The following is a 72,089-nucleotide window of genomic DNA, read 5'->3' on the forward strand; positions in this document are numbered from 1 at the left end:
TCGTTGTAAGCATGAATTGTGGTGTTTCCGTTGATACTTGAGTTACCTTTAATTGTATTGGTGAATTATGATGAAGACGTTTTGAATGGTTTATTCCGCTGCTAAATTTGAAGTGATTTGCTTAATATGTTAAAGATGTTATCCATGCTTAAAATGTTTGGCAACCCGTGTTACGGAGCAGGCCTATGTGTTAAATGATGTTTAGCAAAGATGTGACATCTTTGTTATTAATTTGCATTTATTTTTTTTAATAAAATATTCGTGAAAATCGTGGGGTTTTAGAAGGTGTTACAATGAAGACAAGGTTTTGAAGACCCTCTCATATAGTTTTTTATCCTTCTAAGCATGCTTTATCAACACGAATTCTGAAGCCTATCTAGATTAGAAGATAATATCAAAAAGGTTTTACGTGAGAAAAATAGTACACATTACTAGATCAACATTCTCTCCACTACCCTAATTTCATGGGATTCGAATTGTATTATACATTTCTGCGAACCGTTATGCAAGAATACAGCTGGAATTTTGCAATTTCCTTTTCTTCCCTCCAACTGATCTTCCATTGCCTTTATAACAGAGTGTTGAAGATATAGAAAGAAGAAATTTTGATCAATCATCTTTATCGCGACATATTTCTTATAAATAGAGAGAGAAAAACTCAAGAATATTTTCAATACACTCAAGAACATTTTTGTTCATACTCTTTCATTGAAAACATCTTTATGTGTAATTCTTTGTATTTCATTTTGTGTAATTTTCTTTCATAGAACACTTTTGACTTTTTTCCCTTGAGAGACTAGGGTGTAGTCAGAATTCTTAAGAAGACGATCTTTGTGTTTGTAATCAAGTTTGATCATAGTGGATTAAGTCCTTGTGAGAAGGCAAAATCACTTTGGCGGGTGGACTGGAGGTAGCTACGTTAACAACGAACCATGACAACAATATTGGTGTTCATTATTTTTATTCTAAGTTATTTTTCTGTTGCCTTGGATAGCGAAAAATTTCAATCTTGAAACCCAATTCAAACTCCCTTTTCTTATGTTTCGTTAACCTTCATGAAGGTTAATTGTTTGGTGTTTTATAGGATGGAAAAGTGGAATGAGTTTTTTATTTGGAAAATGGGAATGCATGCTGATGAATATAGATGCATGAGCTTTTTTTATATGCTAAAACATTTTTATGGAAATGTAAATTCATGCCATGCACGGATGCAATGCAATGTCATATGAGGGCTTAAGACGATATGGATATGGAGTAACATGGGTAATTGGACAAAAGAACAACCTATTTAGGATGGTTCCTTACTATATAATTGTTCTAAGCTTTCATATTCAAACCACTCACAAATGATATCTCTAGGGTTTTTGATAAAAAGATTCTAGAGTCACCGATCTTAGTCGGAATTTTGTCATGCATCAGGCTAGGAATTTTATGACAAACTTCGTGAAAAAGATATACTCTAAGTGAAGTTTTTATGTTAACCAAGATGTACACCTTGGGGACTAACACTATGTAACCTCCATACTCCAAATGATTCTAAAAGCTTCATAGAATCACAAACCTTAGTCGAAATTCTGCCATGCAATGGGCTATCCGCTTTATGACGAACTTTACAAAAAAGATCTACTCTAGGTGGAATTTTCATGTTAACCACACAAGGTGTATACCTTGGGAGCTAAAACTACACAACCACTGTTTAAACTTAGGGTTTTGCACAAAGCCCAGGTAAAGAGCTTCACTCAAATTACCTATCGTCATCCCACAGATTAATATATACAAAGATGAATAAAGTATAATAAAGCAAGATAATAACAAAATACAAAAATACGAGAAGAAACAAAATCAAGTAGCATTTGTCGCAAAGCTAGCTAAACAAGGTTTGACTCTCTAGGGGTCCCAAGTGAAGTCACCAATTGTCATGGTGCAAAAAATACCTGAGCGGGTGAACACTTGAAATTCATTGAAGTCGCCACAAAAATTTATTTTTAAAGGAAAAAAATTGATAAAACACAAAAATAACAAAATATGCTCACCGCAACCAAATTAAAGTTCGAGAGTCAATTATGTCTGAGGAAGATATTAGCACTCACATATTTGTTGTACTGAATGAGAACTGTTTAATTAGTTTTGTAAATAAGAGTATTAGCATAATGTATTTGTTTTCTTCTAATTATTATAACATATTTGCAAAAATAAAGAAAGGAAAAAATAGGTTTTTTTTATCAAGGTGTTTGATAAGATTGTGAATCTTGCTCCTACGTATCCCCAAGTACAATGAGGAAGTCAATGCTACGTAGTTCTGGGTGGTAGATGCTTGTTTGTTGGTCGGTTTTAACGAAAGATGTTTAGGTCGCATTCGAGCGGAAAACATTGCTTGCTATCCAAACATGAGAGTAATGAATGTTATTTGTGCTTCCCGTCAGAATGGTTTACATGATCCATATTTTCTCAAACTATGTTCTTATTGCATTCAAGCGGAAAATGTTGCTTGCTACTTGCACATGTGAGGAATGAAGCGTTAGTTTGTGCTTCACATAGAATTGAATTCGTTTATAAAAAAGTTTTCGTCACACTAAATCATAGAAAATAGATTTGATGAGTTGTGCGGATGACAAATACCCGAACATTCGTGGATAAAATGTACATCATGTCATGGTATAAATTGATTTATTTTCTAAATTTAGAACCAAGAGTATATTATTTTGAAAATTTTAATTGAGAAGGATGGAGTAAAAGCCAATCAATAATCAATAATCAATAAAATAGAATTAAAAGCAAATCAATAATCAATAAAATGACCTTTTTTCCCTTCTATTTCTACTTTCCATTGAATTCATTCTACACAAGTCTAGATTCTTCCAAAATAAAAAGTAATAATAAAACGAAATTAAAAGACATATAGCAGAAATGATGCTATTGGATTAATCTAGTGGTTAAAAATTGTGATAAAAAATATAGCATCGCTATAAATTGCACCCACGTTCTCTGTTGAGTTATCGCCTTCGCCGCTTGAAAACCTAAACCTACACTAAAAACCTATCAACAAAACCGATTCAGTTCTCTGAATGTGAGTCACATTAACCACCAACAACACCAGATCTCTCCCTCTACCAGTAGAACACTGCTTCAGATTCAATTTGTCAGGTTAATTGGATGCCTAAGTAGGTAATTGAAGAAGGTAAGTGGTTGAAACGAGTGATTGAATCTGGATCAATGGGTTATACAAAATGAGACACACACGAGGAGTCCTCTTTTTTGTCTCATTTTGCATAATCCATTGATCAAGGTATTCTCATAATTCATTCGTTATGTATTATTGTCTCAGTTATTTGAGGTTCTTTTGATGTTTATGATATAACCCCTACTGTTTTTGTAGTCTCTATTCTGTTTGCTGTGTTGGATTATTCTACTTGTTGTTTGTTAATATGTTTAGATTGAAAACAGTAACAATAGTTTGGAATTCAGATTTTGTTGTTTCTACTTTTCTTTTTTAGGTAAATTAATGTCATCGTTCAGCTAGAAAGAGTCTTTGGAAAATTTTTGGAATCTTTTCTGTATCAGTTGTTGGATTTGGTACCTCAACTAGCCTTCTTCTATTTTGATTTCTATCCATAGGGCCCTATCATCAATTTTTAGTACTTCTGTTTTGTCAAATAAAGTTTAGTTTGATTTTTCATTTCTTTCATTAAAAGTAGATTTTTAAGATTTGTAATTGTTTTAAGAATTGTAATTATTTTATTATTTTTAATAAAATAGATAATTCCTTTTGTTTTGGTTTAATGGTATATACCATTATTATTATTATTATTATTATTATTATTATTATTATTATTATTATTATTATTATTATTAGTGGTCAATTAGTTTAATAGTAATTCAATTAAATATTAATTTATTTATTTTATTTGATAAATTATATTTAGGCTTTATATTTTGGCTCTATTTGATAAGACATATTTTTGAGTTTATGTTTACGGTATTTTCATCACGAGATATAGTTTATTTTATCAACTTATAGCTTATTTTCAGACACTATTTTAAATAGCGTTTTAGCTTAGGTCTTATAGCTTATTATTTTTTCTTCCTTTTTTATCTTTATTATTTTAATTAAAATCTACTTTTAACCGTTATAATTTATTTTAATTTAAAATAAAATAATTATATATTAAATATATTCTATGTCATTTTACATTTATAAGTTACACTACAAGAAATCCTTGAAATAGCCAGGAGAATTAGCCAGGGGTAAATCTTCACGCAAATAAATGACTTTGCTTGGGGTAAAGCCCCTCGCAAACCACAATTTCAAAAAAAAAACAACATTTGTATACCTAGGGGATACCCGTCGCAAATAGAAGAAGAGGGAAATTTTGGTTTTCAAAATCTGCATTGCGAGGGGATACCCCAAGCAAAATAAAGTGGCGCCAAAAAGAAAATTTGGTGGACATCTAATGCAGCATTTAGCGAGGGGCATCCCCAAGGAAATAGTAGTGCTGATTTTAGCGAGGGGTATCCCCTCGGAAAAAAGACAGTATTGTCTTATCAACTGTGCTAGCAGTCTGCGCGTGCAGTCCCCAAATTTCAAGGTTACAATTTGCGAGGGGTCCCCCCACGCCCCATTGGACCGTTTCATTACCGACGGGTCTCCCCTCGCTGATATCTGAATTAGATCCGTTGCGCATTAATTGGACCGTTTTAACATTATTATTTATCTTTCTTCTTCCTTTTAACAACACAATTTCATTCCTCAACTTCTCAATCTCATCCCTCTCAATTTCTCTCAAAACTCCATTCCTCTCAACTTCTCAACAACACTTAAGGTAAAATTCTCCTCAACTTACTTTCAACAATAGTATACATTCTTTTTGATTTCATATATAATCTAATTTTCGTTTTTTTTTACAACAATTGAATCTTAGAAGACAGAATCTTGGAATAAAGCTCTGAAATTTTGAAGGAAATTTTAAAAGTCTACACCAAAGTTGTCTTCAAATAAGGTACATATAAAATTTATGAACTTTTTTATATGTGTTTATGATAGAAGTGTATATATATATATATAGTGTGTATGTTGCTATATATAAATTTTCTGTGTGTTTGTTATATATAGATTACACTTTAGATTTTTTTTTTGTATGTGTTTAGAATTTTTTTTTTAATTTTTTCGAAATTAAATTCTATAGTTGCTGATTTTTGAAATTAATAGTTTAAATATAGTATCAATATAAATAATATAATTTATGTTTAGTATTAAAAATAAGATTTTATTTGGTATATTTTTATGTGTGTTAGTAAATATTATAATATTTATTTAGAAGATTATTTAAATATTAATTAAAAAATACGATTTTTAAATATTATACCAATATTATTTAAAAAATATTAGCTTTTTTATTTTGTATTAATAAAAACAGTCTAATTTTTATTTAAGTTTAAAAACAGTATGTATACTTAATAATATTATAACAGTACTATGTATAGTTTAAAAATAATAAGTATATAATAGTTTAAAATCAGTATATAATAGTTTATAATCATTATATAATAGTTTATAATCAGTATATTTAAAATAAGTATATAATATTAAAATCAGTATATTAAAATCAGTATGTATAGTTTAAAAGGAAGAAGTATTTAAAAAAAGAGTATATAAATTTTGTATAGTTAATATTATTATATAAAAATACAGTATATAAATTTTGTACTTTTGAAATTAATAGTATATATAAACAAATAAAATCAAGTAAATATATTTTAAAAACAAATATTTTTTAGGACTAAAAACAAGTATATAGTTTATGTTTAGAAAAAGATAAATATTGAAGATAATTTTATTGCATATAATAAAAAATAGTATATAAAAACAATATATTTATTAGAACGGTATATAAATAAATAGTATATATGTGTTCATATCTAACAAATTTGTGTGCTTTTGTGTGTGTATATATATATATATATATATATATATATATATATATATATATATATATATATATATATATATATATATATATATATATATATATATATATATATATATATATATATATATATATATATATATATATATATATATATATATATATATATATATATATATATATATTTTAAAAGCAAGTATGTATGTTTAGGATTAAAAACAAGTAAATATATTTTAAAAACAAATATTTTTTTAGGACTAAAAACAAGTATATAGTTTATATATGATCACATGTATATATATTTTTAGGACTAAAAACAAGTAAATATATTTTAAAAACAAATATTTTTTAGGACTAAAAAATATTTAAAGACAATATATTTATTAAAACGGTATAAAAATAAATAGTATATATAAATATATATATATATATATATATATATATATATATATATATATATATATATATATATATATATATATATATATATATATATATATATATGTTCATATCTCACAAATTTGTGTGCTTTTGTTTATATATATATTTTAAAAGCAAGTATGTATGTTTAGGACTAAAAACAAGTAAATATATTTTAAAAACAAATATTTTTTTAGGACTAAAACCACGTAAATATATTTTATATAATATGTTTAGAAAAAGACAAATATTGAATATAATTAAACATGATTCACATGTGCAGTATGGAACATTACCAATTCTATCGTAGTTGGATGTATGATAGAATGTTTCCTGGACGACGTGGGCTTAAACCACTTTTTATGGAAGGAGTTGCCGCGTTTCTCTCGTGTGCGTTTGCTCAAGAATGTTGTCGCAGGGAAGGAGGGGTAAGGTGTCCGTGTTTAAAGTGTGGTTGCAGAAATATTATTAGTGACCCTAGTGAAGTGAAGCGTCACTTGGAGAGAGTGGGTTTTAGGCCAAATTACTGGGTTTGGACATCTAATGGGGAAACAATGCAGGAGATGAATAGAGAGGCTTCTAGCAGTCAAACACATATAGAACTAGATATAAATAGAGTTGATCCAGGGAGTAGTTCATCACATATGCAGTGCCAGGACCAATTTAATCTCGTCGAGGAGATGTTCACTGACGCATTAGGGGTGAATGTGGCGTATGATGAACCACAAGACTTAGATGGAGAAGAGCTCCCGAATGAGAAAGCTCAAAGGTTTTATCAGCTGTTGAAAGAAATAAATATACCATTGTTTGAGGGGTCTTCTGACTCTAAGCTATCAATGTGTGTGAGACTTTTGGCTGCGAAATCAAATTGGAATGTTCCTGATCAGTGTTTAGAATTCTTTGCGAGATTGATGTTGGACGCGACTCCTGTGAAAGAAAACATGCCTACAAGTTATTATGATGCAAAGAGGGTGGTGTCGAAGTTGGGATTAGAAGTTAAAAAGATTGATTGTTGCATTAGAGGTTGCATGTTGTTTTATGACAACGAGTTTGGTACAAATGATGGGGAATTGGAGGAATGTAAGTTTTGCGAGAGTCCGAGGTATTTAGTTAGCAGTAAAGGAGTTGACCAAAGGCAAAATCGCATTGCAGCGAAATCTATGTTCTATCTACCAATAATACCTAGGTTGCAAAGAATGTTTGCATCAATGCACAGTGCAAGCCAAATGGCATGGCACCATACAAACAGAATTAGTTCAGGCATGATGCGACATCCATCTGATGGCGAGGCATGGAAACACTTTGATAGAGTTCATCCTGAATTTGCACTTGAACCTAGGAATGTCCGACTTGGATTATGCTCAGATGGGTTCACTCCTTATAATTTTTCAGGAAATGCATATTCTTGTTGGCCAGTTATTGTTACCCCGTACAATCTCCCTCCTGATATGTGCATGACGAAACCTTACATGTTTTTGACATGCATCATTCCGGGACCGTCGAGTCCAAAGGCGGGAATCGATGTTTATTTGCAACCTTTAATTGATGATCTCAAGAGGCTGTGGGTGGGAGCGTGGACTTATGATGTGTCTCGTAAACAAAATTTTAATATGCGAGCGGCTTTGATGTGGACAATTAATGACTTTCCTGCATATGGCATGTTGTCTGGATGGGGTACACATGGTAAAATGGGATGTCCGCATTGCATGAATCACACAAAAGCGTTTACTTTGGACTTTGGTGGGAAAAGTTCGTGGTTTGACTGTCATCGTAGGTTCTTACCTACCAACCATGAATTTAGAAGGAATAAAGATGCTTTTAGAAAAGGAATAAAAGTAAAAGATCTACCTCCCCCTCGATTGTCATCGACTCAAGTATGGAATAATGTTTGTGACCTACCAAAATTCACAGACTATGGTGAAGCACGTAGAATTAAAGGATATGGGGTTGACCATAATTGGACAAAAAGAAGTATCTTTTGGGACCTCCCATACTGGAAGGATAATTTGTTGCGTCATAATCTTGATGTTATGCATATTGAGAAGAACTTTTTTGATAATGTGCTTAACACGGTGATGGATAATGAGAAGACAAAAGACAATGAGAAGGCTAGGAAAGACATGGAACTTTATTGTAATCGAAAAGAATTGGAGTTGAAACCTCGACCAAACGGAAAATTATTAAAACCCAAGGCTTGTTACACTCTTACTCCCCAAGAAGCAAAAGCTGTATGTCGGTGGTTAAATGAATTGAGGATGCCTGATGGTTATTCTTCTAACCTGGCAAGATGTGCTGACGCCAACACTGGGAAATTGCATGGAATGAAAAGTCACGATTGTCATATTTTCATGGAACGATTACTTCCAATTGCATTCAGTTCATTGCCCAAGAATGTGCTTAATCCACTTACTGAGATCAGTCAATTTTTTAAAGACATTTGTGCTTCAACTTTAAGAGTAGACGACATCATTAAATTGGACCGAAATATTCCTGTCATTCTTTGCAAGTTGGAGCAAATATTCCCGCCAGGTTTCTTTGATTCTATGGAGCATCTCCCTGTGCATCTTGCTTATGAAGCTTTTCTAGGTGGACCTGTTCAATATAGATGGATGTATCCATTTGAACGATTCATGGGTGATTCAAAGCGATCAGTTAAAAATAAGGCACGAGTTGAGGGATCAATTTGTGCACATTATATACATCGCGAAACATCACATTTTTGCTCTCATTATTTCAATCATATGATGTTGTCTCCAAGAATCATAAGGAATGAAGTTCACTTCAGTGAAAGAAGTCAATTTACCTTATCAGTTTTCGGTCGTCCAGGCCGTCCCGCAGGGAAGAAGAGTGAGCATTGGCTTTCACAAAAAGAAATGCAGTCTGCTCATGTTCATGTGCTGATTAACTGCGTTGAAGTTAAACCATATCTTGAGTAAGTATATTTTAAATTAAGTGTATATGTTTAATTGGTTAAGATTTACCTTCTCTAACCTTTTTTTCTTTTCGAAATAGGGCATTTGGTACCTACTATTATCAAAGCACAGGCGAACAACCATCGACTGGTTACACACATGCCTATTTTCCAACATGGTTTAAGCAGCAATTATCATGTACTGTTACACTAAGTCCCGACTTAATACATTTGCGAAATTTGTCTGAAGGCCCTAGTCAACGTGTAAGTGAATGGCACACATATTTTGTAAACGGTTACAAATTTCACACTGAGGAATGGAGTGTAGGGAAGAAAACCGTAAACAGTGGTGTAGTCGTAAAAGGAGTTACAGAGGGAGGTGAGGACGACTTATATGGGGTTATCACACATATTTACGAGTTGGTTTATAATTATATGGACTCGGAAAATAAAGTTGTCTTATTTTATTGTGATTGGTATGATCCATCTTCTAGAGGAACAAAAATTGATAAAAAGTATAACACTGTTGAGATTCGAAGAGATAGAAAGTACAAAGAGTATGACCCTTTCATTATGGCACATAATGTTAGGCAAGTTTATTATGTACCTTATCCTTCAATTACCCCACGGAAACGAGAATGGTGTGTTGTAATCAAGTCCAACCCAATGGGTCACATTGAGACTGATGAGTTAATGGAAGATGTTGCATACCAACATGATGAGATTTCACCTGTTAATGAGGTAATTGAAACAGAGGAGATTGTAAGTTTGTGTGATACTGCAGTTGAGGGTCAACAAGTTGACGCAAGTATCTTGTTGTCAACAAATCCTATGGAAGAAGAGCATGAAGAGCTAGGAGAGTCTGAAGACAATAATATCAGATGCGATGAAGACAATGAAGATTATGATGATGAATAAATTGAATATGTAATATTATCTTGTGTATTTCACATATTATCTTGTGTAATAGTAGTATCTTGTGTAATATTAACTTTTAAATATTATCTTGTGTAATATTAAATTTCAAATATTATCTTGTGTAATATAATAACTTTCAAATATCATCTTATGTAATATTAACTTGATAATATTATCTTGTGCAATTATCTTTCAAATATTATCTTGTGTAACAGGAAAAAATGCCACCCAAAAAAGATGAAAAAGGTAAGGGTCAACAAAAGCCTCGTCGCACTAGATTCATTGTAGAGGAGGTTCCTAACTCAGATATGTTCGTTCCTATGCCACGCTCTACTCCACCGCCTATGCATCCTACACCGCCTATGCATCCTACACCGCCTATGCATCTTACACCGCCCATGTCTGGATCTTTCACTGGATTACTATCCATGCCCCCTGGATCAGGTTTTTTTTGTCCTCCTGGATACTCTTACCCCACATATTTTCCTACGGAGACAGGTGGATCAAGCATGCCATTACCCATGCATATGGGGACAGGTGGATCTGGTAGCATGCCATTACCCATGCATATGGAGACAGGTGGATCTAGCATGCCATTACCCATTCCTTCAGAGGATGATACCAGTGCTCTTGGAGATACCAGTGCTCCTGGAGATACCAGCGCTCCTGGAGATACTAGTGCTGAGGAGCAAACGAAGAGGAAGCGGATTTTGAAAAAAATACGACTCAAAAAATTCAGTATCATGAGGGCAGACTAATCATTTATCCCGATGCAGGATCGTAAGTTTTTGTGTTTTTATATTATATTTTAAATATGAGTTTTATTTAATAAATACTAACTCAAGATTTTGTTGTTTAAAATTGTTCCCTCACATCAGGCAGTATCGATCATAACAAATATTATAAAAGAGAAGTACACACAATTTTGGCCGTCTTATGGAGCTGTACATGAAGATGAGAGGGAAAAATGGTTTCAGGCATTTCAGGTATAATTTACTTATTCATTTTGACATTTCCTTTTTAATTTTTGTGATATTCATGATTCTACTTTATTTAATATTTTTAAATTCATACAACAATGTAGGAGCATTGTGTTTGGGATGTTAGAGATGAGGCCGCGATTAAAGAAAACTTTCACACAAAATGTGGTGCTCGATTTTCTGATACCATGAGGAATGTTAGACTTAAATGGGAAGCAAAAGGGACGCGTCCACGTTGGATAGGAGAAGATATATTCCCACAGCTTATTGATCATTGGAATTCTGATAAGTTTAAGGAAATATCTGAGCAGGCAAAGAAAAATAGAGCATCTGAAGTTGGTGGCTGCAACTACGCAGCGGGAAGTATTAGTGTGGCTGAAGTTGCGCGAAGGATGGTACATAAATTTATTAATTTTTTATTAAACTTTTATTTAAATGTTTCATTATGTATAATTAATTTTTTTTATTTATTTAGCGTGAAGAATTAGGCAGAACTCCACTTCTTAATGAGCTCCACATGGAGACTCATCTCAAGAGAAATGGAGAGTTTATTGACGAGCGCGCAAAAATCACTCAAGTAAGTTATTTTTATGTCAAAGATATTTTATTTATTTCTTTTATATGTACATAGTTTTATTTCTTTTATATGTAATAGTTTATTTGAATCATGATAACATTTAATTTTTTATAGGAGAATTTTGATAAAGAACTTGCCATAAAGTTGTCAGAGCATCCTGAAATACCCGAACCACCACCGGTGTATCCTGTTGACCCCAGTATTGGTTTTCAGACTTGGTATAAGGTTTCAGGTGGAAAGAAGAAAAATGGGAGAGTGTATTGTACTGGAGGGTATTCCAAAAATATCAAGCGACGTAGTAGAGATTTCAAAATGAGATATGCTGATGGAGAAGGATCATCCACTCCACCTATATTAACCGCCGAAATGCTTGAAACTGTGAGAAACTTGGCAAATACTGAGGCAGCACAACAAGTAGCAGCAAGAAATTTGGAAATTGAAGAGATGAAGAGAAAACAATTAGAGATGCAGGAGGAAATGCAAAGAAGAGAAAGAGAATTACAGGAAGAAATGAGGAGAGAATTTCAGGAAGAAATGAGGAGGCAGGCACAGGAATATCAAGAAGCAATGCGAATTGCAAATGAGCGGTCACAAAGGTTTGATCAATTTTTTGCTTCACAAAATATGAGTTGTGGTGGATTTGGAGGAACTAGTGGACATGGAGGAGCTGATGAAGAAGAGGAGGAACAAGATGGGGGAATAATTAAATTTACATATTTAAGTTTATTTTAATTTGTATGGAACAATTTGTGTTAATTATTTTGAACTTATTTTTAAGTATTATTGTGATTTTGTATGGAGTTTAATTTTTAATATATTTGCTTAAATATGAATTATTATAATAATTTTGTTTTAATTTAATTTATTATTTATATTATATTATATATATATATATAAATTATTATGTACGATATTGAAAATTATATTTTTTTTCAAAATATGAACTATTTGCGAGGGGCTTTTCCCCAAGCAAAAAAATTTAGGCTACATTTTGCGAGGGGCTTATCCCCAAGCAAAATATCTGACGCAGTCTGCCCATGCGCAGACTGGTAGCTGGTGCCTATTGATGTAGCCTGCAAAGTAGAATTTTGACTTTTCATTTAGCGAGGGGGTTAGCCCTTGGCAAATTAGCGAAGTGTGTATCCCCTCGGTAATTGATTTGCGACCCCCTGTTTTGCTAGAGAAGCTGTCCCCTCGCAAATTGTGCATTTGTGAGGGGTTTTTGCCTTTAGTGTGGGGTTTAGCCCCTGGCAAATTGCAGTATTTCTTGTAGTGTTAATTGAACCGTTAATTTTATCAAACACTTCAATTAGCTTATAAGCTATCAGTCTCAACTATCTACTATAAGCTATAAGTCATCATCCATTATTCATAAGCTATAAGCTATCAGCTAGATTATCAAACTGCTATTTTTATCAAACATTCCCTTTTTTAATTTTATTTTTAATTTTTTGTATTTTTTAAAATTAATAAATATTTATTTGTTTGCTATTTGAAATAAGTAAATATTTGTTCCGAATTATTAACTTAAATATTCATTATTAAGAATATTAACAATAGAAATATATCTGTCTAACTGCAAAGTGTCTATCATTTAAAAATATATCTGTCTAACTGTAAAGTGTCTATCATTTAACTTGAATGGATCTGGACTTGAGAATTCGGACAAATTGTAATTTTTTTCTTTTAAATTCAAAATTACTTAATATTACTAAAAATCATAGGAATAATTTGTCATGAATCTACATTGAACTAGAGGTAAAGACTTAAAATATTAGTTAAAAGTCCTGGGTTCAATTCCATATAAAAAACAATTTTAGATTTTTTTGTTCTTATTAATTCATAATTGTTTAAAAATTAAAATATAATTAAAAATTAATTTATTATTTAAAAAATGAAAAAAAATAAAAAATAAAAGCAAACATGACAGTCCAATTACAGTTTAAAAAGTATGAAAAAAATCGGTTTAAAAAATATTAACTGAAGGACTAATGTTATCCGATTAAATTTTTAAGAGATTAAATTGGGTCATTTTTTTGTAAGGGACTAATTTGAGTTGTGTAATTTTTGTGAGGGACCAAATTGGGTCTTCCTTCTATATTTATTTTGTTTATATTTTCACTTGACTAATGAATGCACGGTAATTATTAGTTTAACAAAATTAAAGAAACGATAAAGTATTGGAATGTTTTTTTATTGCTTTGTTATATTCATGATGTGGTAGCATGTAATATTTCAACAGGACTCTTATGTGATGTGTAAGTAGGGTATTGTGCCCAGTGCCATGCGGGTATTAGTACAATGTTTGAAGTCATGTGCCAAATGCAACTTGAATCCATAATCCACTCCTTATTAGAGTCACTGCTCGAAACCACAAGAACATCAGATGGGTTAAAATCATCTAGAACAATGGCCGCGTTGCCATTATCCTTACCTCCATAATTTTTCAGGCGTCCAGGGCATACCTTTATTGTGTGACCCTCCTTCTTAAAATGATAGCATCGAATACCAGATGCTTCGCCACTATAGGACTTATGATGACTTTTATCTTTCTTCTTGTCGAATACCATCCTTTCGCAAGAATTTTCCTTTCACGGCCAAACCTTCACCAATAGTCGAAAGTTTATGCTCCTTTTGTTCGTTCAAGTCCGTAGAATACATGACTGATTGAATTTCCTCAAAGGTCGGGGACTCCCTTCCATACAAGAGAGTTTTTTTGAAGTGAGCATTTGATTAAGGCAAAGCTTGTTGAACATATCCTACTGCTCAGCCAATACTTTGTCTTCAATCATCTTGAATGAATACAAAGTTTGCTTCATGTAGAATCGATTTACCAGAGATTTGATCATGTACAAACTTTCAAGTTTCACCCATAACCCTGATGCTGTCGTCTCCTTTGATACCTCTCGAAGTACCTTATCACTAAGGCTCAACAAAATTGCGCTGTGGGCTTTCTCTATCATGACTGTCTTTTCTCTTTTCGTTAACGCATTGTCCATAGTCCTTGCTCCCTTCAACGCTTCGAAACAGCCTTGTTGGACAAGTATGGCTTTCATCTTCAAGTGCCACAGACCGAAATCGTTCACTCTGGTGAAATTTTCAATATCATACTTTATTGAAGGCATCTTCTCCACGCTCACCGCATCAATTTGTTGTGAAAACTATGCCAAAAACATAGTATAATAGGGAATACAATAGGAAAGCAAGAAGGACAATAAGGATTGGTTATAACTGATATTCTTTACTTTCTCTTTATTCAAGATTACAAGTGTTACAAGAATAACAAATAACTCTCTCACCCTAAATTAGGATTTGCAGTATACAATGATGAGATACTAGTATGTTATTTATAATAAACCTAATGGTACAAATACTAAACTAATGGGCTTTTTAACAAATACCCATTACAAGCCAACTTAGGATACAAGCTAACTTAAACAATTGAACATAACAAACAGACCCAATTAGAAATACTAACAACCCTAGCATTTCGACACCCACATACTAAAACACACTTCGACTATAGTATGTAGGTCTTCGACACATTCTCTGTCGAAGCAAAAAGCAACTCTTCGACCCACTAGAGTTCGATCCAATTCTCACATTCTATGTTAGATTAGGGTGCGTTTGATTTGCAAATTAAGAAGTACTGAACAAAATAGTACTAGACAAGACAGAACAGTACAAAATAATTTTTTTGTATTATACTGTGTTTTATGATTACTGCACAAGATAATTTTTTTCTTGATAAGTCTATGCACCATATGCACCAGATAAAGTAATATAATTTTTTCTATAATATTATTTATTGATATATAAAATATTAAATAATAAGGAGGACAAAGATGAAGAGAAGAATATTTTTACTCTATTTTGTTTAATATGTTTATGCAGCACATGAAATAATATTATTTTTACTAAAATATTTTTTATTTATATATAAAATTGATATTTATAAATCAAAATAGTAAATAATAAGAAAAGAAGAAAAATGATAAATAGAAATTTTGTTACTACTTTGTTTGATATGTTGTTGAACCGAATAAAAATAATATAATTTTTATTATAATATAATTTATTGATATATAAAATATTAATATTATATTTATGAATTAAAATATTAAATAATGAGAAACAGAGTAAAAAAATATATATTTTGATGTTTTTTGATAATTTGTGCATGGGTCAAAAAGTTATTTCATAGTTTAGTGACGGGCAAGAATTCATGATTTTTTGTTCAGTACCTTGCCATATATTTTGTCCAGTGCTATGATTAGTTTATGCATCAAATAAGGTATAAAAAAAGTTATCCTGCCCAATATCTATTTTTTTAGCAAACTAAATGCAACTGTAATATTAGTAGAAAATTAGTGAAAACTAAAAATGTATTTGATAAAAAATTTGAGTAACTAATATGTATGAAAATTTTAATTATCATTATACGCACTAGTTTTAAAGTATTATATATCAATATTTTACGTTTATACATTATGGAAAAATTTGCCAATAGCTAACAAATCTAAGTTGTAAAAAAAATATTGGTAACAAGTACTATTCTTTTTATCATTTAATTAATTTTTTTTTTTGGAAATATTATATTTTTAACATGTATAATGTTTTCTTTTTTAATAAATATAAAAATTTAATTACTGCTTTGATATTTTTGGAAGAAACTCCATAGCAGTGTGATGTCGATAGCAGAAATGTAAGCCGTTAGATTAGTCCAGCGGTTGAAAATTGAGATGAAAAAAAATACATGATCGCTATAAATTGCACCCTGTTTAGCTATCGGCGTTTGAAAACCTAAACTAAGTCTAAGCCTATCGCCAAAACCGATTCAGTCAGATCTCTAAATCTGAGTCACATCAATCACCAACAACACCAGATCGGAGACGGATTCTCTAACGTTCACGCGGGAACGTTAGAGTGACTTTAGTCACTTCTCCACCGTGAGATTTATCATGTGTACCATAGTATGACATGTGTCTCACTTTTAATTTTTTTTAAAAACTAAAGCTGAATAGTTCAAAGAGTATCATCACCACCAGCTCCATCGCCCCTCTGCATGCTGTGTTAACTTATCCATTGCCATCAACATACAAATTATGCTTGTTTTTCAATTGAAATCCTTTTTTTTTTTAAATAATGGAATTAGAAAATTATGGCATATTAAAAAATGGAAAGCTTGGAAAATTTACGTTCTTTAATACCATCTAAATGTAAGCAACACTCTTCAAAGCTCAAGCAAGCAAAGAATAATGGAGAAAAACCCAGAAGAAAAAACTGTAAACACTCAACCATGACAGAGTTGAGATCAAACTTGGATGATTCCGCGGCGGCGATGATGGAAAGTGTTACGGCATAATTTTTTTGGATTGAGATGGTTTATTTGTATCACTGGCAACAACGACAAGATGAAGACATTCAAATGAGTTAATCAGAGCGACAACAAGAAAAAAGTTACGGCCGGAATTAGAAAGAAAAGTATCACCGATGCACTAGGTGGCTGGGGCGGTAGATGGTGATAAGGATTTGGGGATTTCTGGATTTTCTTTGGCCGTGTATGCAATTTCTATTCGTCCCTCTTTTTGTTTGAATTTTATTTAACTTTATTTATTGAAAAAATACGTGGAAGCATCTTAACATGTTGATAGATCCTACGGTGGAAAAGTGACTAAAGTCACTCTAACGTTCCCGCGTGAACGTTAGAGAATCCGTCTCCCACCAGATCTCTCGATCTACCAGAAGAACACTGCTTCAGATTCAATTTTTCATGTTAATTTGATGCGTAAGTAGGTAATTGAAGAAGGTGAGTGGTTGAAACGAGTAATTGAATCTGGATCAATGGTTATGTAAAACGAGACACACGAGATGAGTTCTCTTTTTTGTCCCATCTTACATAATCCATTGATCAATGTATTCTCCTAATTCATTCGTTGATTACTCTTTGTTATATTTGATGTTCTTTTGATGTTTGATCTGTTGCTGTTATGTTATGTTCTGTACTTATTAATTTGGCTATATTTAAAAGAGTAACTAAATAGTTTGAACTTTCAGAGTATATGTTGTCTACTTTTCTTTTTCAGGTAAAGTGATGTCATATCATACGAAATTGTTTTTGAGTTTTTTATGAATCTGCAGCTGAATTTGGTGCCTGAGGTTTATTTGTTGTTATATATGCTTTGTAATGGATTTGTATCTTCATTCCGGAGAACTATTTTAAATAATTGTAATGGGACATTGTTTTTTTGGTTACAATATAACCTTCTTTTCCTTTAAAAATAATAATTTTAATTTAACATTTTTTCAAAGAATGACACTAAAAATATAACCTTTTAATTGTCTAATACTAAGAAAAAATTTGTTTTATGCTAATAATTTGTTAGACACGATGCAGAGTTGAACACACAGGAAGAGAAATTATTTTAAGAAAATAATGAGTGAGAAATTCCCACCAGTATCTAACCTTTCTTCCTAACCCCTCTTAACCTTATCCAATGTCCCCATCAAACCCCATCCAGCCAAAGATAGGACGATATATGAAAAATGCAAATAACAATTGTGTACAAAAGATGGATAGAAATGCAAACTACTTCGAAGCAAAAGAGATGTACTTGATCTTTAAAGACAGCGGGGAGATTGTGGAAGTAGTAATTCCACCACTGAGGAATAGAAGTGGAAAGAAATATGGATTCTAGAAGAAAGAATGATAATGATGACAATAAGGCTAGATTAACATCTTCATTCGGAGTAGGAAAATATATGCAAATCTTTGGTGTCTTTTTTTTATAGAGATGGACAGTAGTATTTCATAGTGAGGCATACTAAGATATCAATGTTCTTTGATGATTTGATGATGGCTTCGTCAATTTGTTTTGGCTCAGTTTCTGAAACAAAAGCCATATTGTTATAAAACTAACTAAAACAATAGAGAGATTAAAGAGAGATAGAGAAGAAAGAGAGCAATATTATCTTATCTTATTTCAAGTGTGCTTTACATTGTAATATGGGTCTCTATTTATAGGACTCAAGGGAGATAAAAAATCATACATATTAAACACATATTAAGTAGTGGATACTAACATAAATTTTCATAACACTCCCCCTTGGATGTCCATTGAAGATATGCCTCGTTAAAACCTTACTAGAAAAAACCCAGTGGGAAAAATTCTAGTGAAGGAAAAAGAGTACAATATCCTTTGAATGTGAATTGCCTCGTTAAAAACCTTACCAGGAAAACCCAGTGGGACAAAACCATGGTGAAGGGAAAAAGAGTGCAAAACATATGTATTTCTCCCCCTCATACAAACATTTATATATGTGACAATATTCTTTGTAGTCGTTGCTTAAAATGTCTTCTTTGAAGTGACTTCATGTAGTGCTAATAGTTATGCAGGATTTGATGAAGCTGTTGCCATGAATTGTTTCATAGATCTCCAAGAAATGGTTGTACCATCACATGTAAATAAATAACCTCTTTCTGATATACCATTGTGAGAATCTGACAAGTAACCTACATCTCTAAGATAATGAAGTATATGGTTGACCGCTTTCCAATTTCTTCGCGTAGATGAATAATTCTATCTTACTTATAGATTGACCGCAAATGATATATCATGATGTGTATAATTAGCAAGGTACATTAGTGCTCCAATTGCACTAAGATATGGTACTTCAGGACCAAACAATTTTGTAATCATTTTCTTGAGGCCTGAAAAGATCTTTCTCTACATCTAATGATATAACAATCATTGGAGTAGACAACGAATGAGATTTGTCCATATAGAAGTGTTTCAACACTTTTCTATATAATCTTCCTGGTGTACAAATATTCCATTGTCCAAATTCTCAATTTGTAAGGCTAGACATAATTTTTGTTTTTCCTAGGTCATTCATCTCAAACTCTTTCTTTAAGGAATTTATAGCTTTTGGAAGCTCTTCAGGAGTTCCAATAATATGTATCACATTCACATAGATAATTAGTATTGCAAATTCTTTTCCACATCATTTTATGAAAATACAAGTACAAATTGAATTATTTGTATATTCATCATCTAGTAAATATTCACTGAGGCGATTATACCACATGCATCCAGATTCTTTCAACTCATACAGAGACTTGTTCAATTTGATGTAGTAATTTTCTCGAGATCCATAATTACGTGCCTCTGGTATATTGAACCCTTCAGGGAGTTTCAGGTAAATGTCACTATTAAGTGAACCATATAAATAAGATGACATTACATCCATCATGTTCAAATTAAGTCCTTCATGTGTTACAAGACTAATTAATCAAAAATTGATTGAATCCACTACAGGTGAATATGTTTTTATCAAAATCTATCTTAGGTCTTTGTGAAAATCATTGAGCAATAAATCAGACTTCATATCATTCTTATTTTTCTTTTTCACAAAAACTCATTTATATCCAATTAGTTTCACACCTTGAGGTGTTCAGACTACAGGTCCAAAAGTGAGTCACTTGTAAAGTGAGTTTAATTCTTCTTCAATTGAATATATTTATTTTGGCCAATTCTCACTTAGTTTACAATCTTTAATAGACTTTGACTCATGATCCTCGTTATCATTGATCACTTTTAGCGCTATATTGTATACAAAGACATTGTCAATATTGACTTTATTTGGTTATCTCAATTTCGGTTCCATTCCATTTCATCCATGACATAATTTATCGAGATCTCTTTATTTCATATTTCAAGTACTTGATTTATTCTTCTGGAACTGAAAATTAAATTATGTCAAAGTGCTCTAAGCATTTTCATATCCTCACTTGGGTCATCTTTAGTTTCTTTTCTTAGTAGAGGATTTTTAACATTGGAACCAACTTTCATACCACGCTTCAGGCGCAACAACAACTCATTTGCATTATTATATTATCCAATAAGAGAATCCACTTTGAGTGGAGTATTATCAGCTGATAATTTATTTCATAAACTTTGCAAATGAATAATATTGTGAACATTTGGTTCATATTGATTTGTACGAGGATCAAGGCAACAATTTAGTTTAAATTGTTCATTTGAACTTCTTGTTCATGATTTCAGCTGCTTATTCTCTCCCCCTAATATTGGGAAAATTAATTTATCAAGTGATAATTAGCCTACTGGGCTGAAATCAAGTATTTGATTATTTGCTCAAATTATATCCTCAAAATTGAGATTCATATTAATTATATTTTTCCAATATTCTTTCATGACTCATCTTAATGTATTATATTGGAGCAATTGGAATATACACAACACATCCAAATGTTCATTAAGATGAGAAATATTAGAATACATTAGGGAGGACTAAGATATAGTATACTGTTGGCTTAATGCAAATAAATATCTTAATATCATACTTTGGGTGTTTCAAATATATAATTTAGAATTGATGATCTCATAAGTATCAACCATATAATTAACTTTAGACGTCTAAAGAATGGATCTTCGGGTCCATTTTCTTTTATGAACATATATTACATGATATTCAATATCAATTTTAATAATATATATGTGATACTTATACAAGAATTTCTATAAAAAAAGTCTAGAAAACAAGATCTTAGTCTAATTAGGTGAGAAAATAATTTCACAAACTTCTGGTTGTGAATAGAGACATATGCATGATATTTTTAGTCGATGCAACAGTTAATGTCATAAAAACGCAATTTCTCAAATTTTTATTTTCCTTTAGAAACACACAAAAATTTAATGGATTGAAGAAACTTCTGGTTCTTCAATACAAATTATTCGCATCATATTATATCCGAGATGACCCAACCGGTTTTACCAACGACACATTTAAGTGTAATTTGTAAACTAATGGTTTACAATGACATGTGCTTAAGTTGTACTAATATAAGTGTAGTACAAGCCCAAGAAAAAAAAAACGGTAGCTTTTCTATTATACATTTTATGTCCAAATTCATTTGTGTAATACAAATATATTCAATACCTCCAGTATAATTCAAAACCAATATAATAATAGTATCTCATTATTAAACACTTTAATCAAACACATTCATATGAACATATTATCATATAATTATCAAACAATTACCCCTTATAAAATTAAATATATTTAATCAAACAATATTATATCACTAAAATTATATCGTCATATAATTAATTTGATTGACTATCCTTCAGGGATGGATAAGTTCTTCAAAAACTATAAAAATAATTTATTTTTCTATCCTTCAGGGATGCTTGATAAGTTCTCCAGGAACTATAAAAATAATTTGTTATATACAATAATCTAAAAAATATATATAACCATCCTTCTGGAATGCGTTAAAATTATTTGTGTCATTTTTCTAGAATGACAATATTTTAATGAGCATATTACAATTTATGAATTTTTAGATCGATACAAAAAAAAAATTATGAAATCCTTCTGGGATTCAATAATATTATAGATGCGACCTTTTAAAGATTATCGAACTTTGAATTCTTCTGAAATTCATCAATTATTGATAAACACAATACTCGATTAAACTCAATCTTTGAATAATAATTTGGAGATAGTTTAATAATAATAATCTTTAGTTCTACAAATATCACATATCACAAATTATTTCCATAAACAACAGTCAAGAAAAATTATTCTTTGTGCAATCCTTCAGGGATGTTTGAATATTAAATTAACACTTTTATGTGTTAAAATTCAATTTCGGACAAACATATAGAAATGCTTTAATGTTAAATTCTTCTGGAATTTAACAAGAATTATCAAAGAAATCTAATATTATTGTACAAGGTAAATAAATTTCTCTATAAAATATATAAAAAATAAACATATTTATATGAAGAAAAAAAATAGTAACAAAATCATGAATTATATTATATTGGTTCAAATATATTAAGATTAGAAAATAACGTAGAACCTGGCTATATCATGACTCGCGTTGTAGAGTATCGTGCTGATAACGTGTTATAAAACTAACTAAAACAATAGAGAGATTAAAGAGAGATAGAGAAGAAAGAGAGCAATATTATCTTATCTTATTTCAAGTGTGCTTTACATTGTAATATGGGTCTCTATTTATAGGACTCAAGGGAGATAAAAAATCATACATATTAAACACATATTAAGTATGGAATAGGAAGATGAAGAACTAGGAGATGGATGGACATCCACTAACATAAATTTTCATAACACATATGATTATATAGTACTCCGTTATTAAAATAGACTTTTTTTAATTGACTTCTTTGACTTGACTTTTTTTATTTTATTTGGCCTTTGGACTTTCTCTTGTCTTTGTTATTTTTATTTTCCTTTATTTTCATCTCTCAATGATGTTCTTTAAAGGATACCTTTAAAATTAACAATCTCTTACTTCTATCTACTAGGGGTTAGTTTACCAAAGATAACATGTATGAGTTCTTCCATAGTCACGGTCCTTTTGACTAAAAGTTTATATTCTTTATAGACCATGCATATAAACTAATTAAACATACTTTCTTACCTACACAACTTACTTAATGCTAAATAACTTGTGCAATAATGATTTAATCAAATAGAACAATTAAACGGTAATATTATGGATCTTACCAAAAATCAAAAAATTCAATGATTTTTTCTTGTTGATATAAGGTGAAGTGATTTCTTCCCTTGTAGTAGGGAAACAATATAACATAATTGTTTCTTTAGTTGTGTCATTTGAAGGGCAGCTATTGGTAACATCATCTGCATCATAACTGGACTTTAAATTCTTCCTTTGGTACTTATCTTCTTGGGTCCTTTGATGTTAATAGCATATGTTTATTCTCTGTATTTTGATTGACATTATGTTTGGTAAAACTAACTTATGGAAACATGTTGAACAGTATGTTCCATTCACTTCAATTGAAGAAGACATGTCAAGAAATATATCTTATGTAGATTTTATTTGACATCGCGTTTGATATGTTACAGCTGGATCTGTTGAAGTCAGTTCATGTACAAGTGCGGAATATTTTGGATTATTATGCAATCCAATGTGGCGCTTGATTTAAAGGATAAGAGACTGTCTCTGTTTTCAAGATAATTGATTAGTTACTAAATATGGAGAATATTTAGGAATATAATATTTGGAGCCCTATCTTCATGGAGAAGATTTTGGAAGTTTTCTGGAGTGCCTTGAAGATTGTTATAAATAACAAACATCAAACCTATTATTTGGTGGAACTTACATTGTAGTTTGTGTTAGAGTTTGTGTAGTCTTGTCTATTGCGAGCCACTATAATATCATATTGATAGAAGATGTTGGTGTTTTCATCGAGTTGTAAGTTTTGTGTTTACTAATAAGCTTGTAAGCATTGAGTGATTGGGTTTTGGAAGTGTGTCTTATAATATTTGTAATTGATCATCACAATGGTGATTGAGGGAGATTGAGGAGGGCCTCATACCTATGTGAGTCTTAGGTAGAAATATAGCACGGGTAGTGATTAAGTGATAAGTCAGTAAACTGGAGGTTATTTACGTGTGAACTAGAGATTGTTTGCATAGTACTTTGAATTAATACTATCATAGTGAACTTATCTCTAGTTTGGTAGCCCCCAGAGTAGTTATTGTTTATACTAAACTGGGTGAACAATTACTTGTGTTCTTTAAGTTTTTGCACTACATTGTTTTATACGTTGTCATTGTGTGTGTTTGGAAAACGTTGTCTAGACATCCTTAATGACATCTGTAATCTGAATGCCAGAATTTTAATTGGTATCAGAGCAGAAATCCTGCTATGATTCTGGGTGAGATTCAAGGGAGATATTTTCAGGTATAATGGACAAGGAAAGAGGAGGGTTCTTGAATATACCACCTATTCTTGATAGAACAATTATGACTATTGGAAAGCTCGCACGGTGGATTTCATTAAGTCCATAGATGACAAGGCCTGGAGAGCTGTTGGTTGGAGTCCTCCTAAGGTTAAAGACAAGGACAAAAATGTTACTGTCAAGGAGGAGGCAGACTGGGATGATAAATATGATACAGAAGCCCTGGGAAATTCCAAAGCATTGAATGCCCTATTCAATGGAGTGGACAAGAACATCTTCAGACTGATTAGGGGTTGTATTGTTGCCAAAGATGCTTGGGAAATCCTGAAGACTTCACATGAAGGAACCTCCAAGGTAAAGATGTCAAGACTTCAACTTCTTACCACTAAGTTTGAGAACTTAAGAATGAAGAAGATGACTGTATTCATGACTTTCACATGAATATCATGGATATTTCCAATGCCTGTGGTGCCCTAGGCGAGAAGATGTCTGATGCCAAACTGGTCAAAAAAATTCTCAGATCTCTACCAAAGAGGTTTGACATGAAGGTTACTGCTATTGAGGAAGCCCAAGATATAAACACTGTGAAAGTTGATGATCTTATGGGATCACTTCAAACCTTTGAGATGGGACTTGGTGAAAAGTCCGAAAAGAAGAAGAGCTTAGCATTTGTGTCCAATGTTGAGAGTTCAGAAGACAAAGGTGAAGATCTTTCAGAAGATAGACTGGAAGTCGAGACCAAATGTCAAGAATAAGTCTCTCGACATCAGCAAAAATCAAGATGCTGATAAAAAGTCCAAGACTGAAGAGCAATTCTATCAAGGAAATGGAGTCTAGTACCATGAGTGTGAAGGATATGGACACATAAACGCTGAATGTCTTACATATCTCAAGAGGTAGAAAAAGGGGATGATTGTATCATGGTGAGAAGTTGAGTTTGAAAGTGACACTGAAACTGCCAAGCATGTCACTGCCTTATCTGGAGTGTGTGATGAAGAATTAGATTGTGAAGAGCTTACTTTTGAGGAGCTTTCCAAAGCTTAAAAGGAGTTATGCCTCAAAAGCATTAAAGTTGATCAATATGTTGAAGATCAGAAGAGGGTTATTGCACAACTCCAGAATGAGAAGGTGAAACAACTGTCTATCATCTATGAACTCAAAGGAGAGGTTATATTGCTCAAGTCGAAATTAGGAAATACAACTTAATTTGTTAGAATGCTTAATAGTAGCTCCAATGTGCTAGATAAGATTCTTCAAATTGGGAAGAATGTAGGTAATAACAAAGGCATTGGTTATACTCATCAAGGAAATGCCAAAAATAGAGTGGCAGAAGTGAAGTTTGTCTCTGCTGGAGGAAAACAGAAGATGTCAGATCAAAAGCCTCAACATCCTCAGAAACATCAGAAGAAGTTCTCTGAAAAGAAGAATCAAAGATGTTATTATTGTGGAAGGTTTAGCCATATAAAAGCCGTATGCTACAGGTTACATGGATATCCTAAGATAGTTTCACAGCCCAGACATGAACGAACTGGTGGTAAACCAAAGAAGAAGTGGACTCTGTTTACGGTGATTTCCAGTAAACAACCGCTAGTCCTCCAAACTATAAATATACTTTGGTTACTCGCAGGATCGACTAGATTGATCCTAGGACATAGTCAAATAGTTGTCTTTCGAGAGAATTTGGTTCATGTTCGTTGGTATTTTGTTTTGCTTCGAAAACTTGTTTATGGTATGAACATATAAATAACTTGCGAAATAAACTAACAAAGTACACAACTAAAAATAAACTGGTTATGAACGTAAATATAACTTTGACGAAAATGTAAAAGAAATGTAAAGTGCAAGAATGTAAAGACTTATCGAAGAAAATAAAGAAACTTGAATCAAAGGAAAGACTAGACGAAAAAGTAGAGGATATTTAAAGACACTTTGATTCTGTAAATAGAAATACAAACATATTTAAAGTGTGGTGTCATACGTACATTTCTCAGCGAACTCTTTCTCTTAACACTTGATACTTGAGTGATTTGTGAGTGATTTGTACAAAATGAACACACTGGATCCTGATAATAAGACCCTTATTTATACTAATTCAAACCTAACGGTCCTACTCTAACGAAATGCCACGTTTCTCACATGCATGCGTTTCGAATCCCTGGGGCGCCATCTGTCCTCGTTGGGTTATACAGAATATTTTGAAATTCAAATCCTCCCGCCTGAATCCTCTTTCGATACGTGGCAACGTGTTCTTTAGTGAGAATGCAACGAAATACTACAAGTTTCAATACTCTCGTATTTCAAAGAAATGCTTAAGTCTTGAAGACAACCTATCTCGACCCAGCTTCGATTTCAGGCATCTTCACCATAACTAACATTCTCGGAAATGGCCATTGAAAGCCATTTTTGTCTCTTCGAACTCCAATCCTTCGAGAAGCATATTCTCTAGTCGAAATCTCCAGCTAACAAATTACCCCCAATAAATGCCTGTTTTGAAAAACAAGAGAAATAGGCGTTTCTTGTCATAATGAGATTTCGCTTTACCCATACCTTTTAGAGTTCCAAGACATATGACTAACGTCACAATCATTTATGACTTACCTTTGAAAACGTCTTGTCATTTTCAAAAAACGTTTCCTCAAAACGTGCATTCCCACGTTTTGTCATTACTTATGATCATTACTCCTAGATACTAGGAGTAAGGCCAATAACTGTTCGACTGCCACGGGATTAAACCAACTTCTGACGCGTGTCATTTTGAACTTTATTCAAAAAAAGATTTGAAAAGTTCTCACTAAACCTTTAAATACCAAAGCTTTAGCCTCCAGGGTTTTTTCCTCATTACACAACCTTGTTGTCCATCCTTCTGAATTTAAACACACAAAAAACCCTTTTAGGTTTCAAACTTGTTTCTTGAAGCAACTTCATCCATGGCATCTTCCACCGTCCAAATCCCCACATCGGAGACTTCAAACGCTCTCCAACCTGTTCAATAATTTCAACGCCCTACACAAGTGGGTAATTAGCAATACATTCCAGACCTAAACTTAGAAGAAACTCGCGCGATTTATGCTCCTCAGGTAATCATCCCTTTTCTTCTTTATGGAAAACCTCATGCTTTTATGGGTCCTTTACCTGGGGATAAAAGTTCTTCTCGAGGTAAATTCTTTCCTGTTTATTATAAAACTAGGCCCTTAGTTAGTAAGAACAAAATACACAAAGGGGGTTACCCAATCTTAGCTGACACCACTAGTGTAGACGATGCCTCGACTGAAGCTGCAACAGTTCTGGAGAAAATTAGATTGAATTATATGACCAATTTCCTCAAAGTGTTTAGAGAAATCCCTTTAGCAAAGGATCCTGAACTTTATTATGCTTGGTTGGCTAAGGTGGAAACCAAAAAAGCTTCATTCTAGAAAGAATTCGGGATTTATAATTTGATCCAATCATCTAAGACATGCTTAGAATACAACCAAACCATGTTAGTAGCATCTGTATATTTCTGGGATGCTTCTCATAATACCTTCCATCTTCCTTGTGGGATGATTACCCCGACCCTTTTCGACATAGCCGCTATTACAGGCCTTCGACCAACAGGGGAAGTTTTCGATCCCAACTACATGGACACCGATACCATTCAATTTAATGAAATCAAAGACACTTATACTCCATTCATACTGAAGCATCATGACACCACGACTGATGAAGTAACAGATGAAGAGCACATTGCATTTCTGGCACTTTGGCTCTCAAGATGCTTTTTTTTTGTTCTAGATCTCTCCAAGTGGCAAAGAGGTACCTTTGTATGGCCAACCAGATAAATGATGGAAAGAAATTAAATTTAAGCCAGCTAATTTTAGGGTACCTTTATGAAAGTCTTGGCGAAGCATTAGATCTCGTCAAAGATTACAAAACTGGATCTCTTCTCTTCACCGGACCCTTCTGGCTACTATAGCTATGGCTCAACGCCACCTTCGAAGCTTACCTCCCACGTAAAGGCATTGTTGATGAGAAAATACGGCCATTCGGAATCGAACAGTTGAAGGGACTAGGCTAGCCCATCTAACTCCTATAGAAGAAACAGGAAAACTGCGTGAAACTTTTCGAGCATACATGATGATGTTTGCTAAACATTATCACTTCAGTCCTTCTATGGCTCCATTTGTGAAAAGAGAGGTGGGTCCTGAATGGTTCACACGAGAATTTCCTGCAACTTCTCCATACCAACAAGCATAATCCATGGTTATCTGGGAGGATTTCTTGACGCCTAAACTATTGTACCATCGACTACGGTCCCCAAAGAGTCATTGTTGTCTTCTTTATTACCAACCTAACCTCGTATCAAGACAATTTGGTTTGGTTCAACTCAAACCTAAATGTATGTACGAAAAGAGAAATCACATATGTCTACACACCATGCACTCATCTGAAGAAGATTATGAGTCTAAGATCTCGAAATATGTTGGCATCACGACCCTCTCTCCCATTTCCTTCGAACCTGCCTTCTATTCTACTATAGATTTCCATCAGTGGTGGAAAAGATATTATAACAAGCAAATCTTTGACGCGGATAGTCTTTCGCAAGAACTAACTGAAGCTTTTGCTGATGTGCAGGCGAACTTCAAAAAAGGTACTTCAACCCATATTAAAGAAATTCAAGCTTTTCAAAAGTTCTTTGAAACTATCTATAGGCCTGATGACCTTAGTCGGACCGTTCGCGAAGCTGCGGTCACTTTGCGTGACAATTTTTTTGATAAACTAGATAAGCTGAAATTGCCCACGTATGTTCGACCTGAACAATGTTATGAAGTGGATTTCAAGCTCTATCCTCCAAAATTCCCTGCATTACCTAGCGCTGACTTTGGTGTGGCTTTAAGCCCTCCTTTTCCAGACTGGTTTGTGTGTGGGAATGTCCCTAAAATCCTTTGCGAACAATCCAAAAAATGCGCTGAACGAGCGGTTTCGACTAAGCATACCTTGGAAAATTTCAAAGGAAATCTTCATACAAGTCTCGAGCACGTTCATGTTCTGACTCCAATACCTAAAGTTTGGGGCTTGGATAATCTTTCGATTAAAACCCTTTCTTCGTTTGTATACTAATTTTTGTTTTATTCACAGCTCTAGGTCGAAAGAAAGTTATCAAGAAGGTAGCTGCACAAAAGGATGTTGAAGCTTCGAGAAGCAACAAGGCAAGTGAGGATGACTCTGTTCACACTGGCAAGAAACCAATGGTACATACTCTCACGCCTTAACCTGTACTTTTATTCTACCATGTGATGTCACAAATAACATTTTTAACAATTTTTAAATTGTCAAAACCTACTCTTTCAACCATCATAATGACATCGATAGCTTATGCATGTGATATGATTACCCTTCGCAGTCACTTCGTTTTTGACTTGACGTTTCCACTCTACTAGCCGTAACAGTCAGTTAATCATGACTTCACTTTTTCCAAAACGTCTAATTAAGACGTGCGTGTATCAGTTTCTATCATGATTACATTTCAACTTCCAAGACTAGAAATGGCAGACTCCATATCTTCCCTCGGGTATCCCACACGCGGTCCAATGAGATTTCAAAGCGTAACCACTCTTCAAGACAATAACCCTCTATATAAACCTTACCATTTCTTCATCCTCTTCCACATTTTTCATCAAGGTTTCATCTTTCTTATACCTCTCTCTTGCAGTGATGACGCCTTTAACTTATAACAACATTATCTCTCCCATTCAGAAAGAGTTTAAACCTTCTGCTGAAGAGTTTCACCAACATGGCATTGATCTTGATGAACTATTTGCCACCCAAAACTTAAAGGTTTATCTCGGAATCTTAGAAGGGTCTATCTATCCGAACATGCTGGCTGATTTCTAGATGTTTGCATCCATCTAGATGGACCCAGAAGGGAAAACCATAATCGCTTCCCGAGTCTACGGGTCTCGCATTATCATTTCTCCAACACTTATTTCTGAAGTGATGAGATGTGATAACACTGGTATTTTTTGTGATGACTCTTTTGCCAAGAGCACCTCTGATGTTTTAGCGAGTGTTTTTGCTAATGATCCTTTCAACGCACTCCTATACAGAATTTGGCATCAACTTCTGGTGGGTAACTTTCGCCCACGAAAGGAAGATCAAGAAAGCATCATGGTGTGGAACCTGGAGTTCATGCTCTGTGCTCTCTAAAAACGAAAGATCAACATTCCACTAATGATCTTCAAACATCTCACCGAAGATGTTGCCATTTCTCGCCAAGGCACACCCTTTTGTCTTCCTTACGGAAGACTGCTGTCTCATATGTTTGTCAAACTAGGGATAGCACAAAGGTTGCGCAAGGATGGATCCCTTGACTCTTTCGAGGCGAAAAGCCTGCCCTTTCTAAGCTTAGAAGATTTGCAACTTAGAGTTAAATGAAGGGTGTTGAAGATATCGTGGGTCTTTACTTTTGCTTTGTTATCTTTGATGTTTAGTACCTATCTCGCTTAATAGTACTTATTGTAATTTTGGTTTGCATATATTGCAATCTATTTTGAACACATGTATCTCTGGTTCTTGGTAGTAATGAAATATATTTCGACCTCGATTTTCTTCTTATTTCACATTACACATCTTGTCCAAGGATAAAGCCATTTTGGCGAACGTTTGCCATTTTAGCCCACGACATATATTTTAATATCTACGTTTTTGCAATCTTTACTTCGTGCATGACTGTCTTGTATCTTTTCAGATACTTTCCATTTACTCTTAAGATCCTACGATCTTCTGCCAGTTCTTCTATCTCATAGGCATTATTTGAGAATACTTTTAAGATTCGAAAAGGGCCTTCCCACTGCGAAGACCATTTGCCTAAAGCTTAGTTCTTTCGATCTATAGGAAAAATAACTTTCCAAATTAAATCATTATTAACAAATACTTTACCTTTCACCTTTTTGTTATATGCTCTCGATACCCTTTCTTTTTGCCTTTTTATCATCTCCATTGCTCGAAGCCTTTCTTCGTCCAGATCAACTAATTCATTCATCATCATTTCCCAATATACATTTGGGGGAATTTCTTCATGTCTCTGAATCCTGACTGATTGCAAGTATATTTCGACTGGAAGTACTGCGTCATGCCCAAATGTCAATTGGAATGGTGTAGTATTGGTAGCTTCTTTGGGTGATGTTCGACAAGCGCAGAGTGCCTGGTCCAAAGTCTTGTGCCAATTCTTAGGTTTCTTCCCTACGTGCTTCTTTATCCGCCAAATTATTACTCTATTAGCTGCTTCGACTTGTCCGTTTGCTTGAGCATAATAAGGTGTGGAAGTGAATAACTTGAATCCCATCTCTTTCGCAAAATCTTGCATCTTTCGACCAGTAAACACTGATCCCTGGTCTGTGGTTATGCTTTCTGGGATTCCAAATCTATACAATATATGTTTTTGAATAAACTCAATCACAGCTTCTTGGTCTACATTGGCTAGTGGTATTGCTTCAACCCACTTTGTGAAATAGTCTATTCCTACTAATATATATCTCTGGCCTTTGGATGATGTGGGACGGATTTCTCCAATTAAGTCTAATGCCCAACCTCTGAAAGGCCATGGTTTAATGATTGAACTCAATTCGTTTGCAGGTGCATGTTGAATACTTGCGTGTTCCTGACATTCCTGACAACCCTTGACAAACTCTGTGCAATCTTTTAGCATAGTGGGCCAATACATTCCATAACGAAAGAAAAGCCATTTCATTTTGTGCCCCGCTTGATGAGCACCACATGCCCCACTGTGCACATTCAAGAGTGCCAAGTAAGCTTCGGCTTCGCCCAGACATTTTAGTAAGACTCCCTCAGGGGTTTTCTTGAACAATTCATTTCCCATCAAGAAGTATGATAAGGCTCTATATTTTACCTTTCTATCCGTATCTGTCGAAGGATCTCTCAAGTAGTTTACTATTGGACTCCTCTAATATGTATCTGCTAAAGAATCTATATTTAACACTTTGAATTCTTTTCATTAGCGAAGCCTAATTGTGAATTCTCCAGATCACTTGGAGACAATTTTGTAGCCATTTCCTTTCCTCTTACCTCGATCAACTCTTCTAATTTTTCCTTTGATACTTTGTATCCTGAGGCTAATTGTGCCAAATCATTTGCTTCTTGATTGTTTACTCTTGAGACGTGTTTCAAATCCACGTATTCGAATTTTTTGAGCAACCTATTTGTCATGACAAAATACATGATCAAATTCTCTTTGATGCATTTGTACTCTTTTTTCAGTTGCTTTATTACTAATTCTGAATCTCCTTTAATTTCGACTCTAGTTGCCCCTAATTCCAACAAGGCGTCAAGTCCTGCAAGCAATGCTTCGTACTCAACTTCATTGTTGGAGCATAGAGGGCCTTCAATTTTATACTTGAGCTTTGTTGGAATTCCTTCAGGAGAAATTATAAGAATACCAATTCCACTTCCCTCTTTGTGTGTTGAACCATCGAAGTACAACTTCCAAGGCTTCAAATCAACATATTGCTGAGGGTTCTCAATCACTGCATGATCTACAATGAAATCTGATACAATTTGTCCCTTCGTTGCCTTAAGAGGTTGAAAGATTAAAGAATACTCAGTAAGGGCCAAAGCCCATTTGCCAATTCGACTATGTAATATTGGTTTGGATAGCATGTGTTTAATAACATCAAAGTAAGATGAAACGTAAACATCAACTGGTTTTATATAATACTTGAGTTTTATACAAGAGAAATATAAACAAAGGCAGAGTTTTTCTATGGCATCATTGAGTACTCTACTTAAATAATAAATGGCTCTTTTGATGCCATTTTCATCTTCTTGTGCTAACATGCTACCTATTGTAGTATCAGAAGCTGAGATGTAAATGCGCATATGCTTCTTTCCATTTGGTGGGGGGGACAAGATGGGTGGGTGCATCAAATATTGCTTGATTTTCTCAAAAGCTTCTTCATGTTCAGTGCGCCATTCGAACCTTCCTTGCTTCAGGAGAAGTAAGGGGGAGAAAGCTTGCGTACGCCCACTCAAATTAGAGATAAATCTTCTTAAGAAGTTTATCTTTCCCAATAGTGACTGCAACTCTTTCTTCGTGGATGGAGGCTTTGTTTCCATAATAGCCTTCATTTTGTTCTGATTAATTTCTATTCCCTTCTTGTGGACTACGAAGCCTAGGAAATCTCCAGCTTGCACAAAGAGAGCACACTTAAGGGGATTCATCTTCAAGCCATGTTTCCTCATTCTTTCGAATGATTGGCTAAGATGATTAAGATGACTATCACCTGAAACAGATTTTATAACAATATCATATATGTACACCTGCATGAATGTTTCTATAAAATTGTGAAATATAGAATTCATTGCTCTCTGATAAGTTGCCCCAACATTTTTCATGCCAAAAGGCATAACAACCCATTCGTAGGTCCCTATTGCCCCAGGACAACGAAAAGCTATTTTGGACACATCTTCTTCTGCAATGAAAATTTGATTGTATTCTGAATATCCATCTAGCATACTAAGATATTCGAAACCTGCGGCTGAGTCTACTAACATCTCTGTCACAAGCATATGATATTCATCTTTAGGGGTCGCTGCATTTAGATCACGAAAATCTATACCTACCCTTAAAGAACCATTCTTTTTAATAACATGTACAATATTAGCAATCCATTCGACATACCTCGTAGTCCTAATTAATCTTCGAGAGGATTTCTGGTGAGAATCTTCTAGGAGTTTGCTTGGTGGGCTTCTTCCCTCCTTTTATGGGCAACCTCAATTTGACCAAGTCTCTCCCTAAACCAGGCATCTCATCATAGTCCCACGCAAAACAATCTTTATTTTCTTTTAGTAACGCAATGACTTTTGACTTTAGGGCTGGGTCCAATTTTGCGCTCATGTATGTCACTCTTTTTCGACTCTCGTCTCCAAGATTTACTTCTTAGAGTGGGTCTTGAGCTAACATCTTTATATTTGGTTCCATTAGATCCTTTTCAAACCCCAAAGGTTCTTCACCATAGATCGCGTCTAATCTTTGACCTGCTTCTTTGCCTGAAACCTGTTCGTCATGGATTGCATCGTTAGGTGGTTGTGGGATAAAGTGTATCCCGGGGCCTGGTACTTCTGATTCTTTTTGTGTGGCTTCGACACCCATGTTTGATATTTCGGCTTCAAGAGCCTCTTTCCTTTTATTTTTGGCTATGTAAGCCGAAATCTTTTCGAAGAAAGATGACTCAGACATAATCAACGTCTTCGTCCCAGCCAGTTGGTCGTATTCCTGGTAATCCTTCGATGGGTTCTGTCTCTTCTGGACCTTCCATTATTTCTCTGTTCCACTAGAATCCATTGGGGTGTAAGGATATATAATACATAGCATTTTTATTTGGAGAGTATATATCTTCTGCTGCATGGCATGGCCCTATGTTGGCTAAATTTCTGCCGAAACTGGTTTTGTTGACTTGATTCACTTCAGCCATATAGTAAATTTGATCTCCTTCTATGTTTTCGACTATACCATCTTCTCTCCAGATAGTTAACCTTTGATGCATTGTCGAAGGTACGGCAACAACCCCATGGATCCATTTTCTTCCCAACAAAAGGTTATAATTCGCCTTTGCTGGTATAACCATGAACATAGTTGGCCTCGGGACTGAACCCACAGTTAGGTTTACTTGGATAACTCCCAACTTATGTCCTACTTTTCCTTCATAGTTGGACAAGATCATATTATGTGGCCTTATGTCAGTGTCGAACATACCAACCCTTTTCAGCATATATTGGGGCATTAGATTCACTGCTGCCCCTCCATCAACTAGGACCTTGTTAATGCATTCTGCTCTTCGACAGCCCCATTATTCAGCACATAGTAACACACTGGTCTGTGTTTCGCCATTTCTTATTCGTCAGCTTCCTCGCAATCTTCGACTTCCGTCTCTTGGTAAAAATCGTGAGGAAGAATTGACACCACATTGCAGTTGAAGTTTATGGATGACACTCCGTCTAAATCGAAATCAATAGTCATCCTATCGTCTTCTTTCCAAGGACTAGACTGCATCTTTTCTTCTTCTTTTTCATTTTCAGAACTGAACAACTTGCGTTCTACCGGAGGTTTGCTTGACTTTGCCCCCCTGTATTGGGACTTTGGTGCTGCTGGATTCTCCAACATCCTTCGCCTTGGATTCCTTCTGGGCTTTCTTCATTCTCTGGTGTCTCCTCCATTGAGATCTGGACATTGGGTTCCTGCCTTTGTAATTCTCAAGCCTGTACATCTCTCGATTTGACGTCTGGAACTGCTTTCTATAAGCCATTGCAGTTTGTCCACCTTGGTCCCAGCTTCGCCATTTGTTATTCCCTGCGCCAGCTTGTGTCCATCTATCCAAGGGTACTTCTGCGGGGAGTCTGAATGTCACTCTGCGAGCCTTGGGAGGAGGTCTATCAAGCCTTCTTGATGTTGTTTGATTGTCGAACACGTACATGTTGGGATTTACTCCTTGAACATCCCACCCTGTAGAGAATGATATCCTTTCGAATGATTCTGCCATCAGATTATCATATACTGTCCCACACCTGGGACACATAATGATTTCTGTCTTTGCCTTATGACATCGAACCAGGAAGCTTACAAGACTTTCTCCAGGCCTTGGGTAAACCTTCAGCAACTGGTTTCCTTGCCTCCAGTGCCCCTGCATCTTGTTTCGTTGGGCCCTTTCATAGTTAGCTTGGACCCTTTGATTCAGCATAATCGAGCACCTTGGACACATTAGCATCCGTCCAGCATTTTTCTCGTGACACCTCCAGAGATAATATTTCAAGCTTTCATTTGCCCGTGGATTTCCATAGTTTCCTTTTTCTCTTTCTTTCACCAGTCACTTCTCTAGTTCCTCGATTTCAGATAAAGTTTGTCCAACGTTCACCATATTGACCCCTGCTGGGGGAACTTTAGAAATTCTTATCTGTTGGAGCTTCACTCTGAGGTCTTCAGTGGCCTCACTAGTTTTCTCCTCAAGACCTTCAGTGGTCTTTGACTCGAATGACTCTTCAACCTCAGTATTGAAGATTACATTGTTGTTTAGGCTCTCAGTAGCCTTCTTTCCTGTCAAAATCATCTCCCATTCTATAATGTCAGCTTCAGACACATCCACCATATTGATGTCGACTGGTTCAACATAGTTGGTGTCAGCGACATTGGGGGGATCAGCATCGAACTTTATGTGATTCTTTCCTTTATCAGCGAACTTCAAACGTCCATCCTTGATAGCATTTTGAATTAGATCCCTGAAAAGAAAGCATTGTGAGGTTTTATGGCCTAAAAATCCATGATATTTACAAAAACTTCGTTACTTCCGTTGTTCCAATGGAGGAACTTTGGAATTGGGAGGCACTATCATCTGGCCATATTTAACTAATAAACCAAAGATTTCGTTACATTTAGTGACGTCAAAAGTGTATGTTTTCTTTGGAAATTTATCATTCTTGTCACTTTTGACATGATTTTTCCCATTCGAAGGGGTAAGCAGTTTACAAGAGTATGAGGGTGCTTCTTTTAATTCAGCTAAGTCTATTTCGACCTCTTCAAAACTGTATGAATCTTCGAAGGCTTCACCTCCAGCATCTTCAGCCTCAATATATACTACTCTCTCCTTCTTGTAATTTTTGTTTGCTCTGGCCTTTTCATCTTTCAATCGTTCGACTTGTCGAACTCTATCTTCCAGCTGGGCCATATCCCTCAAATATTGAGTATCCAATTTTTTTCTAATTGAATAGTCTAAACCTCCTGCAGCCATTTCGACTAATTCATGTTCCGACACAACTGTAAAGCATCTTGATTTCAGCAAACGAAACCTATTCAGGTAGTGTCGCGTGAAAATCGGGATGAGACACCAGATGCCTTCTTTGGGCTCGGGCTCAAAAAATGATTTTTTTTGTTTTTAGGTCATGACCAAACTTTTTATTGTTTCCAAAACAGGAAAAGGAAAAAAGTTGCACAAACCTTAAAAGATATGCATTGCAAATAATAAAATTAAAAGCAATGCAAAAAAAGGGGGAGAGATTCCGGGTGAGGGGTTGGTTATACGAAGGGAAGGTATTAGCACCCTACGTATCTATAGTACTCTATAGGTTTCTTTGTTATATTTGTCTATTTATTTCTTTCTATGCTATTAGGGAGGTTCTTTTGTGAGATAGGTGGGAAACTAAGTTGTTTGTTTGATTATGCTCGCAAAGATCATCGCAATCTTCTGCATACATATCCCTTAGAGGGAATCAGAGCAACGATAGCTCGAGGTCTACGGGAAGCTAAGGTTTGAGTGGTTTGAGGGAGATAGAAGTTTGCTCGCCAAGGATGAGACCTTGTGCCTACGTATTCTCAAAGGGATGTTGAGAAAGTCAGAGCAATCGTAGTTCCCACTTGTGCTAGTGGAAGCAAAGGATAAGAGACAAATGTCATATCAATGGTCGTTGTATCTAATCTATTTCATCACATACATCTGTTTGATTTTTGTTTGAATCTTTTCATTATAAGACCTGGGCCGTGCCACTTATGGTTCTTAGAATGATAAAGATGTTTTGTTTAGCCAGCCTTGTGGCAAAAAGTATGATTAGCCAGCCTTGTGGAAAAAACTTTGATCAGCCAGCCTTGTGGCAAAAAAGTTTTGATGAGCCAGCCTTGTGGCAAAAAGTAGTTTGATGAGCCAGCCTTGTGGCAAAAAGTAGTTTGATTGTGATGATATAGAAGAGATACTCCTATTATAGAGATGATAAATGTCTAATCTCCTAGGGTATTTGATTATTATATGGGGATGCTTTTAAGAAGCCCGTGGGTTCTTGTACGAAGCCCAAGAGGAGGCTATCCGAGGGTCCTTGCATTGTAAGCCCAAGAGGAGGCTATGGGAGGGACAATCGAGGGTCCTTGCATTGTAAGCCCAAGAGGAGGCTATGGGAGGCACATTCGTTTGTATGAAGCCCAAAAGGAGGCATGGTATATTTGGTTTGAGCTCGATTTCACCGGGAAACCATACTCTATGTCCTAACCTAACTAAGGGGAATTCTTTGCACGAAGCCCAATAGGAGGCTATGGGGAACCTAGTGTTGTACTAAGTTGAACAAGTATATATAACATGAACAAGTATATGAACAAGTATGAACAAATATATGAACGAGTATATATGACAAAGTGTGTGTATGTACATTGGAGTTTATGAAGGAAATATACCTTTAAGGATGAATGGATTATCAAACAAGGTTATGTACACGGGAGTGGGGCTTATACTCAAGGAGAGGCCCAGCGAGTTTCGATTCAAGCTATGTAAATAAATATTTACAAAGGGGGTTGGGGCTTATACCTTAAGGGATGCCCAAGTGTTATTTTATAAAACATGGTTGATTGATTTGTTAAAAGACGTGAGGTTTCGTCGTTTGAAAACTTTGATCGTTTGTTTTAATCAAGGATTGAAAACAGTTTGAAAGTTTTGAAAGAAGTTTTCTGTTAAAAGAAAAACTGTACAAGGAAAAAGGAATGGTACTTACACTCTTTAATATTCCAGAGGCCCATTGTGTTTTGAAAATGACTTGATCAATCCAAAAAGATTTGATCAAGAGTTTTTTTGAAAAAAGAAAACCCTAGAAAAAGGCTTTAAAAAGTCATAAAAATGACTTGTTTTTTATTAAAGTTATGTAAATAAACGAAAAAATATTTACAAAGAGGTTTGGGGCTTACACCTTAAGGGATGCCCAGTGTTTTTGAAAAGATTTTAAAAAAAACCTTAATTTGATTCGTTATTCAACGGTTTAAATCAAATTGATTGAGGTATAAAAAGATAGGCGTATATACAAAAAGTGACCTAATTTTATACAAAGGAGTGGGGTTTACAGCTTAAGGGATGCCCAAGTGTTTTTTTGATGTGCCTTGATTAATCAAAATGATTTAATCAAGAGTTTCTGAAAAGAAAACCAAAGGAAATAGTTTTAAAAGTCATAAAAATGACTTGTTTTCGATTAAATGAAAAATAATCAAAAATAAAATATTTTTTGGGATTTTTTTGCATAATCATAAAATAGACATATTAAATGACAAGCGTGCAAAAAATGAAGTAAAAATGAATTAATTTGATATGTTAAATGATTGGTTGAAGTTGTGAAGAAAAATAAGTGAGAAAAGTGATAAAAAAGAGGTTTCGGTCTCACAAGGGCTTGAACTCGTGACCTTGAGGTCACTACACAAAAACTTGGCCAACTGGACCACGCGCGTGGTCTGTTTAACATTTGCAAAGAATTGACTATATTTCAAAAACAATTTTTAATTTTAGAACCAAAAAATGGCGCCAAGAACACAAACCCTAACTTGAATTTGAATTTTCTTAAAACTGAATTGTTTGGACCAAGTGAATAGCCTATCTTGCTCGATTTTTCACAAGGAACATGATGGTACCATTTAATTTCAGTTATTTTTGCTCTAAGACCATTAATTTTCTGATGAACACGAAGAATCCTAATTCTATAATTCAATCTGAAATCATGTATGTGCAAGATAAATGGCAATTGATTGAGGGTTAATGATCTATATGTGTGCAGAAACATGATGGCAAACCAATTTTTCATTTATGATGCATAAATGATAGAGTTTGAAGTTCAAGATACTTACCTCTAAAGTTTGCAAAACTGAGAATCGAATTCTTGCCTGGAGGTGTTACAGATGTTGTTTCTTGATCTGGACAGCTTCAATGATGATTATGGAACATGTTTGAATGCTTGGAATGAACTGAAAACCTCTGGATCAAGCCATGGTACGCGATCTGCAGTTGCTGTGAGTGAGAATCGAATTTGATGATTATGATGTTACAGGCTATATGTGATGGATTGGATAGTTCATATGAAGTGTATTGATGATGTTTGAAGTGATAATTTGGTCAAATATGAACTGGAATTAAAAGTGGCATGTTAAGGTTCAATATGTGTTCATATGGAGGGTGAAAGTGAATTCCGAGTTTTGGGTGTTTTGGTGAGGTGTGGATGGATCAAACACATCCCATATGATGTTTAGGGAGTGTTAGAAGCATTGGTTTGGCCATAACTTCAAGGGTTTGAGTTTTGCCCTTTCTCACTCTTTGAAACTTGGAACTTAAGAAAGAAGAGAGAAAACATATGTTTTGAAATGTTTTGGTGTCATTTTGAATGAAGAAATGACCTCTATTTATAGGCCAAGAAATTTGATGACAAGGCTTAGCAAGTTGAGTTTGCAATTATGAATTTGGCTTAAGAGATAAAATGGAATCTTTACCATTAATGCATAAGGCCAAAAATCTTAACCATGGTTAAAAATCTCAAGTGCTTCCTATCTTCTTCCAATCTTATCTCAAGTGGTAAATATCTTGCATTCATTACTTGTTTATGTCATTGCTTGCATCATAAGGCAAAAAGTGTTTAAACTTTGTGAAAAAATGGCTTATAATTCAAGCATAAGGACCTCTAATGACAAAATTCAAAACCATAGCCCCACTCCATATTTTTTCATGCTCTTGGTCATTTTGGAAAGCTCTTGTTATTTACGTCAAGTCCTTAGTTGAAAGCTTCCTCAAGATCCTTAAGGAAATGGGTGAAAAAGATCCATGAAGTTTGGAAAAAATGAAGTTTTTAGTGAATTTTGCAAAAAGTACCAACTTTGAAGCTCCATATCTCTTAAATGGTTAATCTTTTGAAAAAAATTATATGTATCAAAGTTTTTCATTGGATCAAAATCTACAACTTTTATGTTGGAAGTTTTTTTCAGTTTGTAGGTGAAATTTTGAGATATTCCCTTCCAAAGTTTGGAAAAAACACTTGAAAACACTTGGAAATTTTCTAAGTATGAAAAGTCAAATTTTGACTTTTTGATTCTTGATTGATTTTCTTGATTTTCCTTGATCAAATGACTTCAAATATCATATATTGATGATTTAAAACTTCAAAAGTTAGGGTTGACCAAAAATCCAAAAAGTCAATGGTGATCTTGTACAGTTGACTTTTTCAAGTGGATCGTGTTTCTGGAGATTTCAGGTGAATCAAGCCATCCTCACCAAATGAATGGTATGAATGGATCATATTGAGATATTAGAGGACCTTGATCCATGGTTTGAGTTGTGGAACCATGTCCTGATTAAAAAGTCAATTGTCCAGGTGAATTAGGTTAAAAACCCTAATTGTGGGCCAGATGAAATTGATGACTGTGGCTCTTGATTTGAAGTACAATTTCCATTGGATATTTACATAGGGATTATTTGAAGATGATTGAACCCTTTGAGTGATGCCCTGGAGCTTTTTAGGGTTTCCCAAATGTGAGCCCTGATTTTAGTCCTTGATAGGTTTAAAACCATGGTCTGATGACTTGAAATTTCACTGTTGATCAATCCTTGTGTGGGAGATGTCTTGAACCAATAGATTAGGTCAATATGATGCATTTGAATTCTTGAGGTCATGTCCCAAGCCATTAGGTCAAATCCTGAGCAAAAGTCAGGGGTATGCTGTCTTCAGTCAAAACCCTAATTTGGTTGATTCAAAGCTTTTGAGCTTGTTGAAATGGATCTTTGAGGACCAAATATTAATTGTTGATGAAGATGGTTCATTTGAGATGAATGGAGAACAAAACCCTAATTGGTTGTTACTTGTACTGATGAGTGATTTCTTGATTAATCCCTACTGAGCACAAGTAGCAAACACAAGCTATGCAATTTGTTAGTGATGCAAATGATGCATATGCAAATGATATGAGGTGGTATCTTAGGTCAAAAATTGGGGTATGATAGATGCCCTTATTTAAGTTTCTTCAACCTGAGATATGAAGATTGAAAATCTTCATTTTGATAGGGTGGAAGAGACTTAAATATCAGAAAACGCGAATTTTGAACCTAAGATACCAAAATTGCGAATGATGCAAGGATATATGTACCGAGGGGATATCAAGAACTGACTCCACTGGGGACAAGAGATCGGGAAGGATGTCTCAATATGTTTTTAGGAAGAGAATCCATTTTATTGGGAAAGCAAGTGTATGCTTCACCGAGGAATAACAGCTTTGTAAGAGAAAAGCTTACCTATCGACATTACCGACTATCAGCACAATGATAGACTTGATAAAGAATAATGCGAAGGTAAAAGGTATGAAACTGTATTACCGACTATCAGCATGGTGATAGACATGACATGGTAAAAAAGAGTTTCAAATGTTTGGTTAATATTACCGACTATCAGCATGGTGATAGACATGATAAAGAGTAATATAACCAGAACAAAATGTCACCAACTACCAGCTTCGTGATAGAGGTTATGAAGACATGATCAATTATCAGCCAAGTGATAAAATGATTATGGCGACTTCACTAGGGAAATTTAACGATTATTCAGCCTTGTGAACAGTTATAAGCCCTGATTGTTACATGGTCTTCATGATTAATTTCCTAGAGAGGAAAAATCATTTGAAAGAGACATAAACTGCTAAGATGATGAGGTTATTGCTTATTGTTTTTGAAGCGATTTTTCGCGACTCTACTGGGGAATCGAAATTTGAATCTGGTAAAGACAGGGTTCTATCCATGAAAGAATTGGAAAGAAACGGTCAAACAAGACTTTGTATCCAATGAGGAATGAACTCGAATGGGGATTTTCTCCTTTGTTTTGAGAGGAGAATATGAAGCAACCTTCTTCCACGAGGAACAATCTCAGTGGGGAACTGGAGAAAGTAGATGTTCTTTCTGCTTATGGGTGACAACCTACTGGAGAGATGACACGCCCATACCTGTTTCTTTTGGGGATAGATACATCATGAACAAGTGATTTCGAAGCAAACATTGAAAAATGCAAGAATGCATAAATGATGCAAGTATGTATGAATGATGAATGTCATGAATGTCGCATGCATGCTGACGATACTGACAGACCAAGAAGTGTATACTGGAGAAGGACCAACGTCGCAATACAACTAGATACTTGTAAATTTGGATACTTTGGTACCCCTTGGCTGTTTAGTTTGTAGAATATACTCCACTACAAGGGAAGTGTAATTTGGACGTCGAAGTCTAGTATTAAGGCCATTATTGGCCATAATTCTTTCTATCAGGGGAGTTAGGTTATTTTCTGTCGCCATACTGTCTCTCCTAACCCTGTGTAATACTTCATCTGGATGTTCGTCTCTATTAACTATAACTAGCCTAGGTTGTTCTTCGAGAACTTCTTGTTGACCAGTATTGGTCCTTCGGTTCTGATTTTCTAAATCTATCACTTGATTTCTTTCACCGGGTCTTTGCCTAGGTGGCTGAACTAAGTCTTGAACAGGTTCCAAGATTGGTTCGCCTTCTCGAACGGTAGACTGGTTATTTCTTCGCCTAGTAGATGTTTGAAGGGCTCCAAAAAAATCTGCCATACGACCTATTTGTGAAGATATCTTTTGGTATGTTTCTACATTATCCTGGTTGGTCCTAGCAATGTTTGTTATTAAGGGAGAAAAAATCAAACCCATTTCTCGAGCAAGGATACCCACCATATCGTGATTTCTAGCATCCATCTCGTGCCTAAATGCTGTTTGATTATTTGTAGTTAAGGTAGGCATTTGGCCTGATGGGCCTGGATTTTGTACACTCCGACCCATTGAACCAGCGTTAGACAAAAATGTCACTATACTAGGTTGAGTGTAAGTGGGTCCTGCACCTTGTAATCCTGCCATATATGATGGTGGCATTCCATAAGGGAACCAAGGTCTCCAACTCTCAAATGATGATGATGGCCTTGGGGTATGTAATTGACTTGCAGAATTTATCAAAAAATGTGGTATTTCTGTTCTGCTTGTAAAGGGAGGCACGGTAGTCAAACTAGAGACTAGCATTGTCACTGTTGGCACTGATGTATTTTCGGGCATGGCCTGGGAACTACTTATGGCCGCAGACCCTGTCGAAGTGGGTATCTCCTGTGCTTCTGGCATAGAAGTCGAAACATTTGTAGTACTTGCTGCTACTGTTCCTGACCCTTGTGGGGGATCTTGATTTCCCCTTCCACTGTCGAATTGACCATTATCTTGTTATACCTTCGTTTATGAATCAGTTGCACGCTGTTGGTTAATTTACCGCTCTTAAGGTTTATACAAGGTGTTAATATATTCTAAACAAAAACAAACAACAAATTAATGACAAACTGTTTGACACGGTCCCACTGGGCGTGCCAATATGTTTACGGTGATTTCCGGTAAACAACCGCTAGTCCTTAAAACTATAAATATACTTTGGTTACTCGCAGGATCGCCTAGATTGATCCTAGGACATAGTCAAATAGTTGTCTTTCGAGAGAATTTGGTTCATGTTCGTTGGTCTTTTGTTTTGCTTCGAAAACTTGTTTATGGTATGAACATATAAATAACTTGCGAAATAAAATAGCAAAGTACACAACTAAAAATAAACTGGTTATGAACGTAAATATAACTTTGACGAAAATGTAAAAGAAATGTAAATTTCAGAAATGTAAAGTGCAAGAATGTAAAGACTTATCGAAGATAATAAAGAAACTTGAATCAAAGGAAAGACTAGGCGAAAAAGTAAAGGAAATTTAAAGACACTTTGATTGTGTAAATAGAATTACAAACATATTTAAAGTGTGGTGTCATACGTACATTTCTCAGCGAACTCTTTCTCTTAACACTTGATACTTAAGTGATTTGTGAGTGATTTGTACAAAATGAATATACTGGATCCTAATACTAAGACAATTATTTATACTAATTCGACCCTAACGGTCCTACACTAACGAAATTCCACGTTGCTCACATGCATGCATTTCGAATCCCTGGGGCGCCATCTGTCCTCGTTGGGTTATACAGAATATTTCGAAATTCAAATCCTCCCGCCTGAATTCTCTTTCGATACGTGGCGACATGTTCTTTAGTGAGAATGCAACGAAATACTATAAGTTTCAGTATTCTTGTATTTAAGAAAAACGCTTAAGTCTTGAAGACAACCTATCTCGACTCAGCTTCGATTTCAGTCATCTTCACCATAACTAACATTCTCAGAAATGGCCATTGAAAGCCATTTTTGTCTCTTTGAACTCCAATCCTTCGAGAAGCATATTCTCTAGTCGAAATCTCCAGCTAACAGATTCCCAAAAAGGTTGCGACCCTGTGACTACTCTCATAGCTCACACTTCTCTCAGAGCCTCCACTAGAAAAGATTGGTATTTTGATAGTGGGTGTTCTAAAAACATGAGTATGTAGAAGTTCTTGGTAGATATCAAGCCTCAATCTACCAGTTATGTCACTTTTGGAGATCGATCAAAAAGTGAAATAAAAGGTGTTAGTAAGCTGGACCATGCAAGGCAGCCAAGTCTTGACAATGTTTTGCTTGTTAAAGGGCTAACTGCAAACTTGATTAACATTAGCCAACTATGTGACCAAGGCCTTAAAGTTAAGTTTAATAAGGCTAAATGTCTTGTAACAAATAAGGGAGGATAGGTTATGATGAAGGGAACCAGATCCAAATATAACTGCTACCTATAGAGTCCTCTAGAAGCTGAATGCTTTTCAACCCGCTTGATGTCAAAAGAGGATGAAGGTAAGCTATGGCATCAAAAGCTTCGACATCTCCACTTGAAAGGTATGAAGAAGGTCATATCCAGTGAAGCTGTCAGAGGTATTCCTAGATTGAAGATTGAGGAAGGAAGGATCTGTGGTGAATTCCAAATTGGGAAGAAGACAAGGATGTCCCATAAACTACCACATCAAAGGTTCTTGGGCTCCTACACACGGACTTAATGGGACTTATGCAGGTTGAAAGTCTAGGAGGAAAGAAATATGCCTATGTGGTTGTTGATGACTTCTCAAGATTCACCTGAGTGAGTTTTATCAGAGAGAAGTCTGATGTCTTTGAAGTGTTCAAAGAATTGTATCAAAGGCTCTAAAGAGAGAAAGGATGCAATATGGTCAGAATTAGAAGTAATCATGGAAAGGAGTTTGAGAAAAAATTTTTGAAGAATTATGTCCTGCTGAAGGGATTAGTCATGAGTTCTCATCACCTATCACTCCTCAACAAAATAGGGGTGGTGGAATGCAAAAACAAAATTATCCAAGAATGTGCAAGGGTCATGGTTCATGCTAAGAAACTCCCATACTATTTTTAGGCTGAAGCCATGAACACTGCATGTTATATCCACAATAGAGTGACTATCAGATTTGGAACCTCAATTACTCTCTATGAATTGTGGAAAGAGAAGAAGCCAATTGTGAAATATTTCCATATGTTTGGGAGTAAATTCGACATTCTGAATGATTGTGATTATAGGAGGAAAATGGACCCTAAAAGTGATGATGAAATATTTCTGGGGGAATTTATCAACAATAGAGCATATAAAGTGTTCAACACAAGAACAAAGGTGATGATGGAGTCAATAAATGTGGTGGTTGATGACTCATCAATAGAAGATGATGTCACAGATGCTGTTGGAACATTCTTCCCTATAGATGATTCTAAAACATATGCTCCTATTGAGAATGTTGAAACATCCCCTTCTTTGGATGTTAATGTTACTGACTCAAGTGATAATGCAGAATCCACAGACACTGAGAAAGTTGAAAATGGTCCTCTATTAGGATTCAAAAAGATCATTCTAAGGAACTAATCATAGGAGATATGTGTCATACCCCAAAATTTACCCGTTTTAATTCTTATTTTAATTTATTAAGGGTGTTAAAAATTAATGGCCATAGGGTTTAATATATCTATTATTAAACTCGATCTCTTATAAAATTCCCTTATAAATTGGTTGAAATAAAAATAGGGGTTTGAATAACAAGTATTTTGGGATCTAAACAGTGGGCCCAAGTGTTACAAAAATTCTATGTTTTTTTTGAGAAATCATTTGTGTTCTACTAACATTTGTTTTTATTTTTATGTTTAATTTCAAATTATTAACTTTTATTATTAGGAAGAATTAGGATTAATTAGGTTTTTATTTCTAATTAGGTTTTATTAATTATATAATATTAGGATTATTAGTATTAGTTAAATATTATTATAATTAGGATTTTTATAGTTTTTTATAATTAAATTAATTGGTCAATAGGCCCATTAGGTGTATAAAAACCTAATTTGACTAATATAAAAAGGATTGATTTTAACAACTAGGGCAGGCCAACTCCATTTGCCAGGAACCCTTCCAACTCTCTCTCACGTACATAGACCAAACCCTATTTTAGAGACAAACTTCTTTTCCGGAGAAAAAAACCAGATCTTGCCTTTACATTTTCACCAATTTCTGTACATACACCTTGTAACTTGCCTACACTTTCTTTATAAAAAAACCAACAATTTCTAACTGTCTCTGGTCTTTTAGCCAAACTTTTAGCCAAACTTTCACAACACAAAACACTAAACTCATGAAGAAACCATACAATACCACCATGTCAATACCAGGATCACCATACAACATTACGTTTGTCATTATCCTAATCTTTTAACCATCAGACATTAAGTTATACTTGTACATATCAGACCCAATTCAAAACGCATAGACAATTCCTAAACCATTAACTGTTACCCTTGTTTGTTGCACGATACCAAGGGCCGGGATTCCACAAGCTAAATTCTCCACACAAATTTTCGACCCCGATCCCACGGCCATTCATGTACAAGAAACACAAAAGTTCTGCACCGATCGATACGGTCTTGGAAGCTTCATCTTCCGTCCCGATGCAACACCTGAAAGAGATTAATCAAGACCGAAAGCAACAGTAATTCGAAGTCGGAAAGCCGGAACAAAGAAGACGCGGAAAAGGTTCAAAGACAGAAACAAAATTAATCACAATCGGGCCGCTCCAAGTTCCCTGCGAGTTTGATCTACTCCCTTACTTTCAACTTCGTCACTCAACCGCGAACAACTTCAATAAATCACAGCCTACGAATCGCAACGACGCTCTGTAACCACCGCGAAGACAAGCTTCTCACGCTTCCAATCAACCCCTGTCGCGAGATCACCTCCTCTGATCTAACCACTCGCGATGCCACCGACAACCGCCTCGATCTCAGCCGCTCCCTTCCATACGCCATTGTCACGTTCAGACAACCTCAGCGATTGAACCCCTCGCCGGTCCTTCACGCTGCCGTCGCAGACATCAACGAACAACAACAGCCGCACCGAGTCAATCTCGCTTCAGCACTAACGCCACCGTGACCTTCACCTGCAGAGAATCGGACCGCACGCGAGTGATTTTGTGGTTGCTTTCCATGGGTTTTGTTTGAGGGATTGAAGCATAGGGATTTGAGGGAGATAAATGATTATGGGTGAACAGAGAAGTGTTACCCCTTTTTGGTAAAGAAATAGCGTGAGAGAAGAAAAGATTGCCTTGCAGAGGAAAGAGAGAATGACGTTCTCTCTCCATCTATGTGATTGGTTCACGTTAGGTAATGAGGGCCCAGGTTTGACTATGCTTAATTGTCCATCCAGGATACCTTGTTTTGTATATAATCGTTTATGAGTATTATGCTAATGACTAACAACAAGCAGCAGCATTGGTAATTGAAGAATCCATGTAAAGGGACAGACCTGGGTTCGAACCCTGGGTCTATATCATATTTTAGTTACTATTTCCTTCATGTTCCAGCGCGCATGACACAGGAAAGACCACCATACACGCGCAATGTCCAGCCATCAGATTGAGGCAGCGCAAGATCTAACGCATCCAGATTGAGGGGGTATACTATGAACGTCCCAACATGCCACACAAATTTTCGACCCCGATCCCATTGCCCATTTGGCAAAACATTAACCTTCGATTAATTCTCTCCTCGACCCGACTAAAGCTATTAGTCACATTAGACGAGAGATAAAAAATATACAAAATTAAAATACATCTAATTTGCTGCCCGCGACGATCAATCTATCGATCTGAGTAACCAGCAATGCCCCTTAATCCGTTAGCTATACTGACCAAATCTATTGGTCATCGCATCTAACGGTGCCATATCAAATCAGGGTTGTATGCCCAAACACTTAAAACACATAAAATCAAACTACGGATTTTCATCCTTTTCAATCAGGCAATTCAAAATGCCTTTCAAATCACAATTTCTAAAACTACGATAGGCCATTCAAAAAGCCTTCAAACCTCCATATCAATTTCTAAGGCGTACAACCCTGTCCCCGAACTACGTTGACTCTGATTCTCCCTAAGGAGATACGTAGGCACTTGGATAACCAAAGCGAGTCCCCTTCCCTAAAACCTCAATTCTTTCAAATCTCACTTTTTGCCCTTCTCATTTCATTAGCTATTAAACCTCTAAATTTTAGCCATAAAACCTTTACTTTAGAACAAACCTTAGGAAAGGGTTGAGGGTGCCTAACACCTTCCCTCGACCTGATTATAATAACTTACCCAGATTTCTAAACTGCGTAGGGTTTCCTATTCGCCCTTCAGAATAGGTGGCGACTCTAAAATCTTTATTTTTAGGGCAGGTTGCTACAGCTGACGACTCTGCTGGGGATACACTTAATGGTGAATTATTATGCTCCTAGGTTTTGGCAGGGTTTGGGTTTTTGGCAAACTTTTTTAGGTTTTTTGCGAACTTTTTTTAGGGTTTGGCAAATTTGCCAAAATTGGGGTTTGGTTTAGGGTTATGTTTTTTTAAATAAATATTTAATTTCTGTTTATTTATTTATTTAATTTTTATTATTTGCCTAAATGTTAATGGCTTATGTTAATATATTTGCATTAAATGTTTAAATGTTATATTAATATATATTTGCACTGTTGGGTTATATATTATTGCTGTTAAGCCTAAGCGTGGGAATTATAATTAAGACCAGAGGGGAACTACATCGCCTACGAGTTTTGTTATAATTCCACTCAGAGTGGGTTAAATATTCGGAAAGGTCTGATACGAGGCTCGACCTTGTTAAGGGCTGGACTGGGTATTTAGCTGATCTCTCTGGGAACCTACCCCTAAAACTCGAACCTCATGGATCAAATGAGTTGTTCTAAAATCCAAAGAGACAAAAAGTCTCGGCGGCTATGAATGACCCAATGAGACCTTCTAGAACATACCAATGGGAAGGGTAGGCACCCTAAGCCGTTACGTCGAACCTATGAACTTAGGGCTTATGTGCTTACGTGCTTATTATATATGCAATTTATGTATTGCGAATGTCTTGCGTTTAATTTTTGCAGGTATTCCTACGTGTTCCCTGGCCTGCAAGAACTTCATTTCTAAGACCATGTCCTTACCACGAAGGACACCTCCTTTAACGCACGTTGATTGGCTTCTCGATAGTCATGAAACTTAGTGACTGTCATGAACAGTCACCCCGCACCTGCATTTATGCACCCCCTAGCCTGTAGGGATTTTCTGTTCATATCTCTGTATTCTTACAACTACGTGTCCTTCCCACGAAGGACATATTCGTTTACGCACGTCAATTGGCCTCTCAATGGCCATGCGATCCAGTGACTACTTTGGACAGTCACCATGTGCTTACATCTACGCGTTCCCTAGCCTGTAGGGATTATATTTCTAAAATTGCGTCCTTCGTACGAAGGACATCTTCGTTAGCATACGTCAATTGGCCTCTCGATGGCCATGCGATCTAGTGACTGTCTGGAACGGTCACCCCGTGCTTACTCCTACATATTCCCTAGCCTATAGGGATTTTCTTTTACATCCATGTGTTTTCACAATGACGCGTCCTTCCCCGAAGGACAACTTCATTAGCATGCGTTCGATTGGCCTCTCGATGGCTATGAGATCTAGTGACTGTCCTGAACGGTCACTCCATGTTTGTTTCCGCGCACCCTCTAACTTGTAGGGTCTGGATTCCCATCTATACTTCTTTCATCCCTAGCCTGTAGGGATTTCACTTCATCCGATAGGGGTGTTCGCGGTGCGGTTTGGTTCGGTTTTGAGCATAAAAGTCATCCTAACCGCGAGATAAAAATGCTTGCGGTTCGGTTTGGTTCGGTTGATTTTTAAAAAGTCATCCAAACCAAACCAAACCAAACCAATGCGGTTAGGATCGGTTCGGTTGACTGCGGTTTACACTATAAAATAAAAATGTACTGAAATAAAAGGAAAAAGGAAAGTAATTCAATATCAATATAATATATGATATTATACCATACAAAAGAAATTATAATACAAGAACAGTAGAGAGCTAAAAATACATTATAAATGAAATACATACATTAGACAGTAGAGAATTATATATATATATATATATATATATATATATATATATATATATATATATATATATATATATAATACAAAAACTAAGTGGATTATGCCAAAACTTAAGTTAATAAATTAATTATTAAAATTCAAAACGTTAGATGTGGCTGTGTGCAATTGAATTTGGAAAGATAATAAATTAATTATAAAAATTTAAAACTTAAGTTAAATATGCGGTTTGGTTCGGTTCCGTTCGGTTTCGTGAAATAAAAACCGCAAACCAAACCAAACCGTGCGGTTCAGTCCAAAAACCATCCAAAATCATCCAAACCAAACGCGGTTTTTTGCGGTTTCGGTTTGGATTGGTTCGATTTGCGGTTTTGCTTTTGGATTGGTTCGGATACGATCACCCCTATCATCCGATATCGTCCTTAAATAGGTTGTGTTCCGCACAGAGAACCTTCCCACCAAGGACAACTTCACTGGTACACGTTGATTAGCCTCTCGATGGCCATGAGACTTGGTGACTGTCTTGAACGGTCACCAGCCGCTACCTTCTGCATATTCCTTAATCTAAGGGATTTCTATCGGCGTGCCGTAACGTTTATCTCGCAAGAATTTCAATAGGGCCTAATGTCGCCTCTAAGGCTAGCCCTAGGATTATACGTCACGCATCTGCATTGCATGCACGGAGTTATAATACAAGGAGTCTCTCCCATACGCATGCATTCGCATTTTCATGCTGTCATACATTTACATCTACATTTGCATTTTTGTCTTCACCCTTATCTAATCAACAACTATGCTAGCTGATTTCTTGAGACTCATAAATGAACTCAAGAAGAGTCCTAAAACGTGGAGAGAGGAGAATCAACCATTGAATGTTTAAAAGATCTTGGTCCTACAAGGAGAAAAGGTTGCCCTTCATTATATAAACTACGTACTTACGCCTACGCCCGCGCCTATGCCTCCTGGTGTTGGGGCAGTCGACGCAATAGATGTCGTTACCGAGCACGAGTTGGTTCAACAAAGAAGTTCCCCCATAGATGCACTTAAGGGGTATCTACTTATAAAGGGGTTCATCTTAGAACGCAACAAAGCTTACGAGAATACTTTACAACGGTTTGTGGGGCAAAGATTAGTCCAACTAGGGGCAATATCTTGAACAAGGATGCATAGGCATGGTGGAGGGGAAGCAAGATTTAATTGAAGAAGGGGTCATTGAGTCCGGCCATCCTAAAGAGCCGCACAAGTCTAATGCTATGGATGTCTAGAAGGAGGGATTCTTAGATCATTAGTTTCATTTGCATTCGCAATCTCTTTTCTGTTTGTTTAAACATTTGTCGTATGACAGACGCTATGTACTTTACAATAATCATTAATGCATTGCTTATGTGTGTCTTGGATTATTCCTAGTGTTTTCACTATATTTAAAACTGGTTTTTACTTGGTTTTATTCTTTTGTGATATTCGACTCTCGTTAAAACTGTAAGCCTTTGGAGGGAGAATGACGAAAACGATACCGCAATCTCATACAGTACGCTTTCGAACAGACCGTGTTGACGATGTACAGGCATTGTTTCAATTCCAATATAGTGGAGATATAAGGATGTTAATCCCTCGTCAACCCCTTTGAGCCTAAGAAGTAGGAGTTTTCCTTCACGTACAAAATAAAAACCCTCAAAATATAACCTGGGGTAGGGTAGCTGTTCAGTTAACTTGATTATCCGGAATTATTCCTTTGAACATAATCACTGATGGTTCTCCGTCATAATTAAACCTGGAAGTCAATATCCGTAAAGAAAAAGAAAAAGCAATGCAAGGGCCTAAGTCAAAACCTATTAAGGAGACTTAGGCAAAATTGGGGCATCCCGCTGACTGTAATTTTAAATAAACAGTTCAGGTAAAAATTAGGGATAATAAAGTAAAAAAAAAAGAGGTCACCACATACCTTCGACAAAGGGAAAATATTACAAAAAGGAGGACGACTGCCTTTGCAGATAAACCTTTGGTTTTTGAACCATCATAAATGTCAACATTATAACACCCAAAGTCTTTTGGAGCTTAAATGCATAGTTAACTGAGCATAGGACTGGAGAACATCACGAAGATTGGGATGGGTACAAATAAACTTTGAGCCATTATCCTTTGTTTCTTAAAACCGTGAACCAGGCCACGTTACAACCCTTAAAAGTCCTAAATGAAGCATGGTTAGTTCGAAAGCATACTGTTACCAAAAGGTATCCCGTCTCTTTAAGGTCTACTATAACTCTTGAGTTGATATCACTTTCTAAAAAAAAAAACTTTGTTTTACTCAAAAATGTTTTTAAGCTTTCAAGACAGACATATGCATTCGCATCTTATGAATTTCATTGTAAAGCACACTGGTCTATATAGATTCAAATGTTTTAACATCAGGTAGAAGTTGCATGGGGCATGGCTAATGGCTAAAAATCCCACCGACAGGCGAAATAGCTTTAAAAGCATATCAAAAAAGAAATATCTCTTACGCCTGACTCAGATGGCTACTGTATACACAGGGCATAGCCCGTTGTTATCCTATTTATCTGGGGCAATCTAATCAAGATCCATGGGGTCTCTCAAGGACTCTGAATAGCCCATGGGGCAAATCCATTACCGGGGGGCACGTTGCAAAAGGTCACTCAGTGTTAAATGTTGTTAATACCACCCTCACACCCTTTTCAGGAACCTTTTCTATGTAGTTTTCTTCAAGACGTCTCTTAATCCTTTCAGACAGTCTTCTTTAAGACATGCTCAAAAATCTATTATCCTTTCTAGGAGCCCTTTTCAAATAGTCTTCTTTAAGACACATCCTCTTGTTCTTTCTACAAGCCTTTCCAGGTATCTCTCGTCATCTTCAGAAATCTTTTCAGATAGTCTTTTCCAAGACATATTCCTTTCTAAGTAGTCTTCTTTAAGACATCCCTTACCCTTTTCAAATAATATTCTCTAAAACATCCCTCATCCGTTCCAGGAGCCTTTCTAGGCGATCTTCTTTAAGACACCCGTCAATCTTTTCAGTTAGCCTTTTCAGACATGTTCAAATTTCTCTTATAAACCTTATCAAACTTTGTTTAAAGTACAGTCTTCTTCAGGGCGGTATCCCATCCTTTCTAGGGTAATCTTCTTCAAAATGTCTTCTCCTGGGTTTTGTTTAAATTACCATATTCTTCAAAATAGTCTTTGTCCTCTATGGGAATCTTTTGACTTTCTTTACAAACGTGCCTCCCCGAGCTTTGTTTAAAGCACAGTCTTGTTTAAGACAATATCATATCCTTTCCAGGAACCTCTTCAGGTAATCTCCTAGAAGACATTATCTCATTCTGAGTATTCAGTGAACTTTTGTCCATCGGACACGACCAAGACGCATGACTAATTCTGAAAAGCATCTGCTTCACATTCAAATCAATACCTAGCATTAGGGAGATTGGGTTAATCAAAGGCGATCATTGCTAATAAAGATCCCTGAACCGAGGGAACCACATCTATGGGGTTCTCCTCAACAGGGGCAAAATTTCGAGGATTACAGGGGCATACAATCAATGATCCTATTGACTGAGGCATATCTTTCAAGAATTCAAATACTGGGGCAGTGCATATCAGGTTCGTGGCATGACATGGTAATATTCGAGTTCCCTCTAAGGATATTTCCTTCAAGTCAAATGGTGCATCTCTCAAAATTTCTGATATTGAGGAAATCACGCTAGTATCGCACAAGGAGCATTGCTGCGTAATTGGCCTTCCTACGCCTGTATTATTTACGACCTACAATGTGGGATCGTCGTACATACATAATTCTCATTTATTTTGAGAATCTCATTACATGACATATGCATCATAACATTGCATGAAATCAACATTTGCCTCTTCAGGTCACTCCAAAGTCAAAAAGATGTTATCATCCGAATACGGTGCAAATACAATCGTTTCAACGATTTAATCTTAACAATTTCGATGCTTCATTCTGAGCCTTTCTTCAAAGGCAATTCAGAAACAATCAAAGAATTGCTTACCTTTCAAGGTAGCCTTCTCCAAGACGCTTATCAACCTTTCTAGGTAGTCATCGCTAAGACCTTTCTTATCCTCTCTAGGAGTCTTTCTATGTCAGTCTTGTTTAAGACATATCTAGGTTAACCTTGTAGTCTTGTTTAAGACATTTCGTATCCTTTCTAGGAACCTCCCTATGTTAGTTTTGTTTAAGACATTTTCATATCCTTTCTAGGAACCTCTCTAGGTTAGTCTTGTTTAAGACATTTCATCTCCCGTCTAAGAGCCTCTCCAGGTCCGTCTTGTTTAAGACATATCTAGGTTAACCTTGTAGTCTTGTTTAAGACACTTCGTATCCTTTCTAGAAACCTCTCTAGGTTAGTTTTGTTTAAGACATTTTGTCGCTACCGCGAAAAATGGAATCAGAGTCGCCACTAATATATTTATCCCATAAGGGAAAGGAATACCAGGAAACCTAACTCAAAATAAGAACATGGTATTTCGACCAGAGAATCTAGGCACGGGAGTCGGTTACGCAAGGGGAAGGTGCTAGCACCCCTCACGCCCATCGTACTCGATGGTATCCACCTATGTTTGTTTCTATCTAAAGGGTGTCTAATGTCTAAAACCTAAATGTGAATGCATGCAAAAGAAATATGGGGAAAAGAAGGAATTATTTACAAGTGTGCTCGCTTAGGCCCCGCGACCCAATGCCTACGTATCCTTTTCAGGAATCAGAGCGACCGTAGTTCGGCTCCATAGTTTCCATTTGTTTTGTGTTTTTTAGTTGAACAGAGGTTAAGGTCACAATCCACGATGCTCTACCTTTGGAGACTTATACGCCTATTTTGGAATGGACTCAACATGTTCTTAAGCGCCTAACAAGGCAAAAGAGTGAACTTGGGTTTGTGTTTTTTATGTAACTACATGATGAACAAAACCCAATACAAGGTTTCGCACCACTTCGTCACTTAGTTTTAATTCGAGCCTTTATTAGGTGTTTTAAGTGTTTTTTTTTGGTTGAGTGTTTTTTAAGGGAATTTACTTTGCGATTAGAATCACATAAAAATATATAATGATCGAGAAGCAGATTAGGGAATGAATCCCACTCACTTCTACCCCATTATATAATGTTCAAGAAACAGATTAGGGAATGAATCCCACTCATTTCTATCCCATTAATTAATGTTTGAGAAACAGATTAGGGAATGAATCCCACTCATTTCTCTCCCATTAAGTAGTGACCGAGAAACAGATTAGGGAATGAATCCCACTCATTTCTATGCCACTAAGTGATTGAGAAACAGATTAGGGAATGAATCCCACTCATTTCTCTCCCATTAAGTAGTGACCGAGAAACAGATTAGGGAATGAATCCCACTCATTTCTATGCCACTAAGTGATTGAGAAACAGATTAGGGAATGAATCCCACTCATCTCTCTATCACTTTCTTAATGTGATTCGAATCTTTATTTATTAGTGTTTTAATGTTGAAAAAGAAAAAGAATGAACAAAGGGGAACTAACCTATTCTCTAATCTAAGTTATTCTATTCTACAAGTGGCCCTAAGGTCAAGGATAAGGGATCTCTACCTATGTTATCATGCATAGATTACAACCTAGGTTGTTCTATGTGACTAATCTTAATGAAGATTGAAGTCACCGCCCTAAGGGAACATGGTAAGCATATAGTAAGAGATAAGAAAAAGCAACAAGCAAGGTAGGTGACTTAATGAAGTCCCTAACCAAGTCTACTCCTAAGAGAGACTACACACAATGAATCCCAAGAGAAAACAATCCACAAAAGGTGGAGGAAGAACAAACAATCGTCGCCTCTTAAACTAACAACAATCAAAGTGTATAAGAAGAGGCAAAGCATGATAAAGAGGGAAGAAAGCCCTAGGGCAGTAGCAAACCAAGAAAATTAGTGTCCTAAATCAAACACAAAAGCATCATGTCATCACACGAAAAGATTCACAAGAAGTTACCAAAGTATCGCATGAATCATTACTCAACAATTAGCGAACAAACATCAATTAATCAAAACAAAAAGCGGATGAAAACATGAGCTAAACTTGAGGTCAGTAGCATATTAATACTTTTATAGGTATAAGGCATTATGCCACTCTATGTTAGTCAATTATCTTGAAGCAACACAAAGTTCTAACAAAAACTAGACAAAACTAGGTCAAAACTAGATAGTAAGTTCAAATGGTGAATGAAGTTAGACAAATGTAATAAAATGGTGGAAGTCAGTAGTGAACAGCACCTAATAGATGTTTAAACAATCATGGAATCAAGTCAAGAAGTCTCATACAAAATTATAGGTCATTTGGACAAGTTACGATACAATCGTTAATCAAAAGCAAGTTATTTACATGTAAGAAAGGAACATTCAAGTAAAATAGGAAGAAACGATTTAAAAATCTAATTCCAGGTCTTAGGACCTCTAAACATCCCTAATTATATGTACAAGAAGAACCTAAGTCAATTGCATAAATGCATTTCAATTTGAGGGAACAAACGTCAAAATTATCTATTAGAAACGCATGTTAATCGAGTTAAACGAAACTAACCAAATACCAATCAAAACAAAGAATTAGGAATTCATTTTTTACACACAATATCATGGATTAGTCTACTGAAACTACACAAAAATTGGCAATTAAATTCTATCCCTAAGGCATTTAAACAAATTATTTTGCAAAACATATCAAACTTAAAAAGAAAATGAACATGTTGAAGGAAAGGATTTTTTAAACATAGAAAAACAATTTCTAACAATCTACAAAAAAAACTAAAATTATCTAAACACATAAAACTATCTAAAACATATTTTTATTGATTTTTATTATATGAACCAAAATCGATTTATTAAGTAGAACTTGGAAAGAAGCACTTGTTAACAAAAAACAATTATCCTAGCCAGGGGGTGCTGAAGCAAGCTCAATTGAACTGAATTATATTGCATAGCGCTTTGGGCTCAGAATAGAGGGTGGGAATAGCAATTCGTGTGGACATGGCCCAGTTGTTGATCCACATTCAGATTTAAAACAATCACAAATTTCAGATTAGCAACTAAATTAAACTATTTTCACATTAATAACCAAATTAAATGCTAATTACCCCAATTAAAATCAACATTAATGTAGATTGGAATAAAAGAGGAAATAGGTCAAGAGATTGTGACCTTTCGAGTTTCACGTTCTTCTTCTCGCGGGCGATGACGGAACGGCGGTGAACCCATCTTCTCCGATTCAACTTTCGTTTGGCCATCACCGTCAATCCAATCGGAGCACCACATATAGTCACTCCTTCTTCCATCGCAAACTCGCGCCGGTGTTAATGCCCTCAACCTTCTCCGATGATGAATCTCTGGCCTCCGTCGTGACCAAGCATCAGCACGTATCAACATCCTCTTCTCGCCTCGTCTCTCTCGTCAACTCCCTCATCAATTTCTCTGTTCGCTTTACCGATGAAGTTCGATATTTCTTTGAATGCGAGGAAGATGAAAGTCGAACGCCTTCAAGAAATTGTAAGTTTCGATCAATTCTCCCTCTTCTTTTGTTTTCTGGTTTCACCTTCTTCTTCTTCTCGCGGATGCGTAACCGTTGTTGTGGTTGTTTCTATGTTGTTTGCTTGGGATGTGCAGCAAGAGTGAGATGAACATATGAGTTTGGAAGAGCGTGAATTGATGGCGATTATTTGATGATTTGCTGAGGAAGATGAAGATTGAAGGGATCAAGATTTTTGTGGAAATTGGTTGAAGGATGATGATGAAGTGGATTATCGAACGTGGATGTGAATTTCTGGTTGTGTCGATCGGTGAATTGAAGAATCGATGATATAAAGAAAGATTGAAGATTTTTTGTGTAGCTTTTTCTGGAGAATTTAGATGAAGATTTCAGAGGTGGTGAATTCTGTTTCGTGTGGTTGAGAAGATTGAAGCGATTTTTATTCTGAGAATTGAAGAAGATGGAGAAGGTTGAATGAAGATGGAGAGGATGAAGATGGTGTTATCAGGTTGAATCAAGAGAGAGGGAATTGAAGAGTGTGTGAATCGGTGTTAAAGATTTTCTTTTTTGAATCGATGATGAAGAAGAGAGAAAGATGAAGGTGAGTTTGTTTCGTTTCTGTTACAGATCTTTTTCTTCTTGTGAATTCTGTTATGCTATGCTTCTCCTTTTTGTTATGTGAATTTTGTTTTTGAGTCTTCTTCGAACCTTCTGATGAATCCGAATTTGGTCCACAAGCCGGTTCGGTTTATTTGTCAATTCATTTTCCAGGTGCTGCGAACCTTGGCTTATGCAGTTGTATCAGTTTGGTATATTGAGTAATTTGGTGCGGAAGGAGTTTCTGTTTTAAGCATGAGTAGCACTAAATCTCATAACTTCAACAAGTACACCAATGACAAAGTCAAAGCTTCTTGGACATCACTGTGTTCGCCTAGCTTCCTTTTTTTTCACTGTAATTTAGATGTGGAATTTGGACATTTGTAATGAATGAGCTCTTCTAGAGAATCTTTATTTTGATCTTTGAACATTTGAAATTGGGTTAAATTGTCTTTCTTGTAGTATTTTCTCCTAATGAAATAACTTGGTATATTTGGATAATAATCATGAAGTTGACAATGGAATTGATTTTGAATTTTGAACATAACGCAATTGTTTGTATTTCGATCTTCTTGTAATGAACATGTATTGAATGATCATGGCCGTTTGTAGCTCTTTTGGTTTTGAAACTTCATGAAAGTTCCTTCCGCTTGCACTTCAATTCTTGAAAGCAAATAAGTCATGAAACATAGTGATGCATATCAATTGAAACAACTTTTGGTCCATAGTTGAATGAATGAAGCGATGAGGGATATGATCTTGAATGAACCTTCAATTTAAATCCAAATATTTTCGTTAACCAATGACAATTTAAATCCGAATATCTTTGTAAAGCAATTACACAAAGAATGAATGAAGCTTGCATCGGTGAATGTTTGAATGAATATTGTGACATTGTAGATTGCATTCTCTGCATACCAAAATGAATGAATCTTCCATCTCAACACACCTTAATGAGGCTCAATTCATTCCTCGAATTATAACGAATCCAAAACCTCACTGGAATGAACTTCCCTCCAAAGAGATCCTAACTCAATCAATGAACCAAATCAAATCAGACTTGCGTATCAGGTGACAAGCGTTAGCACGAATGATACCCTAAGTACAATGCAATCTTCAAACTCATCCTTTTGTACCAGGGTTCAACGATAATCTCAGAGCAAAATCACAATCCATTGAGGAAACCGCTGATGAGAGAACCTAATTCGACGATCCTTAATTGGAAACTTTCTCAAGCTCAAACACAATAGGTGAAACCTCACCTTTGGTCAACCATAGGGAAATAAACCCTGATCCCATGCTTCACAGCTGGAAGCATCAGAAGAATCAAACTTTAATTACCATGCACACCTCAAACTCAATATGAAGCCTTAGGCTTTCGACCTCCTTGATCCCAATGCCATGTTATTTGGTTAATGATGCATGATCTATGTTAATACCCTAGTCGCGAGATGCACATGAATGCAAAGCTTAAACTAGTAGGAAATAAATACGTGGGCAAATTTTGGGGTGCAACACATTTCATATCCTTTCAAGGAACCTCTCTAGGTTAGTCTTGTTTAAGACATGTCATCTCCAGTCTAAGAGCCTTTCCAAGTCAGTTTTGTTTGAGACATATCCAAATTAGCCTTACAGTCTTGTTTAGGACGTTTCATATCTTTTTAGAAGCCTCTCTAGGTAATCTTGTTTAAGACGTGTCATATCTTTTTAGAAGCCTCTCTAGGTAATCTTGTTTATGACGTTTCATATCTTTTTAGAAGCCTCTATAGGTAATCTTGTTTAAGACGTTTCATATCTTTTTAGAAGCCTTTTTGGGTAATCTTGTTTAGACCATATCTCAACTTCTTTAGGTAAGATTCTTCCAATCTTTTCTAAAAGACATATCTTGCTCTTTCAAAGAGTTTCCTCAGTCAGTCTTCTCTAGGACATTTCTCCCCCGAGCTTTGTTTAAAGCCTAATCTCCTTCATATCGGCCAATGATCCGTCCTGTTCAGGAAAACCTCTTCAGGAAGTCTTATGTGAGACATTACTTCATCTCCTCAAATACAATCCGAACTAGGATTCGCAAACATCTCAAAAGGGTTAAACAAATTCAATGGGTGATCATACATACACACTCATGTGCATACACGCAACATTTACACGTGTAAACATTCATATATCTACATTATACAAACAACGGGGTCATGTGCATACGCATAATGCATACGCATTTACAAAATAATATTCTATACAGGCAAACTTGCCCAAACCAGGACAAGTGACTCCTATTGATGCAGGCAAACTTGCTAGAACTATAGCAAGTAATCCTTTTGGGTTACACAAATTGCGAAAGCTTGCTAGCACTATAGCAAGCTGATCACACAACTAACTGCGAGTTCTCGCTATGTAAGTCTCCGGCTTTAGCAGAACGATTCTCTCCTTCCACAATCTAGCATAAGGTAAATTTAGGGGTCTTCCATTATTTAATAACTCTTCGATTCGAAAAGCGTGAGACCTGCGTATTCTCACGCCATTCAATCCAAGATAATTAAATAGGGGCAACTGTCATACCCCAAAATTTACCCGTTTTAATTCTTATTTTAATTTATTAAGGGTATTAAAAATTAAAGGCCATAGGGTTTAATATATCTATTATTAAACTCGATCTCTTATAAAATTCCCTTATAAATTGGTTGAAATAAAAATAGGGGTTTGAATAACAAGTATTTTGGGATCTAAACAGTGGGCCCAAGTGTTACAAAAATTCTATGTTTTTTTTGAGAAATCATTTGTGTTCTACTAACATTTGTTTTTATTTTTATGTTTAATTTCAAATTATTAACTTTTATTATTAGGAAGAATTAGGATTAATTAGGTTTTTATTTCTAATTAGGTTTTATTAATTATATAATATTAGGATTATTAGTATTAGTTAAATATTATTATAGTTAGGATTTTTATAGTTTTTTATAATGAAATTAATTGGGCAATAGGCCCATTAGGTGTAGAAAAACCTAATTTGACTAATATAAAAAGCATTGATTTTAACAACTAGGGCAGGCCAACTCCATTTGCCAGGAACCCTTCCAAGTCTCTCTCACGTACATAGACCAAACCCTATTTTAGAGACAAACTTCTTTTCCGGAGAAAAAAACCAGATCTTGCCTTTACAGTTTCACCAATTTCTGTACATACACCTTGTAACTTGCCTACACTTTCTTTATAAAAAAACCAACAATTTCTAACTGTCTCTGGTCTTTTAGCCAAACTTTTAGCCAAACTTTCACAACACAAAACACTAAACTCATGAAGAAACCATACAATACCACCATGTCAATACCAGGATCACCATACAACATTACGTTTGTCATTATCCTAATCTTTTAACCATCAGACATTAAGTTATACTTGTACATATCAGACCCAACTCAAAACGCATAGACAATTCCTAAACCATTAACTGTTACCCTTGTTTGTTGCACGATACCAAGGGCCGGGATTCCACAAGCTAACGATTTGCCACACAAATTTTCGACCCCAATCCCACGGCCATTCACGTACAAGAAACACAAAAGTTCTGCACCGATCAATACGATCTTGGAAGCTTCATCTTCTGTCCCGATGCAACACCTGAAATAGATTAATCAAGACCGAAAGCAACAGTAATTCGAAGTCGGAAAGCCGGAACAAAGAAGACGCAGAAAAGTTTCAAAGACAGAAACAAAATTAATCACAACCGGGCCGCTCCAAGTTCCCTGCGAGTTCGATCTACTCCCTTACTTTCAACTTCGTCACTCAACCGCGAACAACTTCAATAAATCACAGCCTACGAATCGCAACGACGCTCTGTAACCACCGCGAAGACAAGCTTCTCACGCTTCCAATCAACCCCCGTCGCGAGATCACCTCCTCTGATCTAACTACTCGCGATGCCACCGACAACTGCCTCGATCTCAGCCGCTCCCTTCCATACGCCATTGTCACGCTCAGACAAACTCCGCAATTGAACCCCTCGCCGGTCCTTCACGCTGCCGTCGCAGACATCAATGAACAACAACAGCCGCACCGAGTCAATCTCGCTTCAGCACTAACGCCACCGTGACCTTCACCTGCAGAGAATCGGACCGCACGCGAGTGATTTTGTGGTTTCTTTCCATGGGTTTTGTTTGAGGGATTGAAGCATAGGGATTTGAGGGAGATAAATGATTATGGGTGAACAGAGAAGTGTTACCCCTTTTTGGTAAAGAAATAGCGTGAGAGAAGAAAAGATTGCCTTGCAGAGGAAAGAGAGAATGACGTTCTCTCTCCATCTATGTGATTGGTTCACGTTAGGTAATGAGGGCCCAGGTTTGACTATGCTTAATTGTCCATCCAGGATACCTTGTTTTGTATATAATCGTTTATGAGTATTATGCTAATGACTAACAACAAGCAGCAACATTGGTAATTGAAGAATCCATGTAAAGGGACAGACTTGGGTTCGAACCCTGGGTCTATATCATATTTTAGTTACTATTTCCTTCATGTTCCAGCGCGCGTGACACAGGAAAGACCACCATACACGCGCAATGTCCAGCCATCAGATTGAGGCAGCGCAAGATCTAACGCATCCAGATTGAGGGGGTATACTATGAACGTCCCAACATGCCACACAAATTTTCGACCCCGATCCCATTGCCCATTTGGCAAAACATTAACCTTCGATTAATTCTCTCCTCTACCCGACTAAAGCTATTAGTCACATTAGACGAGAGATAAAAAAATATACAAAATTAAAATACATCTAATTTGCTGCCCGCGACGATCAATCTATCGATCTGAGTAACCAGCAATGCCCCTTAATCCGTTAGCTATACTGACCAAATCTATTGGTCATCGCATCTAACAGTGCCATATCAAATCAGGGTTGTACGCCCAAACACTTAAAACACATAAAATCAAACTACGGATTTTCATCCTTTTCAATCAGGCAATTCAAAATGCTTTTCAAATCACAATTTCTAAAACTACGATAGGCCATTCAAAAAGCCTTCAAACCTCCATATCAAATTCTAAGGCGTACAACCCTGTCCCCGAACTACGTTGACTCTGATTCTCCCTAAGGAGATACGTAGGCACTTGGATAACCAAGGCGAGTCCCCTTCCCTAAAACCTCAATTCTTTCAAATCTTACTTTTCGCCCTTCTCATTTCATTAGCTATTAAACCTCTAAATTTTAGCCATAAAACCTTTACTTTAGAACAAACCTTAGGAAAGGGTTGAGGGTGCCTAACACCTTCCCTCGACCTGATTATAATAACTTACCCAGATTTCTAAACTGCGTAGGGTTTCCTATTCGCCCTTCAGAATAGGTGGCGACTCTAAAATCTTTATTTTTAGGGCAGGTTGCTACAATATGAATAAAGGGGTAACCACTAGATCAAGAGAAGTTGTATCAAATTCTTGCTTTTTGTTAAAAGTTGAACCAAAGAATGTCAAGGAAGCTCTGAATGATGAGTTATGGATTAATGCTATGCAAGAAGAGCTTGATCAGTTCAGGAGGAATAAGGTTTGGGACCTCGTACCATGACCTGAAGCAACTAATGTCATTGGGACAAAATGGGTGTACAAGAATAAGTCATATGAATAAGGTGTTGTGATCAGAAACAAATCCAAACTTGTTGCGCAAAGATACACTCAGATTGAAGGAGTGGACTTTGATGAAACCTCTGCTCCTAAAGCTCGCCTGGAATCTATCAGGTTACTACTTGGGGTGGCATGTATTTTGAAGTTCAAGCTGTTCAAAATGGATATTAAGAGTGCCTTCCTAAACGGCTACCTGAATGACGAGGTGTATGTTGAACAACCTAAAGGATTTCGTGATCCTACCTTTCCAGATCATGTGTTCAAATTGAAGAAAGCATTGTATGGTTTGAAGCAAGCTCTCACAACTTTGTATGCAAGGTTAATTGAGTTTTTAATTCAACATGGATATAAGAAGGGTGGAATAGATAACACCCTCTTTGTCAAATAAAAAGTTGGAAAATGTAACACCCCAAATCTACCCAACGGTGTAATAACAAAATTAGAGTGCAAAATTCCAAACAATCATGAGGTGTCACATTACAACTTTGAAACAATCACTTATCTCAGCTCATTAACCAGGTACATAACATATATTAATAGGGAAAACTCATAACCAAATCAACTTTAAAACAATATAGCGGAATCATAAACTCATAAACTTCATATAATAGCATCTTTGCCAACATGACAACAACTAAACAAATTGTCTTCATAAAACAACACAAGAGTTGAACTTAAAACATAACAAAGCAACTACGCATCAATCCCCCGCGAGTGATACGTATCAGAGCAAAAGACACCAACTCGAGCTACTAACGATAAACCTCTACTCATCTTCGTTACCTGTACGTTACCAACAAAGGGTAACATTCAAACAGAAGGGGTGATATATCAAATAGTATAAAGGAACGTATGATAATACTTATAGCGAAAATACGATCATACACTATTCACCACTTCTCATCTCAAAGCAACTTGCGTCACAACGACAATTTTATTAATCAATCATAATAGCATATTCAAATTCACAACTAAGTCATCAATAATTACAACATTCACTTCATAATCACAACAACAATCAAATGCAACTCAATATGCGACTCAAAATTATGCATATGCATGTGGTACCATTTGGAGTAAAACTCCCATCTCAAACATTTTCCATATGGGCCATCGTCACTTTGCCATTTTCAAGCCATCATTGTGGTTTCCATTTTCTGGCCGTCTCAAACTATGCAATGGATGTGACTCAATGATGCACATCCACAAATACAACATTCATAACACACAACAACATCGTCTCAAAAACATCTACTCAATGCCAAGATTCTATGGAAACAACAATATCATTACTATTATAGTAATTCATCACTTCTCAATCATGTATTTATGATATACAAACATACACAAATATTCAACTTCATACTTATCAACATTGACCATAGGATCTACAACAACAACAACAAATTCATCATATTACAACAAACATCACATTACACAAATCAAGTAATAATATAACACAGTTAATTTAACTTCTTAATAAAATCATATTTATTGTTAATTAATCGCAAGGCATCATCATCATCTTATACAGATTGGATACATACAACTAATTGCATGTAACATACAACATCATTATCCATTCATATCGATCAAACACATAAAACAAGTATAATTTATATTAAATAATTTTCTAAGGTTTCTTAATCCATTCTTATAAGATAGGAATTTACTTTAGCTTTCTAACGGTCCAAACAGCGCGTCAAACGGACACCCGAGTCAAAAGTTATGACTTTTTGACGTTTTGAAACAAAATATTCAATTTCACTCAGTGGAATCCGGTTCCTGCAAACTGGGAACCAGTTCCCATCCATTAAAATGCAATTTTTATGCAACAGAGCATCCGGGAACCAGGTTCCTCCAAACTGGGAACCGGTTCCCAGTGTTGCAGAACCCCAAAAACCCAAATTTTTGCTGCTACGAGATTCCTCTTCTTAAACCCCAAAAACCTCATTTCTCAAACATCAAAACCTCATTTTAAGTCACAATTTCTCAGGTCTAACATTAGCATCAAATAGTTATACAAAAACACACATCAATTTCATCAAATACTCAACAAATCATTCATCAATTTTTCAACATTTAGCAACAACATGAAAATTGCAATTATTCTATGAACATGGATATTAAAGCATAGAATCAAATCCCCACCATAACCTATCATCATACAAACCCTTATAATGAAAGAATCTCACCCTTACCTTGGTTTGGATTGAAGACAACTCTAATCTTCTACGGGGTTTGCCCTAGCTTCCTCTCCTCTTCTCTTCTCTTCTTTCACCAAATGACACTTCTAACTTTCTATTCTCAATTTCCCTTTTTTTTATTATTCTTACTAACTCTCTTATTATTACTAATGGGCTTAAGTTAACACCTCCCACTTGATACTACTAACTCTAAGTTACGCCCAATACTAATAACTTCAATATATTATATCAAATAAATCACAAAACACACCATAAAATAACTAAATAGTCGCATAACATAAACGAATATTATTTCCAATACTATTCCACAATTACAATTGATCCATAACTTAAATAATATTGTCGGTACCGCAACAAATGAACTAGAGTTGCCACTAATATATTTATTCCATCGAGGGAAAGGAATATCAGAAAACCTAACAAAGAACAAAAACCATGTCTTACGACCAGAGAACTGGGTACGGGAGTCGGTTACGCAAGGGGAAGGTGTTAACTTAAGTAAATTTCGAAACATAAAGGCCAATTGAGACTTAAGGTATTTCGATATATTTTCACAAAGGACACGTTGTCACGAATTTGAAGAAGTTTCGAGCGGGAAGGTTTGAAATTCGAAATGTTCCGTTTGAATCAAGGAGGACATGTGGAGCCCCAGGAATTCGAAGCGCATGCCTGTGGGCAACGCGGCGTTTCGTTAGTATAGGACCGTTAGGGTCGAATTAGTATAAATAAGGGTCTTAGTGGTAGGATCCAAGGGTGTTCATTTTGTACAAATTACTCATAAATCACTTAAGTATCAAGCGTTAGAGAAAGAGTTTTTGTTGAGAAATGTACGTATAACACCAACACCTTATATATGTTTATCTTTCTATTATAATATCGAAGTATTTTCAATTTCCTTTACTTTCTCGTCGAGTCTTTTCATATTTGTAGTTTAATTTCCTTTACATTTCCATCGAAATCATTTACGATTATTGTCTAACCAGTTTAGGTTTCATTGCATTTCTGTTTAGTTTTACTTCATAAGTTATTCGTAGATTTATATCATCACATTATAACCAAAACCAAGAAAGTATGAACCAAATCATCATAAAAGACAGCTTTTCGACACATGTCCTAGGATCAATCTAGTCGATCCTGCAAGTAACCAAAGTATATTCATAGTTTGGAGGACTAGCGGTTGTTTACTGAAAATCACTGTAAACAAATTGGCACACCCGGTGGGACGGTGTCAAAAGTTGTCATTTAAGATTTTTCTTGACTTATAGGTTTAAGATGCTTTAGAACCTTGTATGAACCTTAGAAGTGGTAAATCTACCAACAATTCACAGCCAATTCCTATACGTAAATACAAAAAGAAAATGGTTAAATCAACCAGTGAAAAGGGAACTCAAGATCCAGGTACAGTTCCAGCAAGTACAACAAATGTTTCAACCTCTATGCCAGAATCACATGCGATACTGTTATACCCCAGAATTTGCCCGCATCTTTTTCAAGAAAACTCCAATCTGAAAATTAAGAGTCTCATATAATCATGGATTTTTATTTCAACAAATATCCTGACATATGAAATACTTAGTTTTTTAGAATTTTTCTTATACAGTAATTTGGCTTGCAGTTGAATTTATTCTTACGCAAACGCCAAATACTGTTTATTACTTCACACATGCTATTTATTTATTTACAGATAAATAGTACTGACACAATTGGTACAGAGTTAAATCTTTTTGCAGGCGCAGAATCCGGAAACTCAGACTGTACTGGTAACAAGTAGATTATTATTATCTTTTGTTTCCCACTAATTTTTGTAATATATTCCATTATTTTCAAAAATCTTTTCAAATCTCTTTTTCAAAAATCAAATCTCTCTTTTTCCCAACACTATCTCCACTTTCTTTCAAATCTTACTTCCACTCAAATTTTCCTTTTGTACGGAATCACATCATTCCCCAACGTCTCTATCCTTCTTTCCATTCTATAAATACCTCTCATTTTCTTCCATAAAATCTCACATCAAATTCTAACTCATCTTTCAAATTCCTACCTCATATCTATTTTCTCTTCTTCCCTGACAAGAATGGCAAAGTGGATAGAGACACTGTTTCTTACAGTCATCACCATTGCTACGGTGATCATGACTTTCTTCTGCCTGCATAGTCCTGAAGAGTGTGGACCTGCAATGGTTGCACTCCCAATCATCTACATGTTATTGTTCATAGCATGGGTCATTAACCGTCATTCTTAAAATTTGCCGTATTTCTTATTTCTTAAATGTACCGTTTATTCGTCGTACTGTTCAATATAGTATGTAATATTTGTACTGTCAGTATTAAATGTTGTACTACTTGTCATAATATTGCTTAATTACTAAGATAATATTTTGTGTGTTTTCTGCCAGTCAAATATTCCTATTTCTGTGCACTAAATGATTTTCAGGGTTATTATCGGTAATTTTGCCCGCATACCGTAAATATTAGTTATTTATTATGTCTATGTTTTTTTTTAACAAGTCATGTAAATAAACTTTCATTTTTCACATAAAACAAAAACAAAAACAACAAAAAAAGAAAATTAACTTTGACTGTTGATTTTTCACTCTAACTGCTACATCAATACCTGGACAGTCAGTTGACAGCCAAACTGCTGGCAGTACAATTCTCAGTGTTTTGTACCATCAATCAAATCAATCTTTCACAATTCAAAATTCCAAGATTTTTGTTCTAGAAGTCTTCTGAATATCACGCGATTAGCAGAAACTCAGCACTGCACAAAAATCAGGTACGCTTAACTGTCTCCTACACAAACAGTCCCTAATCAGGGTTTTTCTTGTTTTTACAGGAGAAACAAGTTTTTGAGAGCTCAAATGGATTTCATACACATCCATATATCTCAAAGTACCATCATACAAATTTTCAAACTTCAATTCACTCAGACGCACCGTCAGCAGCTCAAACAGTCAACAGACGACCCGTTTGACCAAAAAAGTCAACAGACAGTCAAAAATGAATTTTTTTGTCAAAATCCATATTTTGTCAAAGGATTCATCATTTGATCATTGGATGATCATAATTCATCAAGGAAAGATCAAAAATCAACAAAACCCTAAGATTCAAAATTGAGGGATTTACACCTTGTTGAAGTTGGCTAAATTTTGGGAAAATGCATGAAATCAACATTGCTAAAAAATGTATATTTTCCAAATGGGGCCAAGTTTTCAGCATTCAAACATCATTTCCATGATATTATGGGCCTCCCACGACCAAGACTAAGCCCACACCATTTTTATTCATTTTTTGCTTGATTTTATCTTATTTTAAGATTAAAATTAAAAGGAAAATGGATGGATAAATGGTAGCTTAACTTCCAAGCATGACTCACCCAAGGAATCTTCATCTTTCTGCAGAGAATTGAAGAGCAAGGCAGGTGCATTGAAGGCAAGAAGACTTGGTCAATAATTCAAAGCTTTTTAATATAAAAAATGCAAGAATTCCACAAAGGCAACTAAGATGCTTCTTAGCTTCAATTCTAAGCACTCAATGCTTATATATAGACTATCATACTTCAGTAACAAGAAGAGGACGAATTCAGTAGCATTCATAAGCACATAGCACTCTTGTAACAACTTGTAATTTTCAAAGAAACTTGAAATTCGAATTTTAAGTTTCAGTCCATTTCAATACAAAATAAACATTCAAATACCATCTCTGAGCTTCACTGAAACAATTCCAATCATTTCCAAGTCTTAAACCTCATTGAATCGAGCTATATAAGCCACGGTTTGTTCAAACTAAAACCAACTTATATCTCATAACTCACGCATGTTTAACAAGATGTAGATGCATAATTGTGTTTGGTTTGAAGCTCTGGTCGTTTCTGGAGCTTCAATTGGATTTTAATGGCTGTTTGTAGCATATACCATTTTAGGGTTTTCTTAGCTCAAAATTAGGGTTCTTCAATAGGGCCAAAATTAAAACAAATTAAAGACATGGTTACATTCAGTTGGAACAAGACGAGTTGAATGGTACCATCGCGCCAAATTTATTTGCTTGTTTACCCCTATTCGTTATTTTGCAGAATTAGGGTTCACTTATTATAGCGCTTTTTTTGCAAAAGCGCTGTTGAAAGTCTTGTCTGAAGGTTGAAGACGAAGACGTGTCTTCCCCCCATTGGTTCAGACGCGCGCGTGTTTTTTTAAAATTTATCTCTGATTCTGTGCTTTGCAGGTGTAACGTGTACCATGTGCCTCAAAGTCTGGACCATCTGATCTCACTTAATAACTCATCCAACGCGCCAGATCAAACAATCCTTATCATGGACCCTCAATCCAACCACACATGATCAGTATCCTTTTTATTTTCTATTTTATTTTAATTTCTTTGTTAAATTAATTAAAAATAGTTTTAAAAATCCAAAAAATACACAAAAAATATTTTTAGACTTCTAAAATAATATATTATTTTCTGAAATAAAAATATTTTATTTTTCTTTAAAATTTCAATATTTTGCATA

General features: G+C 35.4%; 2 protein-coding genes across 3 annotated transcripts; both read left to right on the top strand.

Moving 5' to 3' along the window:
• Positions 1-4,754: 4,754 nt before the first annotated feature.
• On the top strand, positions 4,755-12,468 carry LOC131641051 (uncharacterized). Of its 2 annotated transcripts, none has more exons than XM_058911376.1 (5): positions 4,755-4,820; positions 4,923-4,997; positions 11,258-11,548; positions 11,629-11,730; positions 11,845-12,468. In XM_058911376.1, exons 3-5 carry the CDS (start codon positions 11,342-11,344, stop codon positions 12,460-12,462), a joined length of 927 nt encoding a protein of 308 aa, XP_058767359.1. In that variant the 5' UTR covers positions 4,755-4,820; positions 4,923-4,997; positions 11,258-11,341; the 3' UTR covers positions 12,463-12,468. The 2 variants fall into 2 exon arrangements, with proteins under 2 accessions (XP_058767359.1, XP_058767360.1); XM_058911377.1 differs by having other exon boundaries at positions 4,758-4,820; positions 4,920-4,997.
• On the top strand, positions 6,611-10,173 carry LOC131641054 (uncharacterized). The gene is made up of 2 exons (XM_058911379.1): positions 6,611-9,276; positions 9,357-10,173. Exons 1-2 carry the CDS (start codon positions 6,611-6,613, stop codon positions 10,171-10,173), a joined length of 3,483 nt encoding a protein of 1,160 aa, XP_058767362.1.
• Positions 12,469-72,089: the final 59,621 nt, after the last annotated feature.

Source organism: Vicia villosa, unplaced genomic scaffold (genome assembly GCF_029867415.1).
Source record: "Vicia villosa cultivar HV-30 ecotype Madison, WI unplaced genomic scaffold, Vvil1.0 ctg.003487F_1_1, whole genome shotgun sequence".
In the NCBI taxonomy this organism is placed as follows: domain Eukaryota; kingdom Viridiplantae; phylum Streptophyta; class Magnoliopsida; order Fabales; family Fabaceae; genus Vicia; species Vicia villosa.

Coding starts and splice junctions, on each gene's coding strand:
- LOC131641054 (XM_058911379.1), top strand. CDS start 6,611: ATGATTCACATGTGCAGTATGGAACATTACCAATTCTATCGTAGTTGG. Junction 9,277..9,356: donor GAAGTTAAACCATATCTTGA/GTAAGTATATTT, acceptor TTTTCGAAATAG/GGCATTTGGTACCTACTATT.
- LOC131641051 (XM_058911376.1), top strand. CDS start 11,342: ATGAGGAATGTTAGACTTAAATGGGAAGCAAAAGGGACGCGTCCACGT. Junction 11,549..11,628: donor CTGAAGTTGCGCGAAGGATG/GTACATAAATTT, acceptor TTATTTATTTAG/CGTGAAGAATTAGGCAGAAC. Junction 11,731..11,844: donor AGCGCGCAAAAATCACTCAA/GTAAGTTATTTT, acceptor AATTTTTTATAG/GAGAATTTTGATAAAGAACT.